The sequence below is a fragment of the Physcomitrium patens genome, chromosome 17, assembly GCF_059467195.1.
Source record: "Physcomitrium patens ecotype Gransden chromosome 17, ASM5946719v1, whole genome shotgun sequence".
NCBI lineage: Eukaryota > Viridiplantae > Streptophyta > Bryopsida > Funariales > Funariaceae > Physcomitrium > Physcomitrium patens.
Genome location: NC_143426.1, coordinates 4882853 through 4954941, shown reverse-complemented (window position 1 = coordinate 4954941; position 72089 = coordinate 4882853). Strand labels below are relative to the sequence as shown.

At 36.0% G+C, this 72089-nt stretch overlaps 1 protein-coding gene and 2 long non-coding RNA genes across 13 annotated transcripts; 1 reads left to right on the top strand and 2 right to left on the bottom strand.

Moving 5' to 3' along the window:
• Positions 1–19365: 19365 nt before the first annotated feature.
• Positions 19366–20876, bottom strand: LOC149987521 (uncharacterized). Its single transcript, XR_016498089.1, has 3 exons — positions 20569–20876; positions 20100–20326; positions 19366–19782 (listed from the first exon to the last, which is right to left on the bottom strand). It is a non-coding gene; the product is annotated as an uncharacterized LOC149987521 (long non-coding RNA).
• Positions 20877–22722: 1846 nt separating this feature from the next.
• On the bottom strand, positions 22723–24868 carry LOC149987520 (uncharacterized). The gene is made up of 2 exons (XR_016498140.1): positions 24421–24868; positions 22723–24299 (listed from the first exon to the last, which is right to left on the bottom strand). It is a non-coding gene; the product is annotated as an uncharacterized LOC149987520 (long non-coding RNA).
• A 906-nt stretch (positions 24869–25774) lies between these two features.
• On the top strand, positions 25775–30364 carry LOC112294015 (aspartyl protease family protein 2). 11 transcript variants are annotated; one of them, XM_090244112.1, is made up of 7 exons: positions 25775–26105; positions 26708–26955; positions 27090–27239; positions 27492–27820; positions 28298–28751; positions 29032–29850; positions 30058–30364. In XM_090244112.1, the coding sequence occupies exons 4-6, from the start codon at positions 27540–27542 to the stop codon at positions 29848–29850; spliced, it is 1554 nt and encodes a 517-aa protein (XP_090100238.1). In that variant the 5' UTR covers positions 25775–26105; positions 26708–26955; positions 27090–27239; positions 27492–27539; the 3' UTR covers positions 30058–30364. The 11 variants fall into 11 exon arrangements, with proteins under 11 accessions (XP_090100238.1, XP_090100239.1, XP_090100235.1 ...); XM_090244113.1 differs by having other exon boundaries at positions 25775–26125; positions 27090–27195; positions 27520–27820; XM_090244109.1 differs by having other exon boundaries at positions 25775–26125; positions 27090–27195.
• The last annotated feature ends 41725 nt before the right edge of the window (positions 30365–72089 follow it).

Here is a 72089-nt window from a genome sequence, read left to right as displayed (position 1 = left end):
AGCATTAAAAGATAGGGAGGATCTTCTTCAAACCAATTTTGGCAAGGGAGGAATGAGAGCATTGGTTCAAGATTACCTAAAAGAGCATGAAACAGCAGCACGAGAAAGTGCAAGTTATGGTGCTAGAGTAGATGATGAAATTGGTGGAAGTACGAAAACTAGTGAGTTTTGGACTTCTACCTTTTCTACAATGCAAGAAGGGAAATTACCTCGAGAAGCGTTATTGAGGACTGCAGCTACAATACAAGGTAGAACAGGTTGGGAGGATCCTGTTGAGTCTCTTTCAGTTCATGCATATATTGCTAAGAGCCAACATAAAGCTTTGATGGAAGAAAAGAGACGAGAAAGTTTTGATGATACGAGAGAAGGAAATTCTTCTAAGAGGCAAACTCGAGGAGACAAGGCTCGAGAGGCAGCTTCACAAGAATTACCTATAAAGGATACCTCAGCATCATTGGAAGAAAAAACAAGGGAGACAAAAGATAAGAGCAAATCAATTGCTTATAAGCTACTTTCTGACATTGAAGCGGCAACAAATTTGAAAGAAGTGTTGGAAGAACGTATATTAAATGCTAAGGTGGAATTCACATTGAAAGAAGTCTTGAAAATTGCAAAGAAGGAGTTTCATGATGTTATTATTGACAGCATTAAGCGATAGAAGCAATTAATGGACAAAACTGGAATGAATCATGCTATTGATACAAGAATATATAAAGATGAAGAAGAGGTTGATATTGGTTACAAGCAACCAACAAATGAAAAAAATGGGTATAATCAACGAGTATGTTTCGAAGATTATAGTGATAAGGAAATGAAAACCTTGAGCCATTATACTCGAAAGCATTGGGCAAGGGCAACTAGTGAGGTATTGGTAAAAGTAGGAGTTATAGAAGAACCAATTGTTGCTTTAGTTGACCATGGTTCTGAAATAAATCTCATGTCTAAAGATCTTTATAAGAAGCAAAAATGGCCAATTGATATGGAACATGGATGGGCAATACGAGCAGCTAATAACACACGGGGCGAATTATATGGAGCTTGTTCAAATGTCAAAATTCGGATTGGGGATGTTGCAACGGAGCAACATTTCTTTGTTCAAGATACAACGTCTTATCCGTTGATTTTAGGACAACCTTATATTACAGCAACACGGATGGAAACAAAAGTACTTGACGATGGTTCTGCTTATGCAAGGGTACGGAGCAAAGATGGGAGGAAAGCTGTACAATTTCTAACAGTACCTCCTAACCATGAACGGAATCGAGATAGGTTGAGGGAGAAACCATTGCCAAAGCTTGTTTAAGGATTTAAGGATTTTGAGGAGGTACCACTGTAAAGCAAGATTATGGAGGTACAAAAGAGGAGGTACTCTTGCGAGATGAAGGTGCCTTTGATGTGAGTTTCATTAGTATATTGGAGAATGGAAATATTATGTATAAGAAAGTTAATGATTTTAAAAGAAAAGAAAGAAAAAGATTATATGATATTGAAGGACAATTATGCAAGTTAGGTACATTGTAAGATGATGAGAGGATTTTAGGTGTTTATGAAGAAAATGGACTGGAAGATTCATTGGAATTGATTACATCTATTGGGTTAGGGGATAATGATAAGATTGTTGAGATTCATTCAAGAGAGGTTTATACCATACTTGAATCTTTTCAAGCACCAGAAGTCACTGTAGAGACGAGATATAAAACGGCAGATAAGAAGGTAAAGCCTGTTGCCGGACCATTACCAAAAGATTCTAAAGAACAAATGGGAGAAGCATCAAAAGAAGCAAGTTTAAGAGATCCAATGAGTATTGGACATCAGTTTACTAAAGAGACTTTTGAAGAATTGAAGATTGGTTCTGATGGTTCTTTATTGCCGGAGGAAATTACTTGCTTCAAAAAGATGTTGGGTAAACAAGGTAGATTGTTTGCCTTCGAATCTCATGAAATTGGGTGTGTGGATCTGAATATTATAACACCTATGGTTATCTTCACTGTACCACATGTACCTTGGAATCTAAGACCGATTCCAGTACAGAGGGCATATTTACCTAAATTAGTGGAACTATTAAAAGAAAAGATAAAGATGAAAATATTAGAACCTTCATTTGCACCGTATTCTAGTCGATGGTTTACGGTACCTGAGAAGAATGGATCACTACGGTTTATTCAAGTTATGCAACCGGTGAATGAAGTAACTGTCAGGAATGTAGGAATTAGACCTATTGTGGATGAATTTGCTGAGGCGTTTACTGGAAGGGCGATCTATTCAATGGGTGACTTGTATTCAAGTTATGATCAATTTCAACTTGCCGAAAGAAGTAGAGATATGACAACAATGAGGACACCACTTGGATTGGTTAGAATGTGCACTCTTCCTCAAGGCGCGACCAACTCAGTCGCGCATATGATGAATGGGATGAATAAGGTATTGAGAGATTTTATTCCGGAAAAGATTATACCTTTTCTGGATGATGTTCCTATAAAAAGGTACAGAGAAGGAGACAAGGATGAAACTTTAGATAAGATGGGATGTCCCAAATATATTGTTGATCATATACAAGATTGTGAAAAGATTTTAACTCAGCTCGGAGAAATTCATCTTACATTATCGGGTATGAAGTCCGTATTTGGAGTACGAGAGGTTGTAATTGTTGGACATTTATGTAGATCTTACGGAAGAAAACCAGATCCGACTAAAGTTGATGCAATTGGAAGGATGAAAGAGGATTGTGATTCTTTAACAAAGGTTCCCAAGTTTTTAGGTGCATGTGTATTTTATCGAATTTGGATCCCTCATTATGCTCACATAGCGGATCCATTATATGAACTGTTACGCAAGGGCTACCGATTTAAATGGGAAGAAAGGCATATTCACGCAATGCAAAGATTGAAGAAATTATTGATGTCACCTCCAATATTGAGGAAGGTTGATTATAAGTGCAATAGACCAATGATTCTTACTATGGACGCTAGTCCAATTGCCATTGGATGGGCTGTGAGTCAAGATGATTCAAATGGGAATAGATTTGCAGTTCAATTTGGGGCTAAAGTTTTAAGTATTCGTCAGCGTGCATATTCGCAAGTCAAAAGAGAATTTTCGAGAGTCGTTTCGGCTATGAAAGCTGAAAAGGACTATTTGATTGGGGCAGTAGTAGTAATTGAAACAGATTGCTTGCCATTGCTTGGAATGATTATTAACTGTTCAACGCCAGATATTGCAATGTTGAGATGGATTGCTTATATTAAGTCACTAAATCCAGAATTTAAGCATATTACTGGGAAGTACAATTTAGTAGCAGACATGCTATCTCGAGCAAGATACGAGAAGGAGGACGAAATGGTTGAAGACATTGATAATGTCGGATTGAAATTCTATTCAATATCAAATCTCAACAGAGAAGACAAGCTATTTCTTGAAGCATCTTATGAAGGAGAATTATTGGATATTGGTCATTACTTGAATACCGTGACTAAGCAGGGGAATTGGTCTACAGAAAAATTCAAACAAATAAGAAAAAAAACATATGGATTTTTACTTCGAGATGGATTCTTATGGAAGAGACCGAAGAAAGGAATTGGGATGCCACAACGAGTGATAGGCAAAAGGGAAGAAAAACTAAAATTATTAAAGGAGTTTCATGATAGTTTATGGGCAGGGCATAGAGAAATCTGGCCTACTTTTGCTAAACTCAAGGAACGATATTGGTGGAAAAATATGTATCGAGATGTGCTCTCATTTGTAGAGTCATGTGAAATCTGTCAATCGTATTCTAATATCGGACATCGTGATGGTCTTCATCCTACATATCCTCTGGCTATTCATTTTAAATGGGTTGTTGATTTGGTTATTATGCCGGTTGGGTTATGGCAGATGAGATATTTGGTTTTAGCTCATGAAGATTTATGAAATCAAGTAGAAGGAAGAGCATTGAGGACAAAATCTACAGAGGAGATTTGTAGGTTTTTGCTTGAAGATGTCATTTGCCGCTACGGATGCGTAGGAAAAATCAATGCACATCGTGGAGAATTAAATGCACAAGAAGCTCGTAAGTTCTTTGAAAGATGTGGAGTTAAACTATCACTGACTACTGCTTATAATCTGAAAGGGAACGCAAAAAGCGAACGTGGTCACCCACCGATTGTGAAAGCATTAGTTAAAGCTTGTAATGGGAAAGTTAAAGAGTGGCCACGGCTTTTGTCATTTGCATTATGGACTGATCGAACAACACATAGTTCGGTGATAGGATATATGCCAGTAGAACTTATGACAGGTCGAAAACCAATTATGCCGATTGAAGAAAAGGTACTTACTTGGAGTATGCTACCATGGGAAGATGGATTGACAAGAGAAGAACTTCTGGCTATTAGGATTCGACAATTGGAGCAAAGAACGGAAGATGTCCAGATAGCATTGGAAAGGTTAAAAAGAGCAAGGTTACAAAACAAGGCGCGATTCGATAAGCAACATCGATTGAGACCAAAAGCAATCGAGGAAGGTGACTGGGTACTTGTTTCTGACAATAGTCTGGATAATCAACATAGTACTTTGCGGAAATTTTCAAAACGTTGGTTTAGACCATATGTAGTAACAACTGTTCATGATAATGCGACTTACTCATTACGGGAATTAGATGGTAGAAAATTGAAAATACCAATTGCAGGGAAGCAAGTAAAAATATTTAAACGAAGACATGCGGAGATGAATATGGAAGACCTTAATGAAGGTATAGAGATTCCGCAGCAAGAAGATGAAAGTGATTTGGATAATGAAGGTGACGAAGACGAACAGGACAAAGACATAGAGGATATATTCTGAATCAAACAGCAATTGGGTAAATTGGTGCATACCGGAGGATGCACAGGTTCAGAGGGGGTGGATGTCATGTTATAACATGAGTATACCGTGAAAATATTAAGAAAGGGGACTTTTATTAATTTTTAGTTACCTCGAATATTGGTGGCAACGACCAATTCTAGTGCAAATATTGGGAGGTCAGGGTTAGTCATCCCATTGTCGTATTATGTGCTGTCCTGCTCGAGAATACGTTGGGCGTCTAGTTGTAGAAGGTAGTATGGAGATTCACCAATATTCAAGCAATTTATCGGTTTTTGACTATTGGAGTACAAACAACTGCAAGAATACATCGTTAATCTATACACATGTCCTTCGACTGCTTGTCGAAATCCTTTTTGCCCCAGCCGGTAGGTCTCTAGACATTACAGAGAACCCCGAACAACCCAAACTGCTAATCTTCGATACCACTTTATACTCACGATCTTGTATCCACTGACTGTCTTGTTAGATTAACCCAATAAATTTCATTCACTCCGCATACTCAATCCTATAGACACCCTTTTAACTCTTCATGACAGACATAACTCGATTTCACAAAACAGTCAAGAGTAATCAAACCCACTTCATTAAAAATCCCGATTCACCATTACAACACTGACTTCAGCAACGATTGCCTTAGTCTTCTCAAAACCCTATGAAGAAAAAAAATCCAATTCTCTGTCTTCTTTCCTCGCCCGAAGCATGAAGCTAGCTCTCTCGATCCTTCTAAATCCCCCTATAAAAAAAAACCTCTCTCCCCCCGTCCTTTCTTAACCTTAATTTTGAATTTCTTCAATCTTCCGTCTTGGATCCAAAATTGGCTCCAGCAATCAGAGCTTAGATCTGAAATTGGCTCTCGCTATAAGGCTTAGATCCAAAATTGGCTCTCGCCGTCAGAGCTTTCTCCTCCGTTTTTACCTTTAAGAGATCCATTTACCGAAAACAACGTTCCCTGAAATGGCACAGAAAATAGGACAGCCTGAATTAGAATCGAAACCTCGTACTCGGGTCCACATTGAGTCGCCTGACCAATTCAGGTCTCATATTGGGTAAGATGCCCGTAGTAACCTAGATATTCGCGTAATTGAGTCAAATTGGTCCTCGCGTCAAATTAGCTAAGAGACCTGTAGTAAGACCTAGATGTTCCCGTAATTAGATCAAATTGGTCCTTCCCGTCCGACTGGCTGAGGCCCGTAGTAAGACCTGGATTTTTCCGTAATTAGACTGCATTGGATTGCCCGACCAATGCAGGTCTCATATTGGGTAAGAGGACCCCGATTGGATTCTTGAAATTGAATCCAATTGGCTTTTCGAACCAGACTCACCCGTCGTACGAATTGGTCCTTTTTCTTCCTGCTGACTATCGTTATTGGAATCGAACGAAGCATTTCAGTATGCCCCGGCTCACTGTAACAAGATGACTGAACCTAGCCACTCAGTATTTGCACTGGAGTTGGTCGTTGCTCCCAATATTCGAGGTAACTAAAAATTAATAAAAGTCCCCTTTCTTAATATTTTCACGATATACTCGTGTTTTAACATGACATCCACCCCCTCTGAACCTGTGCATCCTCCGGTATGCACCAATTTACCCAATTGCTGTTTGATTCAGAATATATCCTCTATGTCTTTGTCCTGTTCGTCTTCGTCACCTTCATTATCCAAATCACTTTCATCTTCTTGCTGCGGAATCTCTATACCTTCATTAAGGTCTTCCATATTCATCTCCGCATGTCTTCGTTTAAATATTTTTACTTGCTTCCCTGCAATTGGTATTTTCAATTTTCTACCATCTAATTCCCGTAATGAGTAAGTCGCATTATCATGAACAGTTGTTACTACATATGGTCTAAACCAACGTTTTGAAAATTTCCGCAAAGTACTATGTTGATTATCCAGACTATTGTCATAAACAAGTACCTAGTCACCTTCCTCGATTGCTTTTGGTCTCAATCGATGTTGCTTATCGAATCGCGCCTTGTTTTGTAACCTTGCTCTTTTTAACCTTTCCAATGCTATCTGGACATCTTCCGTTCTTTGCTCCAATTGTCGAATCCTAATAGCCAGAAGTTCTTCTCTTGTCAATCCATCTTCCCATGGTAGCATACTCCAAGTAAGTACCTTTTCTTCAATCGGCATAATTGGTTTTCGACCTGTCATAAGTTCTACTGGCATATATCCTATCACCGAACTATGTGTTGTTCGATCAGTCCATAATGCAAATGACAAAAGCCGTGGCCACTCTTTAACTTTCCCATTACAAGCTTTAACTAATGCTTTCACAATCGGTGGGTGACCACGTTCACACCCAATTTCATGAGATTCGAAGGCAAACAATCTATCTTGTTTACCCAACATCTTTTTGAAGCAAGTAATTTCCTCCGGCAATAAAGAACCATCAGAACCAATCTTCAATTCTTCAAAAGTCTCTTTAGTAAACTGATGTCCAATACTCATTGGATCTCTTAAATTTGCTTCTTTTGATGCTTCTCCCATTTGTTCTTTAGAATCTTTTGGTAATGGTCCGGCAACAGGCTTTACCTTCTTATCTGTCGTTTTATATCTCGTCTCTACAGTGACTTCTGGTGCTTGAAAAGATTCAAGTATGGTATAAACCTCTCTTGAATGAATCTCAACAATCTTATCATTATCCCCTAACCCAATAGATGTAATCAATTCCAATGAATCTTCCAGTCCATTTTCTTCATAAACACCTAAAATCCTCTCATCATCTTACAATGTACCTAACTTGCATAATTGTCCTTCAATATCATATAATCTTTTTCTTTCTTTTCTTTTAAAATCATTAACTTTCTTATACATAATATTTCCATTCTCCAATATACTAATGAAACTCACATCAAAGGCACCTTCATCTCGCAAGAGTACCTCCTCTTTTGTACCTCCATAATCTTGCTTTACAGTGGTACCTCCTCAAAATCCTTAAATCCTTAAACAAGCTTTGGCAATGGTTTCTCCCTCAACCTATCTCGATTCCGTTCATGGTTAGGAGGTACTGTTAGAAATTGTACAGCTTTCCTCCCATCTTTGCTCCGTACCCTTGCATAAGCAGAACCATCGTCAAGTACTTTTGTTTCCATCCGTGTTGCTGTAATATAAGGTTGTCCTAAAATCAACGGATAAGACGTTGTATCTTGAACAAAGAAATGTTGCTCCGTTGCAACATCCCCAATCCGAATTTTGACATTTGAACAAGCTCCATATAATTCGCCCCGTGTGTTATTAGCTGCTCATATTGCCCATCCATGTTCCATATCAATTGGCCATTTTTGCTTCTTATAAAGATCTTTAGACATGAGATTTATTTCAGAACCATGGTCAACTAAAGCAACAATTGGTTCTTCTATAACTCCTACTTTTACCAATACCTCACTAGTTGCCCTTGCCCAATGCTTTCGAGTATAATGGCTCAAGGTTTTCATTTCCTTATCACTATAATCTTCGAAACATACTCGTTGATTATACCCATTTTTTTCATTTGTTGGTTGCTTGTAACCAATATCAACCTCTTCTTCATCTTTATATATTCTTGCATCAATAGCATGATTCATTCCAGTTTTGTCCATTAATTGCTTCTATCGCTTAATGCTGTCAATAATAACATCATGAAACTCCTTCTTTGCAATTTCCAAGACTTCTTTCAATGTGAATTCCACCTTAGCATTTAATATACGTTCTTCCAACACTTCTTTCAAATTTGTTGCCGCTTCAATGTCAGAAAGTAGCTTATAAGCAATTGATTTGCTCTTATCTTTTGTCTCCCTTGTTTTTTCTTCCAATGATGCTGAGGTATCCTTTATAGGTAATTCTTGTGAAGCTGCCTCTCGAGCCTTGTCTCCTCGAGTTTGCCTCTTAGAAGAATTTCCTTCTCTCGTATCATCAAAACTTTCTCGTCTCTTTTCTTCCATCAAAGCTTTATGTTGGCTCTTAGCAATATATGCATGAACTGAAAGAGACTCAACAGGATCCTCCCAACCTGTTCTACCTTGTATTGTAGCTGCAGTCCTCAATAACGCTTCTCGAGGTAATTTCCCTTCTTGCATTGTAGAAAAGGTAGAAGTCCAAAACTCACTAGTTTTCGTACTTCCACCAATTTCATCATCTACTCTAGCACCATAACTTGCACTTTCTCGTGCTGCTGTTTCATGCTCTTTTAGGTAATCTTGAACCAATGCTCTCATTCCTCCCTTGCCAAAATTGGTTTGAAGAAGATCCTCCCTATCTTTTAATGCTATCTTTCTATCTTTCCAACAAATAATTCCTTGCCGTATCATATTATTAAATTCATTGCAATCTTTTCTAGTGTGTGAAGCATCATCACACCAAATGCATCTTTGTACATATCCTTGTTTTGAAATATTCTTCAAATTGTTTGTAGAAGTATTCTCTTCAAGTCTTGTCAATTTGATTTGAAGATCTTGCATTTCTCATATAATTTCTTCCATCCCCATATCTGCTTTCTTTGATAAGGATGTCAAAGGTTGAACTGTAGGCATTGTTGGTGGTGTTGTACATATTGGAGCTTTGGGTGCTTGTACTGTTTTCGGAATATTACTCCTATCCTTCTTCTTTTCTTTTTTCTAAGCAACTCCACCGCATCTTCAACGTTCTTTCACTTTGTTGTCAATCCTTCATCTTCTTCTTTATCTTCAAGAAGGAGTTCCAATTTCTCTTGCAATTCTCCATCAGTAGCTTGAAGAAATAGATCAACTTTGTTCGGCTCCAATGTCAATTTTTCTACCTTCGATAATTGAGAGTACTACCTCTCAAATTCTCTTAGTAGCTCTGTTGCTTGCAATTTCTTATTGAACCGTTCAATCCATTCCAGAAACAGCTTTTTAGTAATGCGATCAGCATCTTCCAAGAAATATTCGTCTTTCAATGCATGTGCAAAAACCTCCCATGAATTCCTATAACGATCCGTAATCGATGTAATATGGTCTCTTATCTCCGATATCGTGGCAAGTCCAAATAATTCAACCATTTTCTTCTCAGAAATCTGATTTAATTCCATTTTAAGAACATAACATCTTAAATACCTTGAAATATTCCTTCCATCAAATAGATCAATTTTATTGACCACTGCTTGTAATGCTTTGATTGCCAAAGCTTTCTTTTGATCATTGCTTTGCTGTTGCTACATTGATAATGAAAAAGCTTGAAACATACTAGCAATAGACGGATCCATGTGCATACCTTGTCCTTTAGAAGAACCCCTACCAGAAACTGCTGCCAAAGATCCTTCAAAATTTTTATTTTCGTTCTCCATAAAAATAAAGATAAAATCAACCAAAATCCAATACCTTCCACCTCAAGCTTTCACGTCGGGTTCACCACTTTTGTCGTATTACATGCTTTCCTGCTCGAGAACGCACCGGACATCTGGTTGTAGAAGGTAGTATGGAGATTTGCCAATATTCAAGCAGTTTATTGGTTTTTGACTATTGGAATACAAACAACTGCAAGAATACATCGTTAATCTATACACATGTCCTTCGACTGCTTGTCGAAATCCTTTTTGCCCCAGCCGGTAGGTCTCTAGACGTTATAGAGAACCCCGAACAACCCAAACTGCTAATCTTTGATACCACTTTATACTCACGATCTTGTATCCACTGACTGTCTTGTTAGATTAACCCAATAAATTTCATTCACTCCGCATACTCAATCCTATAGACATCCTTTTAACTCTTCATCACAGACGTAACTCGATTTCACAAAACAGTCAAGAGTAATCAAACCCACTTCATTAAAAATCCCGATTCACCATTACAACACTGACTTCAGCAACGATTGCCTTAGTCTTTCCAAAATCCTATGAAGAAAAAAAACCCAATTCTCTGTCTTCTTTCCTCGCCCGAAGCATGAAGCTAGCTCTCTCGATCCTTTAAAATCCGTCCATAAAAAAAAACCTCTCTCCCCCCGTCCTTTCTTAACCTTAATTTTGAATTTTTTCAATCTTTCGTCTTGGATCCAAAATTGGCTCCAGCCGTCAAAACTTAGATCCGAAATTGGCTCTCACCGTCAGAGCTTTCACCTCCGTTTTTACCTTTAAGAGATCCATTTACCAAAAACAACGTTCCCTGAAATGGCACAGAAAATAGGATAGCTTGAATTAGAATCGAAACCTTGTACTCGGGTCCACATTGAGTCGCCTGACCAATTCAGGTCTCATATTGGGTAAGATGCCCGTAGTAACCTAGATATTCTCGTAATTGAGTCAAATTGGTCCTCGCGTCAAATTAGCTAAGAGACCCGTAGTAAGACCTAGATGTTTCCGTAATTGGATCAAATTGGTCCTTCCCGTCAGACTGGCTGAGGCCCGTAGTAAGACCTGGATTTTCTCGTAATTAGACTGCATTGGATTGCCCGACCAATGCAGGTCTCATATTGGGTAAGAGGACCCCGATTGGATTCTTGAAATTGGATCCAATTGGCTTTTCGAACCAGACTCACCCGTCGTACGAATTGGTCCTTTTTCTTCCTGCTGACTATCGTTATTGGAATCGAACGGAGCATTTCAGTATGCCCCGGCTCATTGTAACAGGATGATTGAACCTGGCCACTCAGTATTTGCACTGGAGTTGGTCGTTGCTCCCAATATTCGAGGTAACTGAACATTAATAAAAGTCCCATTTCTTTATATTTTCACGATATACTCGTGTTACAACACGACATCGTTACAGTCAGCAGGGGCATACTGAAATGCTCCGTTCGATTCCAATAAAGAGAGTTAGCAAAAAAGGAAAAGGACCAATTCAACGACGGGTGAGTCTGGTTCGAAGAGCCAATTGGTTCCAATTTCACGACATCCAATCCGGGTCCTCTTACCCAATATGAGACCTGAATTGGTCAGGCAACCCAATGCAGTCTAATTACGAGAAAATCCAGGTCTTACTACGGGCCTCAGCTAGTCTGACTCGAAGGACCAATTTGATCCAATTACGGGAATATCTGGGTGTTAGTACTGGACTTTTAGCCAATATGAGACCTGAATTGGTCGGGCGACTCAATGTGGTCCCGATTACGGGGCTCCTATTCCGTTTCAAGCTGTTCCGTCCTTTGTGCCGTTCCGGGAACGTCCTTTCGATAAAAGGATTTCTTAAAGGTAAAAATGGAAGAGAAAGATCTGACAGCGAGAGCCAATTTTAGATCCAAGTTCTGACGACGGGAGCCAATTTCGGATCCAAGACGAAAGATTGAAGAAATTCAGAATTAAGGTTAAGAAATGAGAGGGGAGAGAAGAGATTTTTTTTTTGAGGGGTTGAGAGGGATCGGGGAGCTAGCTTCATGCTTCGGGAAGGAAAAAAAAGACAGAGGATTGGGATTTTTTTTCTTCATAGGGTTTTGGGAAGACTAAGGCAATCGTTGCTGAAGTCAGTGTTGTAAAGGTGAATCGAGATTTTTAATAAAGTGGGTGTGATTACTCTTGACTGTTTTGTGAAATCGAGTTACGTCTGTGATGAAGAATTAAAAGGGTGTCTATAGGATTGAGTATGCGAAGTGAATGAAATTTATTGGATTAATCTAACAAGACAGTCAGTGGATACAAGATCGTGAGTATAAAGCGACATTGAAGATTAGCAGTTTGGGTTGTTTGGGGTTCTCTGTAACGTCTAGAGACCTACCGGCTGGGGTAAAAAGGACTTTGGTGAGCAGTCGAAGGACATCCGTGTAGATTTACGGTGTATTCTTGCAGTTGTTTATATTCCAACACTCAAAAACCGATAAACTACTTGAATATTAGCGAATCTCCATACTACCTTCTACAGCCAGACGCTCGACGCGTTCTCGAGCAGAAAAGCACGTAATACGATAACGCCAAGAAGTTGTGCAGTTGAAGGAAAGAAGTCGATTAGCCTCGCAACCAAATTCTGAGAGGTTTGCTGCTATAAGCTTGAAGGAAGCAAGGATTAATATGCTTGAAAAGTTTGACGGAACATGATCAAGATTTCAAAGGATTTTGCAACAAGTTAAACTCTATTTAAGATTGCATACTTTCCAATACCTTGATGAATTTACTCAAGTTGGATTCATAGATGTATTTCTATCTAGAAATGTTCTCTCTTGGTTCAGACCTTTGATGGAAAAAGATTCACGACTATTCTATGATTTGAACTCATTTTTGAAAGTATTTACGGCTACATTTGGAGAAAGTAATCGAGAAAGGATAGCAGAGACGAAGCTTGTATCACTACAACAAGGATCATGTTCAGCCACCACATATGCCACTAAAATCCTAAGTCTTGCTTGTCATGTGGCTTGGAATGATAAAACCCTTATCAATCAATTTTGCTATGGATTAAAAGATAATGTCAAAGATTTATTATTAATAATACCAAAAATAGATTCTTTAGAATAATTCATTGCTCAAGCTATTGCATGTGATAATCGTTTATTTGAAAGACGTCAAGAAGAAAGATATGGCTGGAGAGGAACAAGTCAAGTCATGGCAACACCTTCTAAGTTTTTGAAAATCTTTCCATCAAAGCTAGAGCCAATGCAAATTGATACGGTACATTTTAAACTCCTCATGGAGCACAAAAATACTCGATGACATCAAGAGGGCTTATGTCTATATTGTGGAGAAGCTAAACACAGTGCTCAACATTGTCCAAGGAAGCAATGCAATCATAAAATGAGGAGTATGATTGCAAAAGAAGACAATGTGTCAAAAAACGAGCTCTTCCAGCTACAATAGGGACCGTGCGGTTGGAACCATGTGCATCATCTAGTCAAGGTCCTATTCTCTCCTCAGATCCCTTATCTTATTTTATAATAAATGTATGTTTAGGATCCAAAAATCATAAAGTCTTTGCATTATTAGATTCAAGAGCCTCAACTTGTTTCATAGATGAAGACTTTGTCAAAAAACAAGAAATATCGTTAGTCAAGAAAATCAAATTCATACATGTAGAAGTTATAGATGGTCGTTCGTTGTGTTCTGGTGATGTTACCCATGAGACTGTTCTTTTAGATGTAGTAATTAAAGATCATAATAGTGTAGTAATATTTAATATGATACGATCTCCTTTGAATCCTGTCATTTTAGGACTATCCTGGTTAGAAAAGTACAACCCTCAGATAGATTGGATTTCCCGTAACCTTAACTTTCCTAGTAGTTTATTTCAAAATTACATAAGTCTAGTGCATCCAAGTCCTTACTAGTAGGGGCAAGAGCTTTCATGCATGCAGCCAAAGAGAGGTCATCTTTTGCTATATATGCCATGCCCATTTCAGATAGTAAAAAGACGTCAAGTGGTATTCTTAATCAATATTAAGAATTCCAATATATTTTTGAAAAGAAGAATGCTGATATTTTTCTAGAACATCGACTTTATGATTGTTTAATTGATCTTCAAGAAGGAGCTCAATTGCCATTTGGACCAATCTATAGCTTATCACAAAATGAATTGGCTGCATTAAAGGAGTATACTGATGAGAACTTGGCTAAAAACTTCATACGCCATTCAAAATCTCTAGCAGGAGTGCTGATCTTATTTGTGAAGAAAAAATATGGATCTCTATAGATGTACATAGACTATCGGGGCCTTAACAAGATCACCATCAAAAACAAGTATCCTTTATCTTTGATTTCAGGACTTCTTCATCAACTCAATCAAGCAAAGATCTATATAAAAATAGATCTACGAGGAGCATACAACTTGGTCCGCATCAAAGAAGGAGATGAATGGAAGACAACTTTTCGAACTAGGTATGGATATTTTGAATATAATGTCATGCATTTTGGACTCACAAACACACCAGCTGCTTTTCAACATCTTATGAATGATGTTTTTTGTGAGTTTTTAGATGAATTTGTCGTTTATTATTTAAACGACATTCTAATCTACTCTAAGAACACATAAGAACATGAACTCCATGTTCGTCATGTGTTACAAAAACTAAGAGATGCAAGATTATATGCCAAGTTGAAAAAGTGTGTATTTCACACTATTCAAGTTGACTTTTTAGGATACATCATTTCCAACGAAGGCTTGATGATGGATCCTAAGAAGGTCTAGACAATCATAGATTGGAAGATTCCAAGAACAATATGAGATGTGCAATGCTTTTTGGGCTTTATAAATTACTATCGAATCTTCATCAAGAACTTTTCTCAAGTTATAGCTCTACTTATGCATTTAACTTGTAAAGACAAATTTGAGTGGAGTAAAGAAGTTGAAGTAGCATTTGATGCTTTAAAGAAGGAATTTACTTTTGCACCAATCTTGTATCGTGTTGACTTCTCCAAGGCATTTTTTATGGAAATAGATGCATCAGACTTTGCCTTGGGTGCCGTTTTGTTACAAATGGGAGCAGATGACAAGCTCCATCTAGTAGCTTTTTATTCCAAGAAATTTTCAGCAGTGGAAATTAACTATAAAATCCACGATAAAGAGCTTCTTCTAATTGTGGATTCATTTCAAGAATGGCGTCATTATCTAGAAAGCACCTCAAGTCCAATCACCGTTGTTATATTACGTGCTTTCTTGCTCGAGAATGCGCCGAGTGTTTGGTTGTAGAAGGTAGTATGGAGATTCGCTAATATTCAAGTAGTTTATCGGTTTTTGACTGTTGGAATATAAACAACTGCAAGAATACACCGTAAATCTATACGGATGTCCTTCGACTGCTCGTTGAAGTCCTTTTTACCCCAACCGGTAGGTCTCTAGACGTTACAGAGAATCCCGAACAATCCAAACTGCTAATCTTCGATGCTGCTTTATACTCACGATCTTGTATCCACTGACTGTCTCGTTAGATTAACCCAATAAATTTCATTCACTCCGCATACTCAATCCTATAGACACCCTTTTAATTCTTCATCACAGACGTAACTCCGATTTCACAAAACAGTCAAGAGTAATCACATCCACTTCATTAAAAATCTCGATTCACCTTTACAACACTGACTTCAGCAACGATTGCCTCAATCTTCCCAAAATCCTATGAAGAAAAAAAACCCCAATCCTCTGTCTTTTTTTCCCTTCCCGAAGCATGAAGCTAGTTCTCCGATCCCTCTCAACCCCTCAAAAAAAAAATCTCTTCTTCCCCCTCTCATTTCTTAACCTTAATTCTGAATTTCTTCAATCTTCCGTCTTGCATCCGAAATTGGCTCCCACCGTCAAAACTTGGATCCAAAATTGGCTCTCGCCGTTAGAGCTTTCTCTTCCGTTTCTACCTTTAAGAGATCCTTTTATCGAAAAGACGTTCCCGAAATGGCACAAAGGACGGAACAGCCTGAAACGGAATCGGAGCCCCGTAATCGGGACCACATTGAGTCGCCCGACCAATTCAGCTCTCATATTGGCTAAGAGTCCAGTAATAAGACCCGAATGTTCTCGTAATTGGATCAAATTGGTCCTTCGCGTCAGATTGGCTGAGGCTTGTAGTAAGACTTGGATTTTCCCGTAATTAGACTGCATTGGGTTACCCGACCAATTCAGGTCTCATATTGGGTAAGAGGATCCGGATTGGATGTCGTGAAATTGGATCCAATTGGCTCTTCGAACTAGGCTCATCCGTCATTGAATTGGTCCTTTCTCTTTTTTACTGACTCCCGTTATTGGAATCGAACGGAGCATTCCAGTATGCCCCGACTGACTGTAACGGGGTGACTGACCCTGGCCTCCTAGTATTTGCACTGGAATTGGTCATTGCCCCCAATATTCAAGGTAACTAAATATTAATAAAAGTCCCCTTTCTTTATATTTTCACGGTATACTCGTGTTACAACATGACACCGTGTACACGGAACATAAGAACCTCGAGTATTTCATGTCAGCATGCATATTAAATCGTCATGAAGCTCATTGGAGCATGTCTTTATCAAGATTCGAGTTCATCAATTCTTATCGACCAGGAAAATAACAAGGTTTATGTGATGCCTTGTCTAGACATTCTTATCTTACACCAAAAGAAGGAGATGCAGCTTTTGAGCAACAAAGAATGGTTCTCATGAAGCTAGAGCAATTTCATCTTTGAGCAATAAAATCAACATTGACTGTTGATTTAACTTTTCTCAAGCAAGTCCAGTTAAGTATGTCTTTAGACCCTCTTGTTCACAATATCAAGAATAATTCTTCTAAATCTCATGATCTCTCTAAATTCGAGTTCAAGAACAACCTACTCTATTTCAAAGGATGCCTATATGTTCTAGAAGGAGAAGCACGTTTACGTGTTCTTCAAGCTTATCACGACTTTCTAGCAGTAGGGCATTTTGAATATAATAAGACTTTGGAGCTGATATCTAGGGATTTTTGGTGGCATCAAATGTGAAAGGCAGTCAAAGATTTTGTATAAACATGTGATGTTTGCTCAAGATCAAAAACTCCTCGTCATCGACCTTTTGGACTTCTTTAGCTATTATCCATTCCAAAACAACCATGGTCTTCTGATTCTATGGACTTCATCGCAGATCTTCCAAGCTTAGGTTCTTATGATTCTATATTTGTGATAGTAGATCGCTTCACTAAGATGGCACATTTTGTGCCATGTACAAAATCCATCACGGATAAAGAAACAGCTAAGCTTTTTATTGACAATATCTATCGCTATCATGGGTTATCAAAGGATATTATATTGGATAGGTAAACTCAGTTTGTATCAAGATTTTGAAGAATCCTTTTTAAAATTTTACAAGTGGATATAAAACTATCTTCAGCTTTTTATCCTCAAACTGACAGACAGACAAAGTGTGTAAACCAAGTCTTCGAGCAATACTTAAGATGTACCATCAACTATCAATAAGATGATTGGACAACTCTTCTGCCATTGACAGAGTTTGCTTATAATAACATGATGCATTCTTCTACGCAACAAACACCTTTCTTTACCAATTATGGTTATCATCCATGACTTGACACATTTGATTTCTCAAAAGTTGATAATCCTATAGTAAAAGATATGGCAAATTGGTTGTCCGAGTTATATGTAATAATACAGGCACAATTAAAAGAAGCTCAAGAATGACAAAAGATAAATGTAGATGTCTATCGAAAGAAACAACCACCATTCTACATGGACGATAAGGTATGGTTACTTTGTCGCAATATCAAGACCACTCGTCCTTGTGACAAGTTGGACTATCGAAGGCTTAGACCATTTTCTATTTCTGTACAAATCAATCCAGTTGCATATCATTTATATCTATCGGAGTCAATAAAAATCCATCCAATATTCCATGTGTCTCTTCTTGAACCATACAAGACGGTGGACATATCAAGAAGAAGACAAGCTCTACCTCCTCCTATAGAAGTGGACAATAATGAAGAGTTTGAAGTAGAAGAAGTCTTAGATTCAAGGCGGCGTCAAAATAAATTAGAATATCTTATCCATTGGCACAAATATGATATTAGTGAATGCACATGAGAGCCAGCAAAGAATCTTGTAAATGCAAAAAAGGTAGTGGAGGCTTTTCATCGACAACATCTATCAAAACCAAGATAAAAATCTTTTTTATAAAAAAAATAAGATCTAGACAAGATAACATTCTACTTTCAATCCTTGTTTGTAGATTCTTTGTAGTTGTGACGCTAAGGAGATGGAGAACCAACAACCTGCAAATTCGAATCGAGAGCCTTCATTTGCTTACTTGTCAGACGAGACATTACAATTGTCACAACCTTCAAGATGACGTAATGGAGATGAAGATCTTCAAGAATGACATGTTCTTCCTCAAATAGATGGCGAGATACAACGCGTTTGGTATCACGACCTTGGAAGGGACTCCCGATGTTTGGTGATTTTATTAGAGATATGAACAACTCCTGATGGTGTTTCAAATGTTTTATTCAAAGGAAGTTATGAAGGCCTCAATAATGACCAAATAATTGGGTGGTCTTCTCGCCCTAGTATGGGACACTATCTATGGTTGAGAGGTCCTATCAATCATCTTCAAAGAGAACAAAGATCATAGTATGTGGTGAATACAATTCGTCGCATCATAGATTTCCTCAACATATGATGACCGCTCCTCGTGGAACTCATCCCTAGAAGGAGGGGAGGGGTAATGTCATGAACATACTCATCTAAGCTAATAATTACGTATATAAATAAGTAGAAGTAAGTAAAAGTAGATAAAAGTAAGTTAATTCTATAGTATTTGGTATGGAAGCTAAATACCAAATACTATAGAATTAACTTACTTTTATCTATTTTTACTTACTTCTATTTATTTATATATGTAATTACTAGCTTACATGAGTATGTTTGTGACATGTCGTCACCAAAGCTCTCCCTTTGTGCAACCATTGCTAACTTACTTATGGCATTGGCATAAAGGCAACTTATTTTTCTTGAGCAAGAAAGTTAATGAACTCTTGAGATAATATTGTACTCTTTTTTCTTAATCTATGGTTTTGTCTTTAAATATAATAAGATTTTTGTAGATAAGATTTTAATGAGGGAGTAGTTGTTGATCTTATGAGATTACAAAAAAGTATAGATCATAATTCTATGCATATAAATATTATGACAAGCGACGAGGAGTGTTGAGAGCATTAAATATAGCCTGCATTCTCCATGCTATTAATTGTAGTCTATAATATTTAGAATAGCTATAGTGTTTCAAACAGAGTGGAGAGAAATTGTTTATCTTCTCCCTTACTCTTTGTACAAGAGAGATAATCCAATCAATAAACTCACTTCTTGTGTGTGTGTTTACATATGTGTGCATATTACTTCTAGCTACTCTTGTCTCTCTCTCTAAAACATTCTCAACAATTTGAGATGTTTTTGAACACTTGGGTCCATTCTATTTTGTTCATAAATACCTCCCTATTGTTTAGGGTTCAGGGTTTAGCCTACCATAAACAGAATACTCGACCACATTCAAAGAAATGACCAAGTTCTGTACATTACACTTCTAGTTTAAACCCTTGTCCAAGTTCCTCGCGGATCCTCCTGGTTGTGAGAGATCTGGAACTCCTGTTCTCACAACAATGTCAACCACCAATACAATCTGTCGGTAGGTGAAACTTGAGTCTAATCCATTGAAAATCTAAAACTTTCAAACCTGATCTATGTCCTAGAATCTAAACCAAATGAGAGTTTTAGCAAGACAAGTACTCTACTCCTTGACATCTGATCCAGCCAATCTCACCGACACCTGTGGTCAGTTGACAAGTTTTCGACATCTTTCTGGTTTTGATTCAGTACTATGTCACTGCGACTTGGGGATGTTCATTATCTAGAAAACCAGAACTTTGTTATATGTGCACAAAGGGATGCAGAACACTGTTTACCTTAGCCGAAAGCAGCTTATTCGTACAAGACTGCAAATTGAGATCTTCGATGACGATAGAAGCTGCGTCATCTGTTTGGTTCAGACAGCATAGAATAATGGTTCATTGGTAATCGCTCCCTCCTCCACTACAACATCCAGTGGGATTTTTCCCCAGTTTTGTCTGGTACATGTGGTTTTGATCCTGTGATTTTCATATGGTTGTCGATGAAACGTAAGTCGCATCAACTGCAAATTGTATTGGCAGCCGGCGACAGCATCAGACAAGCCATCAGTCAATGTTGACAGTGGACAATAGCTCCAAGTGCATCAAAGGCACAGAATAGATTTTTTCGTGTCAGGTCGTACACCACGTGACATTTGGAATTCTCACGGCTAAAAATCGCATTTCTGAAGTAAATAGTTTCTTCTAGTTCGGGACTGCAAGCGGAGATGGATACGAGGTGATTTTTGTTGTGAAGAAAAGGTACCTTGTGAGAAGAAGGTTCTTAATGGTGAAGAGCCGGTCGACCAAGAGGCAGTAATATCAACTTCTGGAGCAGGTTGAAGGAGCTCAACTGTATTCGATTCTCCTAGTAGCAGGCAATGAGCGAAAAAGAGCAACCCCTGCGAATCCTCATTATTAGCAATACACACCTCGCCAGAGCTTAGATCCTCAGCTATGTCATAACCCCCTCATGGGCTTCGAGTGATAGAGCCTTTTGAAGAAACTGCACCTACAATACTTGCTGGAGGAGATCAAGATGATTCACCAAAGCCCATGTGTTGCTAGAGGGTTGTATAGGCGTTGACATCTGCAATTATCCTTAAATGAAGGACAAGCTGCAGTTTGTTGGTTGAGACATTATCCCTTGTTTGTCGTGGGAACGGAAAGATTCCTGATAGAACCCACCAATTTCCACCTGAATTCTTACCTAACGTGCTGTCAGACAACTCACCGTGTTGATTAAGGAAGAAGTCAGAAGGTTTAGACTTCAACGAGTTTACTAGCAGAAGGTCGACACAAGATTAATTTGGCTGGTGATTTTGCATATACACCTCGCGCCGAATTCCGCTGTGTCTCTTGAATTGGAGGGCAAAAGGTCTTGCCCAGTTTGCGTTCGATTGTAATATCATATCAGTCAGAGCTTTTATAATGATCATACCCGCTTAAGACACAAGCATTGTGTGAAATGACGCACATACACACGAGTGAGTCGCTTTAACTCCAATTGTTCATACTCTTCCATACAGTGTGATCATTTCATAAACCTTCTTATGAAGATGACTTCTGTCCAAATTTCTTCAACCTTGTAAACTTATCTCATCTTGACTTTTGACAGCATTTTATTATCGTGCAATTATTAAAAGACTATAGAAAGTTCTTTCATCACAAAAGGTCTGATAACTGAAATTTCTTCGCACCCCAGTGAATAATATGTATAGAACACTTTCCAAGTTCAAAGAAGCCCAGTTTGGGTCACTGGCATCACAATCAGCAGTCATTGTTACCAAGTGTTCTCTATAATGCATCTAGGGGCCTTTCATGAAGGTTTGGGCCACGACGTGACCTCAAGTGTGTTGTAAATGCTACCGTGTCTTCGCTGCTATCATGCTCAGAAAATGCTCTAATTAGACTAGTTTCACTGCCTGCGTGCCGGTGGATCCGAAAATATCTTTGATAAGGCCACTGGTTTAGGGTGGATGGAAAATGAAATACAGAAAGTTACACTGTTAGGAAAAATTTACATGAAGTTCAGTCATTGTTCTCAAAATCCTGCCCCTCCAATTTACAAAGTGAACAATGATTATCTCCACCCATATGCTGTCGATGATTATGCAGACGGTCTGCTGGTTATACCTGCTTGACGTCGGCTCTATCTAGTGCATGTTGCGCATGTGCTAGTACCTAGCTCATCGCATCATACCAAGCCAGATTCGAATTGTAAATGTTAACTTACTCTGTTAAAAAATCAACCTATTTCCCTTGCGTAACCCTATCAAGAAGAATGTTGTGCATTATCACGCCACAACTCTTCGATTTCCATGCAAAGAAAGGAAAAGTACCACACACGTTCACGGAAAGACAAAACGAAAAAGATTTGCAACATAAGCTTCAGAACATAAGCTTCCATTTGATATAACAACCCGTATCCCTGACTGGAAAGAATCACACCATCCAAAATGTGAAGACAATCAGTGTTGATGTGAGACAAATCACGTAATCTGGATGAAGAAAGAGAATCTTCAAAGTTCTGTCCAGACACATCCAAGTGCTAAATATTCAATGGTTGGAAAACCTGCTTGCTTCAAGAAGTGAGAATGAACATCCATAACGCTACTCAGCCTCAAAAAAGTTAACTTTTTACTTTTGCGTTGGTGTTGAACAATGCCATCCTGTGAGATTGTGATAAATTGATGATAAAAATCTTATAATTGCAATTCTATCATAAACAGTGAAGCTTGTCTTGATGGAGTTGATACACAACCAAGGCCAGAATGAGATTCATCGTCTGTTTCAAAGTAGAATTCATGTTGTAGTTAATTAGTTTTCCAACTTTGAAAGTTTTAACAGAGATTGCCAGATTAAATGGATTTCACTCATATTGTGATTTGAGATTTCATAAACCCAGAAACCACAAAGAATGTAACACGAGAAAAAATACATTTGAAGAAAAAAGTAGTGTACATTTATAACTGATAATTGGTTGACCATCGAATCAGATGGTTTGAAAAAGTCGTCAGGATCTGTTTCTAAAAAATCAGGAACTTTGCAACTGCACTTGTATATATGTAGCAACTACTCATCCCGAAACATTAACACCCAAAATTACCATGGGAGATAATACCTTCTCAATGTCCACCACGATCTCTGACTTTGAAATCCCCTTCAAAGACAATTTTTTCTCGCAGCTGCTCAATATAGGGTTACGAGCTCAGTTGCAGAGGTTTAATAACTGCATAAAGGGTTACAGAATTGCATAATAACCCATTAAGCTGACTGCCAGTTCTTAACCCTTTGCTGCTGATAATACAAGATAACTATGACTACAGGAAGTCATTCTTGCAAGCTTAGTGCTGCAAATGACAAGAAATAGGACTGAACTGAGTTACATCCTGTAAATCCTTCCACTCTCTGATGACACAACAGAAATGTGCACACGATTTGATGCATCGAATTAACAGAGACCACGATGTGCTCAGTGTAAAGCTACGCACCAACCTTTACAATCAGCCACTTTTCAAAATGAAAAATAGACTAGAACTTAAACATTCATAAATTGCATCGACACTAGCCGATTCCAGAAAGCTTCTCATTGACGGCGACAACGAAGTTGCGATACTAAGAATCAAGTTTCTTAGTCCATTGTCGATAAGATCGGTACCCGCAGACCGCATCAAACGGCCATTCAATACATGCTCCACCTACGAGTGTCCATCAATTTCTCACATTACACTGAAGGCCACAAAAACTTGGCTCCCCCATATATATATATATATGTATATGTATGAGTTACTGGGATTTTACGACTCAGTATTTTAATTAAAGCGAATTCGCTATGCAGAAAATTCAAATATAATAAAGATCTGCTGTAAATCCAAGTTCAGAGCTATCTTTTAAATCATCGAATTTTCGTACAGGACGTCAAACAGACTGAATATACAAAATTATCTACCTAGAAACGGTCACCGTAGCACGACTGTTGCACCTGTGAACGAAGAACATCTTTGTACGTCGATATCTCTCTGAATGCAATAGTAAATCTTGTCATCACAGGTCCTGAAAAGAATCAAGCAAAATTAATAATAGAAAAGACAACAATATCTTACGTAGAAATTGCACAAAAATCGATAAAAGAACAAAAAAGAAAAAAAGGAGTACCAATGTCAACATGAAACAATCACATTGTTAGATTAAACAAAGTTTATGGTTGCATCCCATCTCTTCATAACCAGAAACCATGAGAGAGGGTTTGAAGGTGTGCTGAGATCTTGTTTGCCCTTCCCCCACCCTGCTCATTGTCAGGAACCTCAGAAGCAAGAAATAACGATATGCAATTGAACTTACATTAAAGAATAACTGAGTCACAGGCATGGAAAACTTGGAACAAACACACTGTTAAAGCCATGAATGATTAGCACACTGTTATTTGTCACAACCCTTGTAGAAAACCCACGTTGACTCCGGTCCTTCCATGACTCTGTCATTTTCCTCAAAAGCCTGAAGCCATCAGTCACTTCGTTAAATCAGCTTTGAACAACACACACGCTCACACAGACACACACACACAGACAGACAGGAACACACATATACATATATATATATATATATATAAACTTACATTTACACTTTGTCAGGTGTCTAAAAAAACCCAAGCGCCACAACAAGGATCTCTTGACTGAGCCACAAACAGGTTTCATTATGCGGAGAATGCTCAGTGACAACACACGAAAGGTTAAAAGAACGATCAGGAACTGATTCGGTTGTTGCGATTCTCATGAGTGGGATATCAAACACTGTTCAGTTTCATGAAGATCAGCATGTTTAGTTCGTGATTTTATCTTTTTAAGACTAAGTGAGCAGTACAGATGGGGATAAAATCAATTTTCTAAAGGACATCTTTAATGGTTGTATATTTTTGATGCAAAGCATGGTTGATCATGTGTGGTAAGTATGGTACTTTGAAAAAACATAATCATGAAGTAGGATTTGTTTCTGGAATACATTGATGTTCTAATGTGGTAGAAATGTGCAAGCACAATATGTGTGTAATCTTACTTCACTCTCGATCTTACTTCAATATATATTTACATCATCCTCAATCTTATGTATGCCTTTTTTATACTCTAATTTTGTTTCAAGACTCTTTTCTTTTAGTATACTTATTGCTAATACAAACTACTCAAATACACCCACACTATTTCCACTAAGTAAATTTTAGAAGTAGGCAAGAACTTACAAAGGAAAAATCAAATTTTGTAAAAACAAATCAATCTCTTATATTAATTGATTTTGCAATTGTATGTAAGAAGAGGATCCCAAGATTGCATCACAAAGGAGTCAACATTCCAAGGTGTGTGTGTGTTGATATATATATATATATATATGGCTTGCACAAATGAAGGTTTAGTGTGGGGGGGGGTCGTGCGGTGAGATTGGGACAAGATAGTGTGAAATGGGAGTCCCAGAGTGCCAGGGAGGACCAGCCAGGAGAACGAGGTGAGGGACGGGGGGGGGGGGGGGGGGGGGGGGGGGTGCACACGGGGTAGAGTGCGTCGCGAGGTGACAGGACCCCAAAGTGGATGGGTGGATGGTGGTGGTGGCGACGGAGGGTTCGTGACGGGCGTCGCATCGCGCCTTACTGACTCCACCACTGCTGCTGCCACTGCTGCCTCCTCCCTGCTGGACTCAGTACATTGCGTACACTGTGTCTTCACCCATCCACCAACCCCGTCGGCGTTCATCAGAGCGGCTTTTCTACTTGGAGTCAGAGTGATGCATCTCTTTGGTCTGAAATTAGCGCATGCGTCCTTACGGGTGGGTCAGAAGTTCACACCCGGGAAAAATATCTCTCACTCTCTCTTTCTCTCTCTAGTGGAGACAGTGTGGAGGGAGACGGATGGGGTAAGGCGAGAGGGCGGCAGAAGGAGAGAGTATCTGGGGGTTGGTAGCTGGGTACATAAGGTATGCGACCTGGCATGCATTCAATGCGCTTCATCATCTCGTCCCTCTGGCAAGGGTCTTCGTTTTGTGTGTTGGTCTTGCGGTCCCATCCAGTTATCTAGCTGGCCTCACCATCTCGCCTTTGGTTTTTAATGCTGGACTTCATACCATATCTCTGAGTTTACCTTCGTATCATGATATGCAATTGCATGCGGCCGCTCTGGGGCAGTCAGTTCAGTGCGGCTGGGGGCTGACACCAAGCGGTGCCGGTTTGTGATGGTCAAAGCTGGGTGATCGAAGCCATGGCCGTCTCGTTGCTGGTAAAGGAGATTGCGGCTCATGCAGTGGCGTACCCATGAAAAAGTGAGGAATGATGCGGAGTGGTAGGTTAAGATACCAGATGCTGGCTATTGACGTATGAGGCTTTCGTAGAAGCAGGTGGAGAGTAGCAGCAAGTCGAGTTGGTCAGTGCTGCAGGTTTGTCGATGCGAGCGTAGTGGGAGGGAGGTTCCATGTTATGGCACCCAGAAGGTAGTTGTGGTGGAAGCTTATTTTTATTTGTTTTTATTTTTGTGCTTATGGGTGGAGGGAGGTGGGTGTGGAGATCTTGTCAGAGTGTTTGAGTAGCGATCGGGTAGAGTTTGGAGCATGCGTGATAGAGATGAAATGACTGATCTGCTGTTTTCTGTTCGGGTATTATGATCCTACTCTGAGCGAATGCGACCATGGCGGTGGTCCACCGCTGGCCTCACGGGTGGTAGTCGGAGAAGAGTTTGTCAGGTTGTGATGAGAGTGAAACGGGCGTAGTGTATGACTTATGAGTTAATCATAGAGACCATCTTACCTTAGGATGTTGCGTCTGCGGCAACAAGATTGGCAGAATGCAGTCTTGCAGGCAGTTGGGTCTTCAGGGCCCGTAGCGTTCAGTTCTGCAGAATGACGATCTTTGTACGGGAATGTTGCAGGAAAACGGTTGAGGAACATGGTTTCACGTGGAAGAAAGACAGTCCTCAGCTGTTCTTGGTTACCCGAGCAAGGCATCTACCTCTAACCTGCTCTTAGTATGCACCTCTGGTGCCTGCTTGGGCGTGGAGAGAGACCCACAGAGAGCACTGGCTGGCGAAGTATGTTACCATTTGTGGTGATCTCAATCATTGTGAACAGTCCTTATGGACTAAATAGCTGACCACCGTAGGGCGTTGAAATCACGCTCGTAAGTATTTCGATGGTGAACAGAATCGCCACCATAGCCAGCACATTATTCTGTCGACGACTGATTCATTTTTCTTTGAAATTTCGAGGAATGATCTGAAGCCTTTGCATTTGGTGCTCATCTTCCATTTCCAGGAGGTGAAGCGGGGCGACTTTAGAGGGTTTGAATCAGACTTGTGTGATGCAGTGGGTCACAACCCGGACAGTTGACGTCAAAGATTATCGAAGTTTTCAAGAAAACGTAGGTCGCGGTTACATCAGTGAATTATCATCTGAATCAAGCAGGTCGGATCAGTGAGTGCGTAGAAAATTGCATCTTTCGTAGTGTTGCACGTCGCCATTTAGAATTCTAAGTGCAGGATGAGCCAATTTAGAGTTGAAGAGGGTTCATGGCTGAGATGTGGTCCAAGGAGTATTTGCGAAATGCTGGTGTAGCTTACTTAAAGCTTGCAACTCGAGTCAAAGCTGAGTAGATATCTCGAAAATTTTCTCTTCAGCTCATTCTGCACATTTAACATAGCAAGATGTTTCGTGCAGTGAGCGTTCCGTCGTGGCGTGATTTCAGGATTGAGAACATTGTACAAGATGACGAGAATACGTTCCACATGGAAGTGTCTGGGCGGTGTCACTCAGCTCCCGCTAGTCCTGGTACTTCTGGTTGTGAACGTAGCAGCTAGAGAATTGCAACAGCCCGGTTTATTTTCAGAGAATATAGAGCGAAACACGCTTCAACTAGAATTTGGAAAACGATCTGCACCACGAGGTACCGAGCGACACCAAATGAAACCCATGGCCGACACATTTTCCACCATCAGGGAGGATCTCGCAACTGGGGCCGGTGCGCTACATGCACACATCATGCACAGGTGATAATCCAGCCATTTGCACCATCGTTACTTTGGATTTCTCGCAGTTAATTCCTCATATTGTAGTTGAGTATTAATTTTCTTGAACAAGTAGTAATTAAGATGAGCAGAAACAGTGGACATAGGAAGCCGAAGTCTGATCAAGGTTAATTTCAATTTACCAGGCTCTTTTTGCAACTGCGAATGTTAACCGAAACTTTGATTCATCTTTGGTTTTGGAGATTCCAAAATTTATGTTAATCCAAATACACATGAGAAGAGAGACAGAGCTTGACATTGTACAACTAAACATTATTGCTGGCTACGTCTCAAGTAAATCGATTATGATCACGGTCAGACAGGCAACCTTGTGAATACACAATTTTCGATTTAAGGCCTTCATATGAAATCTGAGTAAGTGATACACCACGCTGAGTGCAGTGAGTATGGGTTGCCGGTTGTTGTACACAATGACTAAAAGATTCACTTGATATGCAGGGATGCCCCTTCATCACCATTCCGATTGAGCAACAGAACTCGCGTGGAGCGCATGCATGTGACCATTTCAAGAGACAACCTGCGTGTTGCTTCCATACACGGCCGTATCAATCAAACTGTGAATGGATTAACAAGAAGTCGCAGTCGTGATCGACAGACGAAGGTTCCATCACAAGACTTTCAGGCACCAGTCGTTTCAGGCTTGAGCTTGGGTAGTGGAGAGTACTTTATTCGCATTTCTGTGGGCACACCTCCTAGAAGGATGTACCTTGTCATGGACACTGGAAGTGATATTCTGTGGCTCCAATGTGCTCCATGTGTGAATTGTTACCATCAAAGTGATGCTATATTCGACCCATACAAGTCATCCACGTACTCTACTCTTGGGTGCAGTACCAGGCAATGCTTGAACTTGGACATCGGCACATGCCAAGCGAATAAATGTCTCTACCAGGTTAGTTCAGCTTCACGACTTTCTGGAAGTTTTGGTGCCCATATAAAGTTGAGAAACAAGGAATTTGAGTAAAGACAGTAGTGGTTCAAGGAGATTCTGGTCGCTGCTGCCCCATGGATGATTGTTGAAACTGACATTGTTGCATTGTCCATATGAAACTTCTGCTTTTTGAAGTTGCGCATAGCCATCAATCCAGTCTTCGAAGTCTGGTATTGTGAAGTAAGCTTGAATTTCTGAGTTCAGTTGTAAACATTAATCTTCAATATTCTTGGCATTGCAGGTGGACTATGGGGATGGTTCCTTCACCACGGGAGAATTTGGTACTGATGATGTTTCTTTGAACTCGACGTCAGGAGTAGGTCAAGTTGTGTTGAACAAGATTCCCCTGGGTTGTGGACACGACAATGAAGGGTACTTCGTAGGGGCTGCAGGTCTTCTGGGTCTGGGTAAAGGGCCATTGTCATTTCCTAACCAAGTTGATCCTCAGAACGGCGGCAGATTTTCCTATTGTCTCACAGATCGAGAAACTGACTCAACCGAAGGATCTTCTCTGGTCTTTGGTGAAGCAGCGGTTCCACCTGCAGGTGCAAGGTTCACACCCCAAGATAGCAACATGCGAGTACCTACCTTCTACTACCTCAAGATGACGGGAATCAGTGTCGGGGGCACCATCCTCACCATCCCCACAAGCGCCTTTCAACTCGACTCACTTGGCAATGGAGGTGTCATCATAGATTCTGGCACCTCCGTCACTCGTCTACAAAATGCCGCATATGCTTCTCTTCGTGACGCCTTCCGTGCTGGCACTTCGGACTTGGCACCAACTGCTGGATTCTCCCTTTTCGACACATGCTACGACCTCTCTGGGTTGGCCTCTGTAGACGTCCCAACCGTCACGCTGCATTTTCAAGGCGGTACTGATCTAAAACTCCCGGCCTCAAATTATCTCATTCCGGTCGACAACTCCAACACCTTCTGTTTGGCGTTTGCCGGTACCACGGGTCCCTCCATCATTGGCAACATCCAGCAACAGGGCTTCCGCGTAATCTACGACAATCTGCACAACCAAGTCGGCTTTGTCCCAAGCCAGTGCAACTAGGTAAATCCATTCTGTCAACTACTGAGCAATACATTGTTACTTTTTGTTCTTACATGTCCGATTTCAGACCTATTTTTCTTGGTACTCCATTATGATCAGTGCATCTTGCTGTGAAGCTAAATTTTCTATATCATATATGGTCTCCAATCAAACGTTATGGTGGTGGTGGTTACATTTCTTACTGATTTTTTGTCGTCGGTTGTTCAGGGCAAACAGGAAAAAATTAAATGCTCGAGCGCTACATTCGAAATTGAAGATGTAGACTAGGACACTCAATGGCAATATGCACGAAGATAGTTTCAGTGCAATAGTATGTTCAAATATAGCTGGAAGCACGATTCGGCTTTACATGATTACGACATTGTACACAATCACGACCCAACAAAGTACCTGAATTTGAATTATATTAAGAAGACGAAGTACCATTCAGTGATTGCCATTATGCTGGTAACTATCCCATATGTTTCAAAGCAGTGGACAATATTCAATGTGGAAGAACACAAGTTCTTTGTAACGTTGCCTCCAAGATTCTGCAACTGGCCATCCCTCGTATTCTGAATAACCCAGCCACCAACTGGTTCTGTCCAAATCTTGTCGCTGATTGCAACAAGAAGCACTCTTCTACGAGACGCAAGCATCAATCACCTGATTCAACTTGACCTTATCATCACCGGAAGTGGCAATGGAGAGTAGTTTAGTCAACAGTGCGCGTTACCTCTTCACATTCTATCAAAAGCCAAGTTTATCTGCCAAACGTAGGCAAATAAACAGCGTCAGAGGCTGTAGAACAGAGCGAATGTCACAGTCCTTGAACACTGGAATCAAGTGGAGCTGATAATTATCAGTCATTACACTTTCACACAAGGTTGCAGTAGATGAAGGAGGTCCAAAGGTCTGCATCATCACCACTTGTCACCTGGTTTTCGTTTCCTAACAACCTTCTTGTCTCTCGCCTTACGGCTATCGTTCAGTCCGCGGATTTCAGACCAGTGGTACACTGGAGTGCATCAAAATGAAGTTTTGTTCCTTCATCGTACTGACTGTCGACGGAATGGATGGTGATGGATGAATATTTCATCAGACTGCTTCACTCGTTGTAATGTACTCTGCCAATTGGTCGACACTTGCGATCCAAGACGGTATTTGTGCATTGTGATGGTTATAACTGCGTTTCCCAGGGATTTGTGAGTGGATGAGTGGTTGAATTGGTATAGGAAATTGTCACAATGGCTGCGGGTGCCGGCTCCTGCCGATCTGCTCGCCTAGGGATGTTTCACTGTGGGAGGGTTGTCGTGGTTGTGAAATGATCATACCCATTTTGGACAGACTATTTGTGCGATCGGAATTTCTCGTGTTGGTAAAAGCTCGTCAAAACTTTGAAGTAAACTTTATGGACAAATACTCCGTACCCTACAGAAGCTGCATAACTCTTCTATTAGCTTTCAAAGTTCCGGACTGGGTTGACTCTATGATGGGAACTATAAGCTAGTGGCACATTGGAGACTGGGATATGTCTTTTCGGCCGTCATTAAACTGTGGATAGCTTATGTACATATATCTGAAGTTGGGTTAGAACTGCATTCCATATCATCCTGCACAGCCAGTTCAGGGTTTGAGTGTGAAGACTGTAAACTCGTTTTAGGCCCGGTTCGCGCTTGTCAACGACCTCAACATGGTAGAACTGCTAATATTAACCCCATTAAGGGAGGGAACCATATAGCCTTTTTTGATATACCGCAGCAATCTGTTACAAGGATTGATCAACTATACGACTGAACAAGAAGTCATAAAATACTAAATTATAGACTATATCAGCCCAAAGCGCACAGAAGACGTGAGAGCTTCAGCGAACGCTGTCCCTGAAAGCAGCACTCGCACCCACATCTTCTTCCAAGACTTGTGTGATGTCGGGCGCTTGTGATTACATGGTGCAGATTAAGAGTGGTTGCATGGCATTTGTGTTGAATGAATGTGCTCTTTCAACTTACTACATACGAATGTAAATCAGAACTAGCTGGTACATATACAAGTGAACAGATTAGAAAGTAAACTCTCTACTGAGAAAAAATGATACTGTAATCATAGAATGCAGCTCTTGACCTCACCTGTATTCGAAGACAGTTCCTGTGAAGCAAATCATGTGCTCATGCAACGATTCAATTTGTAGTCACTCCCTGCGTTGCGATTGATTGTTTATCGAGTGTGTAAATGTGTCAAACTTTAACAATTTGTACGTGCCCATGCATGCCTTGAGAGTGGCTTGGATGTGAAACGCTGGGCGGAATAACTTGAATCATCATCAATGGATTGTTGATAAATCATTCTATCTATGCACCTTGAACATTCAGATTCATGTGCGATACATGTTATCCATGTATTACCTGCCTTGCAAATGTCCAGCACAGCCGTATTGTTATTATTCAGGAATGCTCAACTCGAGGGTCAACGCCTCAGAAGATGAAAAAGGCCAATGCACATGCACTCCTCTTCGTGAACAGAATTGAATTCCATCAAACATTTCTGTGTGGCAAGCAGGAGTTGTGTTTGAGATTTGTGCGCTTGGAATACCATTCCGTGAAGTAGAGCAGATATGCACACAGATGGATGGGACCAGAAACATTCAGCTTATCATTTATCTTCGTGTTCATCTGATGCCGACCACATTTGTGGTAAGTGGCAGGTTCAAGTTTCAATGAACGGAAAAAATTCTCGAAATCTTTTCCTACATATCTTTCTGTCTGCATGAGCTTGCAAGCGCCACTACATTGTACAGGTCACAATTCTTTCAAGCATACAACGTGTGCTCAGGGATGCTCGTCAAGCTCACCGTCATCAATTTCAGTTCTTTCTTTATATCAACCTTCAACAATGTCCACTGCCTTAATTGATGAGACTGACACTATTGAGAATCAATGGCATTATCTATTCTTAATTTTCTCCTGAAGATGTCTATATCAATTAATTATGTCATCTATTTTAATTTGGTTCATTTATGCTCTTACAAAGTAAGTAGAAGTCTCTTACACAAGAAGGCAACATTATCACTTGTTAATTTTTATTACTTCCTTGTCTATTATATATTTCTAAGTTAATTTGCTAAAATATTTTCATTGAAGTTCTTCTATAATATAATCTTTTGTTTCTTCTTTCACTTAATGGTTGTGTTACTACACAATAAAGTCAACTAGGGTTTAAATACCTAGGTAGAAAAATCTCTTAAGTTGACATTCTTGTCTTGATCTATTTAATTTAAATTCATCAAAATTATTTGAAGGATAATTAATTTATTTATAGAAAGGTGGAATATTATGCTAATATATTTATAAATTTGAATGGGATTTAAAGTAGATAATTTTTGGTATAAATAGGTTGTTCAAGCTTAAAGGATATTGTCTTTTAGAATACATACTTAGTTTTATTGTAATTTAAGATTGGTATTAGGATTGGTTGGAGATCGAGAGTTGACTTCCTTAAGCAAAGGAGATATAGAAGTGATAAGGTGGGAGAAGGCCAGATTTTCAAGAAAAGAAGGACAAATTATTAAAAAAAAAGGGGCAGTTTGGATGTGTTAGGGTTTTTTGAAGATTTCTCTCTTGTTGGAATTTTTGGATGAAACTTTGAAAATAGAAGCTTTTATTTGTAAGCTTTATAAATTACTCTACAAATTGGCCAATGTATAGATAATTAAGTCTAAATTGATCTCACAAAATTTTACTTCAATTGAACTAATATATTTTTTAGGATTTCAATAATATTCATTGATCTTAAATTTTAAATATTTAAGATTCCAATCCAATAAAAATCTCATTTACTTTGATCTAACTATTGATTGACATCAAAGTTATGAAACAAATTTAAGAAAAATATAATAAAAAATTCACAAAATATCCAAATGTCTCAATAATGATAATTTCTTATACATTTGGATATTTTTACATTTTTACACAAATGAAAAATTCAAAAAAAATTTCAATGTTCTACTTTCTACTTAGTTTGATAAATTTTTACAACCCAAGATCAAATATCTCATTTGTCATAATCTAATTAGTATTATAATTAAATCAATAATTTATTTAAAATAAATAGCCATAGGAAATATGAGATGTAGACCATTTCAATGTCATACATTAGAATATACTTGACAAGTTTTTCATTATTTTACAAATAAAAATATATCTCAATACATATTTTTTAACAAATATTGTTCTTTGAGTTTAGCAAAATTACTCCAAATTCTCCTATGGCCTATCTATAAACTATTGTGAAATCCTTTTAATAGTTTTTGTTGTTCTTCTTTATTTTCTATCACTTATTGTGGCATTTCAATTCTTTTCTTTGGTCTCTTCTATAAAATTCCTTTGTGAAGTAAAAATTCATATGTTTTTTTCTTATTTGTTTAAATTTTTCATAGACCAATTTTTTTCTTTAGTCAAGGTACTCAAATAATAATCAATATCTAATAATTCTCCTTCAAAAAACTCTTCAAAAAATAACTTGTCTTCCTTGCTCAATTTTAATACTGAATAGAATTTTGATTATACATTATCAATGTCTTTAACCATCTCATCTTCTCTTTCATATCTCACTCAAGACAAAAATTTTGCTACCAAATTGTCCTTTCTAGCAACATGCCTAAATTCTAAATTTAACAATTTTATATAAAAAATCCATCTTAATATTGTAATATTTAGTGTTGAATAATTAGTAATCATTCTAAGCAATAATAAGCAATCTATTTAAATTACTACCACTACATTAATCAAATAATCTTTATGAGCTTTTATAGTTGAAAAAATTCTTCATAGTATTTTTTTTCACTTGCAAATATGCATATTGAGGAATACTTAAAATTTTAGTTCCAAGTTGAACTGCAAATTTGTTTCTACTTAAGTTAACTTGACTCATAGTCCATCTAATAGCAATTGGACTAGTATCTACAATAGGTATTACTTATTTATTTCATTCATAATTAATTCTTCTTAAAATTGGAGGTGTCAATAATAATACTTTTAGTTTTTGCATTACTTCAATTTGCTTTCTTTTCTATTTAAATCGACAATCCTTACATAATAATTCATAAAATGGATCTATTATATGAGCTTAATGAAGAATCTATATATAATAAAATATGTTAGCCTCTAAAAACCATTGTACTTTTATTAAAGAGAGTCATGTATCCTTCATCTTTCCAATTACATCAACTTTGCTTGGATCCAATTTTTTTCTATAAAATATACATAAATATCCAATAATATATATATATATATATATATATATATATATATATATATATATATATATATTTTAAATGTAGATTTTTTTTCCAAAAGTATAATATGAAATTCTTTAAGTTAAATTAAAATCTTTTCATAAACTTGTATATGATGAACAATATACTTTTGAAACTTTTTTTCATCTTAAGTCTTATCTTTTTTTCTTTTTTCCTTTTTTTACATCCTTTGATGGAAAGATCATCTAAAAAAAATAGAGTTTTTTCAAGAATGAATTCTTTTAATACCTTATTCATTTCATTCATTATAGGTACAATTGAGTTAGTAGCATCTTGTTGAAGAGTACATATTTAAAATAGCCCAAGTGGTATTTTCTTTGTTGTTAAATCTCTATTTCTTTGATATCAATTTTAACATTACATCCTTCTTGATTCAAGTTAAGATACAAGTTAACTTCTTCATTATTATCCACTTCTATAGGAGGCAATGGTATTTGTCTTCTTTTGTGAAGCTCCTACTTCTTGATTCAAGTTAAGATACTAGTTAAGATACAAGTTAAAATAAGATACAAGTTAAAATTGATCATAGCTCAAATATAAATCACCCATTGAATAAATTTTTCTTTCTACAAATACTTTTACAAACTCATTTATTAAAGGTCCTATATGTTGTTGTGTTATGGTTCGGCTACCATGTGAAAATAATGTGATTATGTATTTAATGTACAATTTACTTAACAACATAGTAAGAGCCATGTTATTAGATTTTAGTTGGTTGTAGAATGTGGTTAAATTACTATTTTAAAAGGAAGTTGTTTAGAAGGATTACTATTAGAATTTGTATAACTTTATTTTCTTTTGATAGTAGCTTTTGAGATTAATTTTGTTGGTAGTAATTTTAAATATTTAGAGTGACCTTTATTAGATATTAGTGACCCTTGAAGTCTTATTTTGATTCTTTAATTTGGTGTTTAGGACAAATATTGAGTAAATCTTGTAAAAAAAAGAATTGGAGAGGGATTTTGGTAGTAAAAAGAGAGTTTGAGGCATCCATATAAATAAATGGAGATGGATGATAAAAATCTCCATTCCTATTGGTCAAAAATCATGACCAATGGATTTTGAGGAGGTTGCCTGAGGCCATATTAGAGATTAGGGTTAGTTTTTCGGAGCCATTTGAGTTTTGAAGGCTAGGATCAGCAAGTTTACATTTTTGGCTATGGTTTTGGTGCAAATCTTTTATGATTTGGAGTTTATATAAAGGAGATATAGGCGCTCAAAGTTAAGGTGTTGATTTGAGAGCTATTGTCACTATTTTTGACATAACGCACGTGTACAGAGGGCAATTGAGGATCGGCGATTGCAATTAGAGAGAGCACGTTTGTGGCTACACTTTTTGCATATTGCTTGCTGGATTCAACATTGAAATAAAGAAGTTATTGGATTTTGAAGTCAGTGCATGCAATCTAAGAGTAGTAAGTGACCCGATTTACTAGTGGTTGTATCTTGAGCTATATCTTGAGCAATTTGACAAGGTTTTGGCTCAAAATTTCTGGGAATATGTAAATTCATGTTAATAAACTTTGTACATAAGTTTGATGATATTTAAGTATTGGATTCTTGAGATATTAAGAAAATAGTGCTTAGATGCTTGTAAATTAGGGTTTAGAGCATCTAGTAGGGCTTCTTAGATGCCAAAAGATCGAAAGCGATTTTGTAGTTGTTTTTTTTTTAAGATAAAACTTAAGGATAAATTCTACCTATTCTATAAATTTGAGACAAATTGAACAATTAAATCAAGAGTTATGAATTTCTAAAGTTTAGAAAGAGAAAATCCTTCACGGAAAAAAAATATGTTTTGAAGAGATTTTGCTATATTTTAAATTTTGTGCAAAATAAAAGAATTTTGGAAGCTAAGACAAGATACATATAAAATTTTAAGCTAAACTCTCTATAGCTAGATACCCAGTATATTCCTAGATAGTAAATCATGCTATTTGATAATGTACATTTTTAATAGTTATTGCATTTACTAGCTGCTTATCTTAAATAAAAACATAATGATATATTTTTCTTAGGTGCTATAAACCAACGATTAGAATATGGAGCAAAGCAAGGCTCAAAAATCTTTATTTACATCTTCTCCTTTAATAATTCCATCAATTTAGAAATGTACCTTTGGCACAAGAATTGGCTTGAAGTTCTAAAGTACATATAGTATTGTAAAAATAACCATAGGAATAACAATATTAAGATCTATATATCCTATTTTATGAGGTCTAAAGATAAAAGATTTTCCTTATTTTGTAAACATTTCTTTAAAATATTTAATTTTTATTAGTAATAAAGAAGTATTACATCCAACCTTCAACTCTTCAAAAGTCTCTTTTGTAAATTGATGTCCAATATTCTTAGGATCCTTTAAACTCTCTTTTTATGATGCTTCTTCTATTTATTCTATAAAATCTATTAGTAAACATCTAGTAATTGATTTTATTTTCTTTTCTATGATTTTATATTTTTTCTCTATAATAACTTCAAGTACAGAATAAATCTCTCTTAAATGAATTTCTACAACCTTATCATTATCTTCTAATCTAATAGACCTAATTAAATCCAAAGAATCTTCCAATTTATTTTCTTCATCAATACCTAAAATACTCTCATCATCTTTTAATGTTTCTAACATATATAATTCTTTTTTAATATCATATATTATTATTATTATTATTATTATTTTTTAAATCTTAAATTTTCTTGTATGTAATACTTCTATATTCAAAAATACTAATAAAACTTATATCAAAAGTATTTACATCTTGCAAGAGTATCTTCTCTTTTGTACCTCTATAATTCCACTCTATAGTGGTATTTCTTTAAAATCCATAAATCCTTCAACAACTCTTGGCAACAACTTCTCCCTCAACTTATTTCAATTTTTTTTATGATTAGGAAGCACAATTAGAAATTATACCACTTTCATTCTATCTTCACTATGTATCCATATATAGGCTAAATTATCATCAAGCACTTTTATTTCCATCTATGTTGCCGTAATATATGGTTGTCCTAAAATCATTGGATAAGATGTTGTATCTTCAACAAAATTTTTTTGCTTTATTTCAACATCTCCAATTCGGATTTTAACATCTAGGCAAGCTACATATAATTCACCTTGTGTATTATTAGCTACTTCTATTGCCCATTCATGCTCCATATCAATTGGCCACCTTTGCTTCTTATAAAGATTTATAGACGTAAGATTTATCTCAAAATTGTATTCAATTATATTAATAATTGGTTCTTCTATATCTCCCATCTTCACCATTACTTTTGTAGTTGTCCTTGTTCAATGCTTACGAGTATAATGGCTTGAAGCTTCTATTTCATTGTTACTATAATCCTCAAAATATATTCATTGATTATAACCATTTTTTTCACTTGGTAATTGCTTATAATAATTATCAACCTTCTTTTTATCCTTTTATATTCTCTCATCAATAGCATGATTCATTCTAATTTTATCCATTATTTTTTTTATTTTTTTATTTTTTTAATATTGTCAATAATAACATCATAAAATTCCTTCTTTGTAATTTTTAAAATTTCTTTTAACATGAATTCTACCCTAGTATTTAATGCACATTCTTCCATCACTTCTTTTAAATTTGTTGCTACTTTAATATCAAAGAATAATTTATAAGTTATTAATTTACTTTTATTTTTTTATCTCTCTTGTTTTTTCTTTTAATATTGTTGGAGTATCTTTTGTAGGCAATTCTTTTGAAGGTTCTTCACAAATTTTATCTCTTTAAGTTTGCTTCTTTGAAGAATTTTCTTTTCTTATATTATCATTATTATTATTTTTTTTTTTTCTTGCATAAAGGCTTTATGTTGATTCTTAGTAATATATGCATGAATTAACAGAGCTTCTATAAGATCTTTTCAACCTATTGCACCTTGTATTGTAGTTGTAGTTTTCAATAATACTTTTTAAAGTGTCTTTTTTGTTTATATTTTAGAAATGGCCAAAGTCTAAAATCTATTTATTTCTATACTTCCATTAAAGTCATCATCTATTCTAGCACCATAACTTGTACTTTTTTGTGTTGCTATTCCATGTGCCACTAAATAGTCTTGAATCAATGCTTTCATACCTTCTTTGTTAAAATTTATTTGAAAGGGATTCGTTATAATTTTTTAATGCTACCTTTCCATCTTTCCAAAACATAATTTATTGTTGCACCATATCATTGAATTCATTGCAATCCTTCCTAGTATGAGAAACATCGTCACATCAAATGCATCTTTGTACATACTTTTGTTTAAGAATAGCTTTCAAATTAGGTGAAGAAGTATTTTTTTCAAATCATATTAATTTGATTTGAAGATCTTTCATACCACATATAATTTCTTCAACTCACATATTTTCTTTCTTTGGTGTAAATATTAAAGATTAAATAATAGGTATTATTGGTCATATTATATGTACTTAAGTTTTAGGTTATTGTATTAATCTTAGAATATTAATCCTATCCTTCCTTCTTTCTTGTTTTATAAGCAAATCCACAATATTTTTAACATTTTTCCACTTCATTTTTAATCCTTCATCTTCTTCTTTGTCTTTAAGAAATAATTTTATTTTTTCTTGTAATTTTCTATTGGGTGCTTGAAGAAATAATTCAACCTTTTCTAACTCCAATATTAATTTTTTCACCTTTGATAATAGAGAATATTTTCTATTAAACCCGTTTAATAATTCTATTACTTGTAAATTCTTGTTAGGTCCTTCAATCCATTCTAAAAATAATTTCTTAGTAATAAAATCAATATCTTTCAAGAAATATTCATCTTTTAATGCATATGAAAATATCTCCTTGTCACAAGCATACACATATAAATCAATAATTATTTATATGATTTAGATAAAAATAAATAAAAGTAAGTTAATTTGATAATATCTTTTATATAAGCTTCTTAGAAGCTTTATAGGTAGTGCTTTGACTTTATAGGTATATTTAATTGATTTTTTAGGATAAAAATATAGTCAACAAGTTGGCCATGTATTATACATATTGGTAGCTTGAAGAACAAGCTAATTATGAGGCCCACATGTAGAAAACTTGCCTTGTAAGCTAATGCATGTGTTTTGCAAAGTTAACACATATTAGAAGTCCTATTAAACATTGCCACATAGCTCCTAGTTAGATTGTATATATAGAGGCAAGAATAAAGTCCTCTTCACTCTTATCAACTCTTTTCTTGCTTCTAGTCTAGATTTAAGAGTCTCTAATTTCTTTGTCTTTTCGCAATAGATATTCAGTTTCTTTTTAATATACATACTAGTGTATTGATATTTTTTTACTTTTCTTTTAACATAGATTTTTCAGGTTTATGTATCTTCTTTTAGTTCATATCCTTGACAAATTCACAAGAGTATTCTTACAATATTAGAGCTTTGTCTTTTCTTCATTAAGAGTAGATCATTCCTTTTTCTGGTTAAGATATAAGCATATTAGAAGTTGAGGATTATTTTCTTCTAAAATAACATTGTTCTTAGTATCTTCTTTGTTCTTAAGTCTCTTCTTCTGCTTGTCTTGAGAAATATTAGATATTTATTTTCTAAGTATTATCATAGTAAAGCTTGTTGAAATAGAAAGTGTAATGGTACAAATATAAGAACAATTGAGGAAGCTAATACTTGTGATGCCTCAACTGAGTTTACTACGAACAAGAATGGCAGGAAGTCATAATATAGATATGATTAGAGCTACTTCAACATCTGCACTCAATCACGTTCTTTCTCCTATGATGGAACATCCTTTCAGTATTAGAGAATCAAGAGTTGCCTTGCCTAAGAAGTTTGATAGCACAAGATCTAAGTTTCAAAGATTAATCAATCAAGTATAACTCATGATTGAACTTCAATCCCAAAGCTATTCAATTCAAGGATCATAAGTTAGATTCATTGATACACTTCTTTTAAGTTCAGTATTATTGTGATTTTTATCTTTTATTGAACGACGAGATCTAATATTGGATAATTTGGAGGCTTTTTTAGTAGAGTTTTGATCCATGTATGGAGAACATGATGCAATTCAGGTTGCGACTAATAAGATTTGTATTTTACGACAAGACAACTGATTCATAATATTATATGCTTCGCAATTTTAACAACTTGCAACCGATATCAAGTGAGATGATGCTATACTTATTAGCCAATTTTTCTATGGATTATAATATGAAGTAAAGAAATTCATGCTCAACTTATGTGATCCTCAAACATTGAGACAAGTAATTGACTTTGTTGTGAAGTGTGACAATTGACTTTTTAAATTTTAATCTAAGAGTCAGAGAAGTATGCCTCAACATTACTATAATTCAATGGCAACACCAATACCTCCTCAATACATACATTCAAAAGTTGAGGATATATAAATTGATGTGATATATTTTAAACTTCTTATTGAGCAAGAAATGATTCGATGTTGTCAAGAAGGATTGTACTTATATTATAGAGAATTTAAGTACACTACTAAACATTGTCCAAAGAAGCAATGCAATTATTAAAATAAAAAGTACAAATATAAAAGAAGATAATATATTAGAAAACAAGTTTATTCAACTATAATAGGAACCGTACAATTGAAACCTTATACAATATCTAATGAAGGTCTTATTCTCTCCTCAGAACCCTTTCTTTGTTTTACATTAAATATTATTTTAAGACCTATGTATTATAAAGCCTCTGCCTTATTAGATTCAAAAGCCCTAGCATGTTTTTTAGATGAAGAATTTGCTAAAAGACTTAACATATCATTAATAATGAAAACTAAGCATGTTTATGTAGAAGTCATAGATGGTCACCCATTGTCTTCTGGAGATGTTACTCACAAAATCCTTCATATAGAAGTAATAACTAATGGTCATAATAACTTAGTGGTATTTAATATTATTAGATTTTCTTCTAATCCAATCATTTTAGTTTATTATGGTTAGAAAAATACAATCCTCAAGTAGATTGGATTTTTCATACTCTTGACTTTTCTAAAAGTATAATTAAGAGTGTAATTAATCAAGTAAAAAATCACAAGTCTAGTACAATTAAACCTATGTTTGTAGGTGCAAGAACTTTCTTGCATGTTGCAAAAGAAGGATCACCTTGTGTCATTTATACCACACCCGTTTCTAATATTGCAAAGACTTCAAGTGGTATTCCAAGCCAATATCAAGATTTTCAAGATATATTTGAAAAAAAAAAAATGTAGATATTCTTTTAGAACATCATCCCTATGATTACTCAATTGACCTTCAAGAAGGAGTACAACTGCTATTTGGATCAATCTACAATTTATCACAAAATGAGTTAGTAGAAATCAAAGAATATATTGAAGAGAATCTAGCTAAGAACTACATACGCCATTCCAAATCTCTAGTATGAGCTCCAATTTTATTTGTGAAGAAAAATAATGGATCATTATCGATGTGTGTTAATTATCGAGGATTCAATAAGATCACCATCAAGAACAGGTATCCACTATCTTTAATATCCAGACTTTTTGATCAGTTGAATCAAACTAAGATCTATACAAAAATAGATCTATGAGGAACATACAATCTAGTATACATCAAAGAAAGAGATGAATGGAAGACTTCATTTCAAACCATGTATAGATATTTTGAATATAATGTCATGCCTTTTGGACTTACAGATGCATCAATAAATTTTTAACATCTTATGAATGATATTTTTTGAGAGTTTTTGGATAATTTTGTTGTTTGTTCTTTAGAAAATATCTTAATCTATTCTAAAAATAAAGAAGAATATGAACTTCATGTTTGTCATGTATTACAAAAATTAAGAGATGTAGGACTCTATGCCAAGATAAAAAAGTGTATATTTCACACTACTCAAGTTGACTTCTTAGGTTACATCATTTCAAATGATAGATTTATGATGGATCCTAAAAATGTTCAAAAAATTATGGATTTGAAGAATCCAAAAACAGTCGAAGATGTCCAATATTTTTTGAGATTTTTCAATTACAATCAAATCTTCATTAAGGACTTCTCTCAAACTATAGCTCTACTAATGTGTTTGACTTGTAAAGACAAACTTCAATGGAATCAGGAAGCAGAAGTAGCATTTGAAGCTTTAAAGACAGTCTTTGTTTCTACACCAATCTTGTATTACATTGACTTTTCTAAGGCATTCTTTATGGAAACAGATATATCAAACTTTATTTTAAATGTCGTATTATCACAAATGGGAATAGATGATGAACTTCACCTAGTAGCTTTTTATTCTAGAAAATTTTCAGCAACCAAGATTAATTATGAGATCCATAACAAAAAACTTTTTACAATTGTGGATTCTTTCTAAAAATGGCATCATTATCTAGAAGGTGCTTCTAGTCTAATCATTGTATATCTAAATCACAAGAACCTCAAGTATTTCATGTCAGCTCATATTTTGAATCGTTGTCAAGCTTGTTGGAGCATGTCTTTGTCAAAATTTGAGTTCAATATCATTTATTGGTGAGAAAAATAATAAAGCTTATCTGATGCCCTTTCTAGACATTTTTATCTTGCACTTAAAGAAGGAGATGCACCTTTTGATCAATAAAGGATAATTTTATTGAAATCAAAACAATTTCATCTTCGAGTAGTGAAATCAACATTAATTGTTGATTCAACTTTTCTCAAAAAAATTCAGTTAAGTATGCCTTCTTATTCTCTTGTTCATAATATCAAGAATATTTCTTCTAAGTCTTGTGATACTTCTAAGTTTGAGTTCAAGAACAACCTACTTTATTTTGAAGGATGCCTATATGTGCTAGAAAGAGAAGTAGATTTACGTGTTCTTCAAGCACATTACGACTTTCTAGTAGTAAGACATTTTAGATACAATAAGACTCTAAAGCTAATATCTAGAGATTTTTGGTGGCCGCAAATGTAGAAAGCTATAAAAGACTTTGTTCAATCGTATGACATTTTTTCAAGGTCAAAAAATCCTCAACATTGACTTTATAGACTTTTTCAACCATTACCTATTCTAGAACAACCATGATCTTTTACTTCTATGGATTTTATTACAGATCTTTTAGTTTCATGATCGTGTGATTCTATATATGTGATAGTAGATCGTTTTACTAAAATAGCACATTTTGTACTATACACAAAATCTATCACAAGTAAAAAAAAATTTCAAGCTTTTTTTTGACAATATCTATCAATATCATGGATTGTTGAAAAATATTATATTAGATAGGGGGACTCAATTTGTATTAAGTTTTTGGAGAATTCTTTTTAAGAATTTAAAAGTGGATATAAAGCTTTCTTCGACCTTTCATCTTCAAACTGATAGACAGAGAGAGCACGTAAATCAAGTTTTAGAGCAATACTTTAGGTATACCATCAATTATTAATAAGACGATTAAAAAGCCTTCTTGCCATTAGTAGAATTTGCTTATAATAATATGATACATTTTTCTATGCAACAAACACCTTTCTTTGTCAATTATGGTTACCATCCACAACTTGATATTTTTGACTTTTCAAAAGTTGATAATCCTATGGCAGAAGGTTTGGTAAATCATTTGTCAAAGTTACATGCAATAATGAAGGTACAATTAAAAGAATCTCAAGAAGAACAAAAGATCAACATGGATGCTTATCAAAAGGAACAACCATAATTCAATGTAGGTGACAAGGTATAGTTGTTTCATTGTAATATCAAGACTACTTATCCTTATGATAAGTTGGACTATTGTAGGCTTGAATCTTTTCTTATTTGTATACAAATCAATCTAGTTGCTTATTGATTACATCTACTAGAAGCAATGAAGATCCATTATGTCTTCTACATGTCTCTTCTTGAACCATACAAGACTATGAACATACCAAGAAGAAAACAAGATCCACTTCTTACTTTAAAAATGGATAATAATGAAGAGTTCAAAGTAGAAGAAGTTTTAGACTTAAGGCAATGCCAAAATAAATTAGAATATCTTATCCATTGGTACAGATATGATATTAGTGAATACAAATGGGAGCTAGTAAAAAAATCTTACAAATATAACAAAGGCAATAAAGGATTTTCATCGACAGTATCCATCTAAATTAAGATGAAGAATAGTAAATCTTTTACTATAAATGAAACAAAATCCAGAAAAATTTGCATTCGAACTTCTATTTTTTTTTGTAGCTTCTGTATATTTATGATGCTAAGGAGATAGAAAACCAATAACTAATAGATTCAACTTAAGAGCTTTCATTTTTAAACTTACTAGATGAGACATTGTGATTTTTGCAACCTTCAAGATGACAAAATCAAGATAAAGATTTTAAAGAATAACATATCCTTCCTCGAATAGATGGCGAGATACAACATATTTGATATCATGACCTTGAAAGAGACTTTTGATGTTTGGTGATTGTATTAGAGGTAGGAACAACTCTTGACGCTCTTTCAAATATTTTATTTGAAAGAAGTTACAAAGGTCTCAACAATGACCAAACAACAGAGTGGTCTTCTTATCTTGATATGGGACACTATCAATGGCTGAAAAGACCTATCAACTATTTTTGAAGAAAACAAAGATCAGAGTATGTAGCAAATATAATTTGTTGCATCTTAGATTTCTTCAGCATATGAAGACTGCTCCTCCTGGAACTTGTTCCTAAAAGGGCAAGTAATGGCATGGACATATACATATAAACCAATAATTATCTACATGATTTAAATAAAAGTAGGTAAAAGTAGGTTAATTCCATAATATCATCTATAGTAACTTCCTAAAAGCTTCATAGATGCTACGTTGACTTTATAGATGTCTTTAATTGACTTTTTAGGTTAGAAACATGGTCAACAAGTTGGTCATGTGCCACACATGTTGATAGCTTGAAGAATAAGCTAACTATGTGGCTTACATGCAAAAAACATACCTTGTAAGCTAAAGCATGTGTCTCACAAAGTCAATACATATTAGAGGTCCTATAGAACATTGTCACATAGCTCTTAATTAGATAGTATATATAGAGGCAAGAGTGAAGTTTCTTCACTCTTATCAAGTTCTTTCTTGCTTTTAGTCTAGATTTAAGAGTCTCTAGTTTCTTTGTCTTTTGGCAATAGCCATTCCAGTTTCTTTTTAATATACATATTACTTTATTGCTATTTTGTTACTTTTTTTTTAACACAAATTTTTTAGATTTATACATCTTCTTTCAATTCATATCCTTGGTACTCCTATAAACTCTCATAATGCTTTGTAATTGATATAACATGTTTTCATATCTCCAATATTATAGCAAGTCCAAATAGTTCAATTATCTTCTTCTTAGAAATCCAATTTGATTCCAGTATTTGTACATAACATCTTAAATACTTTGAGATGTCTCTTCTATCAAATTAGTCAATATTATTAACTACTACATGTAATGTTTTGGTTGCCAAAGCTTCCTTGCAATCATTCCTTTGTTGTTGTATAAATAATATAAAAGCTTAGAATATGCTTGCAATGGTTGGATCCATATATATACCTTATCGTTTAGAGGAAATTCCATTGCAACTCTACTTGAAGTTCGTCCTATAGCTTTTGTTATCTATTAAATAAAAATTAAAAATAAAAAAATTCTAATACCTCATACCTCAAGCTTTCACGTTGTATTCACTATACATGTCATATTAAGTATATTCTTGCTTGAGAATACAACAAGCACTTAGATGTGGAATGTAAGTAGAAATGTAACAACAATTCTACAAAGTCTAATAGAATTTCGAATAAATTTTAGGTAAACCTTAATAATCCTAATCAAACTTTGTCTAATCTAATATAAAATTAAAAGAAGTTATAAAAGAAACACAAAGAAGTCCTAAAATAATCTCAAAAAAAAATAACAAGAAATCTTAAAAAAATATAAAAATAAACCTTTAAATAAATAATAATAATTATAAAGAAATACTAGAAATAAATTTTTTTAAAGAAAAAATAAAGAATCCTAAAGAAATAATAGAAATAAAAGTCTTCAATAAATCCTAATAAAATCCTAAATTAACCTTAATTAAAATCCTAATAAATCTAAATTAAATCTTAGATCAAATCTTAATTAAAATCTTAATTGAATCTTAAGAAAATCCTAGTTCAAAACTTAATAAAATTCTAATGAGTCCCAAATCTTAGACAAAGATTAAACCAAATCCTAAGCAAATCTTAATCAAATTTTAAATCTTAAACAAATTCTTAATAAATCCTATAGGAGATTGAAACCTCAGCAACTAATAATCAAACCATTGATATCAACTCAAAATATGCATACTTCTTAATATCTTAGTTACAAAGAAGTACAAAAAAGATGAAATGAATTGCACTTATCAATTAAGAGAAATGCAAGATAATCCAATTGGATGTTAGGCGGTTTTTTTTTTCAACTTGAATGTTGAACTTCTAGCACCAATATCTTTTTGAAGTATTGAATTGCTTTCAAATTTCATTCAAACATTGGAAATTGAGTCTAGTATCCATATAAAAAAAAATTCACTTCAATCCAATTGAAAAATTGCTAAAAATCTTAAAAAAACTTACTAACTTTCAAAGTCCATTTTTTAAAACCTCAATCCACAAAATCTCTTATATACTTCAATCTAATTGTTTGATTGACCTCAAAATTTTCATACACATTTTCAACTAGTATACCAAAATATTGCCCAAATTTTACTTATACACACACCACAAAACTCAAGAAACTATCAAATTTGTAAACATATTTTTATTTTTCAAATCTTAATTCTATCGAGAACATTATTAACTTTGGAAATCCTTCAAAATCTCAATATTGATTTAAATGACATAAAACCAATGTTTAAAAATCTTTTCTTTATTCTGCTCTCAAATTCTACTCTTTGATCTATACAAAAACTTTGGAATTGCCATATGGATGTGGATTTATGCCTTAGGGTCTGATTTTGACCTTGATTGACAATTGGTCCTCTCTAAGTATCAATTTTTGATAATTTGAGGTAAGTTTTACTTAAATCTATTTTAATTTTCTTTTAAACATGCTTATATTAATTTCTTATCTTATTTATTTTGATTTGGCTTATTTATGCCTCTACAAAGTAAATAGAAGATCTTTCTAAAAAAAGAAAATTTTAAGACTATATCATTTACTATTTTTTTATTATTTATTTTTATTTATCTACTATAACTTTTTATTAGATTCTTCTATAATAACATCTATATTTTTATTTTTCCCTATATAGTTGTGTTGTTACACAACATTGTTGATGGAGGTCTTTCACTATATCAATAACCTTTATTTTGTATAGAGTATAGTGGATTCTTTTACTACTTGTATTTTCCATAACTTAAGCGGACTAGAATCTTAAATAGAGATGAATTTTTAAAATTCTAGATCAATGATCAATGTATAAATAAATAAATAAATAAAATAAAATAAAAAATAAAACAAAAATAAAAACAAACAAACAAAAAAATGAGTATAATGTAATTGAAAAATATATAAATAAAAGAAAATAGATGCAATCTAAGAAAAAATATCTAATAGACTATTAGAATTATTTTAATCTAATATTTGGATGAAAATAATTGAATGAATAATCATAGAAATTAATCTCTTTTTAACATCCTTTCTAAAATCTAACTAATTTATTTGCACAAGTGAATTGAACTTATATTGACAACAAAGACATGAATATACTTAGATGCCTTACAAATTATATATTAGTAGTGAATTTTTTTATCAAAAATGACTTTAAATTTAAAGTGTGAATTTGTCTTATGTATTCATGCTTTTTCTCACCACAACTAGAGATCATATATTTGGTGATGTAATTGCTTAGTATACTCTTTTGTAGGATTGCAGATGAAATTTAAGAATTTTCTAAATATTTTATTACAACTTTTGATGATTTGGAGAGCTTAGTAGGCATTGAGGTGAAGTATGAGGTTGTTATTCAAATGATTAATGCATAAAGTGGTTTGTCCTCAGATTCTCTAAGATGCAAATGTACAATATTATTAGAATAGATTTTGAGTCAAGGATTTATTATTCTTAGACTTTTTTCACTCATCAAGTAATAAGTTTAAGATGATTTTTTTTTAAAATAATTTCACTCACTACCTAAGAATAAGTATTTTTTGAAGGATATTTAGTAAATTAATGTATGAGCTATTAAAAATTAAAAACAATACTAAGTCTATTTTTATCCAAAGTATTACTTGAGATTCTTAAAGATATCTTCTATTATGCTCTATTCTAACAAAATCTTGTGATACTTTGTCACAAAGTTCTTCAAATATGTAAATTTCTAAAAATGTAGGTTCTATTTTTACTTGATTTTATAAAATATGTCCAAATTACAAAATAAGGTTGTTAAGAGGATAAGCTACTTTAGATTTAACTTTAAGTAACATACAATTAAGTATACGGCTTTTTAAAATAACTTGCTTAAGGCAAAAAAGACCTAGTAGATAGTTCAAAATTAAATAAGTAGTCTTTAAATTATTTTTATTTTATAAAATATTATAAGGTTTTTTTTCTTCTTACTTATTTGTAAGGCATGTGGTTTAATTATAAACTAAAATGAGATCTATTTTGTAGGAAGTGATGTTAAAATGCCAATTTCAAATTAGAGTTTTCATCCAAGAATTAAACTTTTTTCATAAGTGATATACATGGTCAAATTAAAAATACCAAGTTGAGATCTTGTATTAATCTTAAAAAAATAAAATTACTTGTTAGTTGGACTTTAATTGATTCTTTAGAGATTAAAAAACATTGATAAGGATAGTACAAATACTTTAAAAATTTCAACATGTGGATATTATAAAAACTAAATAAATAGGATAAAAGATAACTTGCATAGCAACCTGCAACAATTAACTATGCTTCAGAGGAATTATCACTTTCCACAAGTATATATTCAATGCCAAAATAAAGTCATGTTAGCTATCAATTCAACATCACTTCCTACAAAATATCTAAAAATTGAAAATATCCATCACAATTATAAATTGGAAAAATTCTTGGAACATAGAATTGAATATTTTAGTATTCAATTACACTATAAGATGATAGAATAATTAAAATATTACCATTAAGACAAAAAGTCCTACTTTGTTCTTTTTCAAGTGTACCTAAAATTTAAAAAAAAATAAAAAAAATAAAAAAAACTAAGGTTAGACACACACATAATTTTTTTAAGTTGTGCTTTTTTATTTGCTTGTTTAAAATTTCAAATAAAATTGAGAAGATAAAATTTAAATTCTAATTAATTTTGCTATGCCATATTCCTTTGTTTTATCGAAGTTTAAAATCCAATTAATTTTTCTATGCAATACTCTTTGTATTTGAATTCTATTCTTTATACTTAATGGGAGATAATCAACTTAATGAAGATAATATAATAATACTAATACTAATATTAAAAATTTAAAACAATTTTAAGGTAAGAAGAACTAATATGCATATAAATAAAATAATTATTAAACTTATATTAATATATAAAATTTACCATGCATATAAATATATATATATATATAAATTAATTATAAAAATAAAATAAAATATTTAAATATTAAAAGACAAGTAAAAATTAAAATTAAATAAAAAAAAATATCATCACATAAAATGAGATAAAATAAAATACAATTAAAAAAGTAAAACTCAAAATAAATTAAATATTAATTATATTCTAATATAATAATAATTATTATTTTTAAATTATTTTATTATTTATTTCTTTATTATAATATTTTAATATAATTAAAAAAAATTCAAAACATGAAATTTTAAAATGTAATTTAATATCAATAAGATAAATGATGGATGAAATAGAAATCACTAACCTCAATTGTATTTTTCTTAAGGCAGAAACCTCCTTCCATTCCAAAAATTACCACAAATTTAGTTCTCATTTAATTGAATTTAAATTTGTACCACTATAAACCTATTTTTAAAGTTCTTGAATTTAAAATATATATATATATATATATATATATATATATATATATATATATATATATATATATACTGTCAAATAGTCATCAAGCACCAAAAAATGTTTTAACAAACATGGAGTACATGAAATTACCAAAGTAATTAATCTTCTTCTACTAAAAATTTTATTACAAATGATGAAGAATAATTTTAAAATTTTTATCCAAAAATACCAACTAAATGTTTTATCAAAGTATACTTACCCCACATTCATACACACAATTAGAACCACCACCTTTCAACAAACTCACTATTTATATGAAGGAAAATTTCACCATTAAATCCAAATTATAAGATATCCTAAATTAAGAGTTTTCTGTAATTTTTAGTATAAAGTGTGACTAGAAAATAGCAAAAAAAAAATGAAGAATAAATATATGATAGATATGAAAATATCAAGATTAGAGAGTTCATTAGATTATTTAAATATTTACTAAAATTTAGTAGTGGTTGTATGTTACAAGAGTGTGGACTAAAATAAACCTCCAGTAGTTGTAAGATTACTTAAGTGCATAACAAGTAAGTTACTATGTGAATTTTAGAAGTCTTAACTATGATCTAATTACCAATTATTTCATTCTTTAATCTTCTTAAATCACTCAAGTTATTAAACAATCTCTACTATAGACTTACACTTACAATAGCAATCTACTCACAAAATGCATATTTAAAGAATTCCTCTTCTTAATTCTCAACTTGTTTATTTATTTATTTATTTATTTTGCTGATTTTAATTTTATGATCTTTCAATACCAAGATAACTTACTTGTTATGCACTAAAGTAATCTTCCAACTAGTGGAGGTTTATTTTATCTCACACTCTTGTAATTTACAACCACTACTAAATTTTAATAAATACTCAAATAATCTAATAAACTCTCTAATCTTAATATTTTCATATCTAATTGACTTAAAATTATATTTTTAATCAATCCTCCAATTAAGATTTATTGGTAGGACTCACACTTAAAACATTTTAGTTAATACTAATGCAATTCAAAGACTTTAAAGGATTTTTTCAACTTTATAACATGTTGATTTTAAGTTGAAATGTGTTATAAATACTTGTAAGATGTTGATTGTTTAGTTACAATTATAAAAGAGTTACTTCTATCAATTTTTCACTTTAGTTAAAATTTTATTTCTAAAATATATTTAGTTTATTTTTTAACAAATTCTTATTAATTTTAATGGACTATAAGTTGAACAACTAAAGAGCCTTTTTCAAATATTTATGATGCCAGACAAAAATAGAATAAATCATACATAGAAAACAAAACTGTAAATTTAGCAAAATCTATATGAGTCTATACTTGTATAACATACCTAATACCTTAATCTTTAAATGATTAGGTATGTTAGTAGAATAAAACTAGGATTTCAAATCTATATTTCAGTGTTTTAATATATTTTTATAATAATTATGCCTATCTTATAATATATAAAATTTATAAAGGAGTTTCTTTAGAAATAAATAAATTAAACTTTAAGTTAAATGAAATATATATATATATATATATATATATATATATATATATATATATATATATATATTATTTTTATTTTTTAAATAAAAAAATTATAGTTATTAAAATTAATTATAAGATTATTTAAAACTTTAATTATAATTTAAAATTTTCTTCAGAAAATTACATTATGATTTGAAACAAATTTTAATCTAGTTGTATTTTTAAATTAACAAAAAAAATAAAGAAAATTCTATATTTGTATGAATCTTGAGTTATTACTAAACTTTATTTATTAATATATATTTCACTGAAATAGTTTTTTAATTGATAAAAAAAAATATGGAATTAATCTTAAAACATTACCTTGTAGGAAAAGAATGCAATGCAATTAATAGTCAATAATAATTCATTCTTTTAAATTCAAGAAATATTTAATTTTAAATTAAAAATAAATAAATAAATAATCTAATATTATTTGATACATTTTTTTCAAGTATGTTGAGAGCTCCTATTATTCTTAAAGTTAGAAAATTGTTTTGTATGAATTTTGAAAAACATTAGAATGATTTATGTATACTAAAAGATATGCATGACCACATGCATTTGGAATCCAACATAACTTTCCATCGATGATATTTTAAAGTACATTTTTCCTAAATACTATCTCATCTAATATTAAAAAATATTAATTGATTTAAAATAAATTAATATTTATTTTATTTCAGAAAAAACCTCTTGTTATTAACTTCATAGACTTTTTTTAACCATGGCTATCTAATTCTATAAAAACATTTAAATCTTTAAATATAAACTATTCATAATTTTAATTTTTGTATTATTAAATGCTTAGATCAACTAAGTACACTTTTACTTTTTACAAAAATATTGAAGCAAAAATCAAGTATATATATATATATATATATATATATATATATATATTAAATAAGAATAAATATTATGTAAATAAAATTAACAATATATCTTATAAGTATTTTATTGAAGCTTCTCAAATTTTCTAAAAGTACTTAAAAGATAAACAAAGAAAGTTCATTCTTATTTGAATTATGTTTTTATAAAATCTAAAAATTCTTCTTACTTTAATGTTATCATATATATATATATATATATATATATATATATATATATATATATATATATATATATATTCATAAATATATGTATTTTAAACTTCTTTATGTCTTTTAAATTCTTTTTTAGAGACATTTTTTAAAATTAAATTAAGTTTTTTTAGATTCAAGTTGGAATAATTTATATATATATATAAATAGATTTTACAAAAAATTAAATTTTTTGAAATTTCTTTGAAATTATATTTTATTATAAAGTACATATATAATTTTTACTAATTTTAAATAAAATATTGGTTAATATTTTAGAGCTATATAAGTATTTTTTTATATTATAATTTTTAAAAAAGTTTCAAATATTACTTTGAAGTTCTTTTAATATTGTAAATATTTTTTAAAAAATATATATTATTAAATCATGGTAAGTTAATGTGCATTTAGTTTTGGTAAATTGATTTAAAGAAAAAAAATCTAATAAATTATTGACTATTCTATTTTAATAAAAAACACAAGATAATTGGTAACATGCATCAAAAACCCTATCATAGCATTAATAGTAGAAAAAGAAAAGTATTCTTTTATATTCCAAATTACAGCCCAATTTGATTGTGTTGCAATGTATATACCACTATAATGATGCACAAGTGGAATCCGCTTTGTATCATTCCCAATCAGTAATACAACCTTTAGTTTATCATGCAAGCACAACTATTATAACCAATCATTTTAACATGACCCATCTTTGTCTATTGTGGCCCTCATACTTGGATTCCAAAATGGGGAAAAATAAGAAAAGAAAAGAAACAAAACAAAAGAAGAGAAAAGAATAAAAAGAGCAACAACAAGAGATGGATCCAATAAAACAAGGAGATCCACACCTGGAGATCCAATAACAGTGACTAACCAAACGTAACGAACAAACTAAGTGAAACGTCGCAACTGGTCAAATATGCGAGACCTAAACGGTCGCATCTCCCTCAATAGAATAATAACAGTGTACACTCAATTTTTAATACAGGTAATATATTCTTTCTATCAAAAACTCTCAAGCTCACTTGCTTCTAATATGGTATCAGAGCGAAGCTTTGAAAAAGTTTTATGATATATATTTAAGAAAACATTGGAGACAGAAAAAGAAGGCTTTGTAGAAGACGTTCTACATAGAAAGTTGGGGCACCAACGAATCCTCCTCTTGTCTTCAAACATGACTGCAAGCATCATTACCACGGATAAGTGGCCTAAGTTTGATGGCTCGTGGTATTCCATCTGGAAGAAAAAGATTCAAATGAAGTTTGAAATGGAGAACCTATGGGATGTAGTTTCAGGAAAAGAAACACAACCAACACCTGTTCAAGAAGTAAATGCAACATCAACTTCACCATCAACTAATCAAACTGAAATCCTTACCTGGAAAAGGAAGGATCATGTTGCTTTAGCAGCAATTTGGGAATGCGTAGAAAATCCAATTTTGTCGGAGCATGCAAGACAGCCAATGAAGCATGGCTGGCCCTTGAAAATACATACTCCGCAAGTGACATCGTCACTCAATTCCACCTACAAGAAAAATTCATCACACAAAAGATGAAAATTGGAGAATCGGTAACTCAACATATACACAACTTCAGAAGTCTGCTTCAACAATGCACTTCTGTCGGAGTTATCATTTCTCCTCAAATGGAAATCCTCACTCTCATGAGGTCCATGCCATCCCAGTATGGCACCGTGATACAAACGCTTCGCACAATGGGGAATGTAACACTCCCCACGCTGATTTCAATCCTCTTGCAGGAAGAAACAGCCATGAAAAGCTCTTCTTCTGACTCACATGCCCTCTTTGTAGGACGCAAAGGAAAGACAAAATGGCAACCTCACAAATCCAATCCAAAAGACCATAAGCTTTCAAAACAGCGCAACAAACCTACAACTCCTTGCCCATATTGCAAGAAAATGGGGCATTGGGGTTCCGAGTGTTTCAAACACAAAACACAAGTTGCTGCAAATTCAGCAACAACAAATCATGATAACAAGAAAAATAACCAAACATGGAAGCAAGAACAAGTAGAGGAATTACCTCCCGCTTTCTATGCCCATGTTTACATTACACAAGCTTTTTGCTCGGCGAAATCACCTAAGCCTGGAACCACCAAAGACACACAATGGCTGATTGATACGGGTGCCACCCACCACTTGGCACATAATAAACGACAATTCATTAATTTCAAACCATTTCTACATGATGACAACAAAGTATACCTTGGCGATGGCACAACATTACCCATCTATGGCCAAGGAGAAGTAGAAATCTCAATGACAAATGGCGAGACACTTCGTCTCTCCAATACCTTATATGTACCAGACTTACACAAAAATCTATTCTCCGTATGTGACTATGATCTCGAAGGTGGTGGCATCTTAATAAAAAATCAGATGTGTAATCTATTAGCAAGAGACAACACAATACTCGCCTCCTGTCCTCTTCGAGATAATCTTTATCTACTAGGATCAACAAAATTCCCAGCCCAAAATGTGGTGGCACATACCATCGCTTGGTCGGGAGAATCACCATCTGTTTCCGTGCCCCCAAGTGCCGATCACAGAGTTTTTATCTCGCAACCTTCACTGACGACCCTTTCCGGTCCTGATCACGTATGCTGGTCACCACAGCTCTCTCCAGCGCCGTCTTCCCCCACTACGAGCGACTCTGCCTGGTGGATAGTCGACATGGAGTTATCTTCCGCCCTCAACTCCCATGCCTCTCAACTACCACTACCAGAGCCTCGGAATCCTACTCGTCACCACGAAGCACAGCAGATTCCTCTCCACCTCGGCACAGCAAACTCGCAAGGACACCATGGCCTCCCGGAGATCTCTCCATGGCCGAACCGGCTGCCTCTTGCTGCTGCTGTCTTTTCCGCCCATATTACGACACTACGACCCACTACAGCCCCGTTGCCCGAAGCCACTCAAGCTGTCGCCTCAGTTCCAAACTCGCAACAATTCTTGTGGCATCGAAGGCTTGGTCATCCCAGTACTGACCGCCTCAAGCACTTAATTACCAACTCAGCTGTCACGGGAATCCACCTCAAAACGATCTCCAACCAGGTGTGCCCGACATGCCTCCATGGCAAACATACAGCCAAAAAGTTTCCAAAACAAGCGACTACAAGAGCCACTCAACCTCTCGAATTAATTCACTCTGATTTAAGCGGCCGCATCGCTACTCCAACATTCTCCGGCTACGAATACTATGTTACATTCATCGACGACTTTTCCAGATATACCGTACTAAGACTATTACGGAAAAAGAGCGAATGTCTACATGAATTCAAAATTTTTCACACATGGGCTGAGACTCAAACCGGCTATAAAATCAGGACTCTCCGCTCCGATCAAGGAGGAGAGTACTTATCTTCAGAATTCACTCACTACCTGGAGGCACATGGAGTTCAACGTCAACTCACCACAGCGTATACACCACGCCAAAATGGTGTGGCTGAACGCAAGAATCGAACTCTCCTCGACACCACAAGGTGCATGCTCCATGAAGCTCAGCTCTCTAGATCGTATTGGGGAGAAGCAGTCACCTGTGCTGCGTATATACAAAATCGACTTCCCACGAAGGCTATTCCTTCTCACACCACTCCATTCGAGATGTGGCACAAGAAGAAGCCCGATCTCACTCACATTCGTGTATTTGGAAGTCGATGTTATGCCAAAATCCCTGATCCGCTCCGTGTCAAGCTTGATGGAAAAACGGAGGCTTGCATATTCCTTGGCTACAGCCCGGTCAGCAAGGGATACAAGGTTCAACTCCTCCGCACCGGCGCCACCGTCGTCTCCAGGGACGTCATCTTTCAGGAGGAGCCTGCTCCTCCCCGCCAACCTGTTCAGGCCAGCCCCTCACCCGATGCCAGACTCCAGGAAGACCCACATTTCTTCCTTCCCAGCGGGTCGCAGCTCCCTGCCACTCCACCTGCGCGTGTATCCACGCGTGAGCCCCAGCACCCTCTTTCTGATGCTCCGCAGGTGCCGTCGGACCAGCATCAACGTCCTCCTTCACTACCTGTCACGAATCCTCTTGATGATCACCTCTCGTCTGCTGCTCCGGAACCAGCTGCTGCTGATGGCCCAAGCCCGGGGTTGAGCAATTTTCATATTTTGCTTCCCCTGGCTCCAGATTCCGCCCGTGCTCAGTCCCGACTTGAACAATCCTCGTTGCCCGAGGTACCACCACTCCTCCCGGCTAGACCGTCCCCGCGGCATGACGTCCGGTCTCCCACCGGCTTGGCCCTCATGCCTCATTTAGGCCACCACAAACAAGCTCCCAGCACGGACCATGTCGCTGACTCTCCCGTTGAGTCCCCGCATGGAACCTCTCCTGTACCCGTTCGCAAGTCTTCTCGCACCAACAAAGGCGTACCCCCGCCGCGAGACCCTTCCGAAAATTATGATCCAAGTTCTCTTCGGCCGCGGAAGACTCCTCCGCGACCCTCTCGACCGAAGCGCGCTCTTCTAACCCTTGCCGCGGTTCCCATGAAGCCAACGACCTACACGCAAGCCATGACGTCTTCCGACAGTCACCATTGGAAATCTGCCATAGCTGAAGAACTAAACTCCCACGCGATGAACGGCACGTGGATATTTTCGACTCTCCCTGCACATCGAAAACCCATCACCTGTAAGTGGATTTTCAAGCTCAAATTAAACAGCCACGGCCAAATTGACCGCTACAAGGCCCGTCTCGTAGCCCGGGGTTTTAACCAAATTCCCGGGTTGGACTACCACGAGACGTTCTCCCCGGTGGTGAGAATTCAGTCAATACGACTGATTCTCGCCCTTGCCGCCCAGCTGAACCTCCATGTCCATCAGATGGACGTGAAGAGAGCCTTCTTAAATGGCGTTCTCTCCGAGGAAATATACATGCGGGTGCCGGAGGGAGTGACTTCCCCCCGCCCCGGCATGGTCTGCCGCTTACTCAAGACCCTCTATGGGTTGAAACAGTCTCCCCGAGAATGGTTTACGGTCATAAACAAATTTTTACTTACCCTCGGCTTCACAAATTCTGCTGCGGATGGGAATGTCTGTGTTACAGAACCGCTCTGACTTCGCGGTCCTCACCCTCTACGTCGATGACACTCTCATCGCGGCGAACTCCCTCTCCTTGCTCCATTCGATCAAGCGTCAACTCAACTCTCGCTTCTTACTCTCCGATCTCGGCGAAGTACATCACCTTCTCAGTTTACAGGTCACTCGAAATCTTGATCACGGATGGTTCCGAATCACACAAGCTCTGTACATCACACAGAAGCTTGCAGAATTCGGTTTTCTCGCCTCCAAACCTGTGTCGACCCCGCTGGCCCCTGGGACTCATCTTTCAGCGGACTGTCCGTCCTCCTCTGCCGAAACTGCCCTTATTGCTGCCTTCCCCTATGCGAATGCTGTAGGGTCGCTGAACTGAGTCAGCTTGTGCACTCGCCCGGATCTCTCGTTCACGGTCAGCGTTCTTGCTCAATATATGCACAACCCGGGCGATGCCCATATACGTGCATGTAAACATGTGTTTCGGTACCTCCGCGGCACTATCGACCACTACCTGGAGTACCGCCGCACTTCTACTGTGCCGCGCCCTCTCTACGGCTTCAGCGATGCCGACTGGGCAGGCGAAGTGGATCAACGCCGCTCGACATCCGGCTACGTTTTTCTTCTGTCAACAGGCGCCATCAGTTGGAGCTCCACGCGCCAAAAGACGACAGCCCTATCCAGCACCGAGGCTGAGTATGTCGCCATGGCCACAGCCGCGTCCGAACTTGTATGGTTGCGGCAACTCCTCCACGACCTTCACTGCACCGACACCCTACAAACGCCGACCCGTGTATACTGCGACAACCAATCCGCGTTAGCATTGGTCACAACCACTCGTTTTCACTCCCGCACAAAGCACATTTCTATCCGCTACCATTTCATACGCCAACTTATGGCTCAACACAAAGCCGACTTTACCTACTGCCCAACAGAAAATATGCATGCGGACATTTTTACGAAGTCCCTCACTGTGCCGAAACTTGCCCAGCATTTACCCATGCTTGGCCTGCTTGGAGGAGAAACCCCCCGTTCGTGATGCTTTGGTTAAGCGGCCGTGTTGGAAACAATAACAGTGACTAACCAAACATAACGAACAAACTAAGTGAAACGTCGCAACTAGTCAAATATGCGAGACCTAAACGGTCGCATCTCCCTCAATAGAATAATAACAGTGTACACTCAATTTTTAATACAGGTAATATATTCTTTCTATCAAAAACTCTCAAGCTCGCTTGCTTCTAATACTAACCAATCGATCAGATTCAATGCATGCTGGTTGCGTTTAGTCTACTGCACTGCTATGTCCGCATCAGTCTCTGTGGGGGCTATCACACACTCCAGGAGCCCATCGGACCTCGGTGTGTATACCGAGCACACATTCGATATCGATCCTATCGATCTGTCACCTCATGAAGAAGCTAAGTGAAACGACTTACGGCTACCGACAAGTGGGTTGGATTTGATGTAGCTGGCGTTCGATGGAATGCTGAATTCCTGTGATCAAACGTTTGTAAGGAAATATGTTTCAACACATGAGGTCTGTCCGGAATGTCACCGTGAATCCCTGGAGCTTGCAAGCCTCGAATGCCTGGGATCTCCGCCAGCGCTCACACGTCGCTGTATGTTCCGCTACTTGAGGTGACAGGCAGATGAGAACCGACGCATTGAAGGATGTTATTCAAGACTGAATGTTGAATGGTTTGTGCCACTAGCTGCCTCCCTCTGACGCTGACTAAGGAAACATCACCGATTGGTTTTTGTACTTCGTCGATATGAGACTTGAACATCTGACTGCGTCACACTTAAAATCCTGAACAGGTGGGGGCGCGATGGCGCTCCGCGATTTACGGTAGCTGAGATTTGCACTGGGAAAACGATGGCGGAAACTTGCCGCAACAGCGATGGCGGCATTCTGTGACCGTATGGCTGCTAGTGTTCCAACTGCTGCTCAACTACACTGTTTTACCTCTTGTGCTAGGAAACATCTGTGGGTCGTCTTGTCCCTCCGGAAGCAAGGAGGACGCCACAGTGGTCGACGTCAATGGGGAATTACTTGTGGAATCCATCTGCCAACAATCTGCCAACAAATCGTGAGTCATCAAATCGACTCAGTATTAATTTTAGAATAAAACTTGCACTTGGAGTATCAAAACAACAATTATTAGTTGAGTTAATGTAGGACATCTTGAGTGAGTGAGAAAATTAGTTCTAGTGTAGAAAAGTAATTCCTTGTCGACGTTTAGTGTTGATATTTCCAAAATAATTATGTTTACATTTTTAGTTCTTTGACTACCCCTCATGTTGAACAAGACTTTAAAGTGGGAGCACTAATAACGTTTCCTGAGCTCTAGAGATTTTCAATCGGATGAAGAGTTTGGATATAATCCAAGCAAAACTTGGAGCTCATACTTCTACAGTGTTGATTGATGCACTTGCAAATTTGGAACAATTGATGAAGCCCGCAGTTTTTTTTAATGGAGTGAACAATCTGAGATGTTCACCGAATGTGGTGACTTATGCAACTCCGTCTATGGGCTTGCAAAGGCTAGTGGACTGAGAAGGGAGTTCTGGAATTTGGGGCGGAGTCTATCGATAGGGGTCCGGGCGTCAAACGCTCCTCTCTCTTTTCTGCTTTTGGTTCTGTTTGCGAGAGCTCTGGAAAATCCGGTGTGCTGCGGCTAGGGCCGTTCCGTCCACACTTGTGTTTTCTTCTTGCTGGTGATCTATCCTCTTCGGCGGCCGAGGTTTGTGAGCGCTCTCTCTTGTTCTTCCTTGTCTTCGTTCTTACGGAGTAGTGGCGTTGCGTCGCTGGTTCTTTCTCTTGCTCATGGTTCAGAAGGCGGCGACTGGTTTTTGGTGGTGCTGCAATTGCTTCCTACGGCATTGTTGTGGTTCTTTCTCTTCCTCGTGGATTCGCGGAAGGCAATTCGGTAGTTGTGCTCGATAGTTTACTCGGGGTAGCAGCAGGAACTGTGAAGCTCGCGTTTACAACGTGATTCTGGTTCTTAATCTTCTGATCCATTCTTCCGCCTTGTTGCTCGGTCTTGTGTGGTTGTGTTCTTTTAAATGTTATGATGGTCCCTTCCTTGAGTCTAGTCCGCCATCATGTGTTCAGTACCATTTGTTGTTTGTTTGAACCCAACCACTCATTGCTGATCAGTCTCTTGTTGTTGATCGTCTATCTCTAATCGTGTTCTTGCCCGTGTTCCGTTAGTGACTTGCGGCAGAGCCGCATGCTCTTTGCTCACTTTTCTTTTCTTTTTCTTTTCTTTTCTTTTTTTCTTTTTTTTCGATCTGCTTGTTCTGTTGAGCGCCAGGTCGGCTGTCAACGGTGCTTGGTTCCCTGCAGCTGCTTGGTCTACGTTTAGTTCGTCCTCCCGTGCTCTCACAAGATGTTGGAGTAGAAGAAGCAAGCTGGGGTGCGATATACGTGCGGAGCGGCTTGGGAGTTGACTTGGAGCTACAACAGAAGCTGAGGGGTGGTTGTTATCTTTGACCTCGTTCTTGTGGTTCCTGCGGCAAGTCTGATTCTGCCGACAGTTTTGCGTCGTTCCATTCTTTGGAGTAGACGATCTTCACGAGCTCCAATTCTTTTTTTTTTTTTTTTTTTTCTTTTTTCTCTCTAGTATATGGTGGGGCTGCAAGCTTCGGATCTCTAAAGTGTTGGCTTTAGTCGGAGAGCTGCTGTGTTGAATTGCTTTGGATTAGCGGGGTCACGTTGACGTCTAGCTCGATTCCCACTTTTCGGTTATTTTTTGCTTTTCTCCCTTAAGACTCGTGATTGGAGCAACATGGTGATTTCCGGCACACCTTCTGCAACGTGGCTGGTTGAAGTCGAGCGCCAAGCAATCCAGGAGCGGATGTCTTTGGTTCTTCTCCGATCGTTGGTTGTGTGGTAATGCAGCAATGGCCGGCCCAAGGCAAGACTGCTGGGGATCTTGCGTGGTCCCTATAAGATGACGTTGTGGTTGTAATGCACTTTCAGAATCAGTATCTAGCACTCACAACTCGGCTTTTGGTGGTTATTGAGATAGGTGTCTACATTGCTGAGGTCGGCTGCTTGATGTGGGAGTAACAAGTCTAGGCTATGTTAAAATAAACAAGTATTATCATAGGTATGGTAAAGTAAATAAGTATTATCTTAGGTGAGTTACTAATGGTTTAAGAGTAGCAAAAAGGTGTAGAGAAGTAATTAAAGTGGCGATTAGATGAAGTGGAATCTAGGGTTTTATTGGATGAAGCAAAGATGGATGAAGATGAAGTTCAACTATAATAGATATAAACTCCACCTATAAGTAAAAGTTGTTGGAAGTGAGAATTAACTCATTCTACATTTTCTTGTGTACACCTTTGCTGATTTCTATTTATTTGTATCTTGCTTGTTGTATTTTTTCAATAGTATAGGAATCCACTCATACTTTTTTGTGTCATTCAAGTAATGTCATTCTCTTTTGGTTGTTCTTGTATGGAATAGATCTTATGGTGTTTGTTAATGTTAGGAATTCTAAGATTTAAACTTGTGTTTTGGATGTGAAGAGGTGCTGTCTTTGACCTTATAGATCTCTAATATTGCTTTGTGGATTCTTATCTTCTAAGATTGAGAATTTAAGACATTATAGAAAGAACTTGATAGTATGTTTTATTTTGGTGACGTTATTTCACTTATCTTGAATGTATAATAAAATAGTTGATTCCAAAGAGTGAAAATTCACGATAGTGAGGTTTATTGGAGTATACATATGTGTTAAGCTTCAGAGCTTGAATTGAGAGTATTTTGGGTGAGAAAGCACTCATTTGTTATAAGAAGGCATTATGAGATTCTGATAGTGTAAAACTGTTTTGATAATATGAAATTCATAGTAACTCCTTTTCTTGATATATTTAGATAGAATCCTTTTTAGACTTGGCTTCTAGTGAAGGTGAAGGTTTGAAAGTAATTGAAAAGTTTAGAGGAGAGAATTTTTACCATTGCAAGATCAAATTGGAACTTTTGTTGGCATCTTTGGACCTTCGTGACATTGTAGATGAAAGTGAAGAGACTCTAAGCATACATACAGTTGCTAAGGAGAAAAATGACTTCAAAAGATATGAAAAGAAGGCTTTTGGCATAATTGCCACCAATTTGGATGAAGCCAACTTTTTTCACATCATTACTTGCAAAAGACCTGCAAAAGCATAGAAGACTCTTTGTAATATATATGACAGCAAGAACTTGTCTAACATCATCTTCACAAGAAAGAAATTCTATATATGTAAGATGAAAGAAGGTGAAGATTTCATGGCTCATACCAATAAAGTGAAGGCTCTTGCAAATCAACTATCAATTATTAAAAAGCTTCTTGAAGAGGATGCTTGTGTCGAGAACAAGAACTCGATGAAAAAAAACAATTGAGACAAGTGAGCCTTCACTCAAAGAAAGGTAACAAAATATAAATAACCAAGTATGTATATTGAAAGAAAAACTGGAATGGCTATTGCCAAAAGACAAGAAAATTAGAGACTCTTGAAATTAGACTAGAAGCAAGAAAGGAGTTCACAAGAGTGAAGAAGGCTTCACTCTTGTCTTTATATATACTATCTAACTAGGGGCTATGTGGCGACATTCTATAGGACCTCTAATATGTGTTGACTTTGTAGGACACATGCCTTGACTTACAAGGCAAGTTTTTCTACGTGTGGGCCACATAGTTAGCTTGATTTTCACGCTAACAATATGTGTGGCATATGGCCAACTTGTTGACCACATTTCTAATCCAAAAAGTCAATTAAAGACACCTATGAAATCAAAGCAGCGTCTATGAAGCTTCTATATTAAATACTATAGAATTAACTTACTTTTACCTACTTTTACTTACTTCCACCTATTTATATATATAATTACTAGCTTACATGAGTATGTCCGTGATATTATCCCCCCTTCTAGGGACAAGTTCCATGAGGAGCGGTCATCATATGTTGAGGAAATCCATCATGCGACGAATTGTATTCGTCACATACTCTGATCTTTATTCTCTTCGAAGATGATTGATAGGACCTCTCAATCATCAGTAGTGTCCCATACCAGGGCGGGAAGACCACCCAATTATTTGATCATTGTTGAGGCCTTCATAACTTCCTTCAAATAGAATATTTGGAATACTATCAGGAGTTGTTCCTACCTCTAACAAAATCACCAAACATCGGGAGTCCCTCCCCAAATTGTGATACCAAATGTGTTGTATCTTGCCATCTATTCAAGGAAGAACATGTCATTCTTGAAGATCTTCATCTCGATTGCGTTGTCTTGAAAGTTGTGATAATCGTAATGTCTCATCTGGCAGGTCAGCAAATAAAGGCTCTTGAGTCGAATCCGCTAGTTGTTGGTTCTCTATCTCCTAAGCATTACAACTATAAAGAAGCTACGAACAAGGATTGAAAGTAGAATGTTATCTTGCCTAGATGTTGTTTTTTTCATAAAGAAGGTTTTCATCTTGATTTTGATGGATGTCGTTGATGAAAAGCCTCCATCGCCTTTGCTGCATTTGAAGGTTTTTTATTAGCTCTCATGTGCATTCACTAATATCATATCCGTACCAATGGACAAGATATTCTAATTTATTTTGGTGCCGCCTCGAATCTAAGACTTCTTCTACTTCAAACTCTTCATTATTGTCCACTTCTATAGGAGGAGGTGGAGCTTGTTGTCTTCTTGATATGTCCACTGTCTTGTATGGTTTAAGAAGGAACACGTGGAATACTGGATGGATTTTCATTGACTCTGGTAGATATAAACGATATGCAACTAGATTGATTTGTACAGAAATAAAAAATAGTCCAAGCCTTTGATAGTCCAACTTGTCACAAGGACGAGTGGTCTTGATATTGCGACGAAGTAGCCATACCTTATCACCCAAGAAGAATGGTGGTTGTTCCTTTCGATAAACATCTGCATTGACCTTTTGTTGTTCTTGAGCCTCTTTTAACTGTGCCTTCATCGTTGCATGTAGCTTTGATAAATGAATTGCCAAATCTTTTGTAACAGGATTATCAACTTTTGAAAAGTCAAAAGTATCAAGTCATGGATGATAACCATAATTAGCAAAGAAAGGTGTTTGTGTTGTAGAAGAATGTACCGTGTTATTATAAGCAAACTCTGCCAATGGCAAAAAAGTTGTCCAATCATCTTGTTGGTAGTTAATGGTACATCTTAAATATTGCTCCAAAACTTGATTAACACGCTCCGTTTGTCCATCAGTTTGAGGATGGAATATCGAAGATAGTTTTATATCTACTTTTAGAATCTTGAAAAGAGTCCGCCAAAATCTTGATACAAATTGAGTTCCCCTATCTGATATAATATCCTTGGATAATCCATGATAGCGATAGATATTGTCAAGAAAGAGCTTAGCTATTTCTTTACCTATGATAGATTTTGTACATGATACAAAATGTGCCATCTTGGTAAAATGATCTACTATCACGAATATAGAGTCATAAGAACCTAAGATTGGAAGATTCGTGATGAAGTCTATAGAATCAGAAGACGATGGTTGTTCTGGAATGGGTAATGGCTGAAGAAGTCCGTAAGGTTGATGATGAGGAGTTTTTGATCTCGAGCAAACATCACAAGATTATAAAAAATCTTTGACTGCTTTCCAAATTTGTGGCCACCAAAAATCCCTAGATATAAGTTCCAAAGTTTTATTGTACCCAAAATGTCCTACTGCTAGGAAGTCGTGACGAGCTTAAAGAATACGTAAACGTGCTTCTCCTTCTGGAATATATAGGCATCCTTCGAAATAGAGTAGGTTGTTCTTGAATTCAAATTTAGAGGGATCATGAGATTTAAAAGAATTATTCTTGATATCATGAACAAGAGGGTCTGAAGACATACTTAACTGGACTTGCTTAAGAAAAGTTAAATCAACAATCAATGTTGATTTTATTGCTTGAAGATGAAATTGCTCCAGCTTCAAGAGAACTGTTCTTTGTTGCTCAAAAGCTGCATCTCCTTCCTTTGGTGCAAGATAAGAATGTCTAGATAAGGCATCAGACAAACCTTGTTGTTTTCCTAGCCGATAAGTGATGATGAATTCGAATCTTGATAAAGACATGCTCAAATGAGCTTGATGACGATTTAATATGCGTGTTGACATAAAATACTCGAGGTTCTTGTGATCCATATACACAGTGACTAGATTGGAAGCTCCTTCTGGATAATGACGCCATTCTTGAAAAGCATCTACAATTGCAAGAAGTTCTTCGTCGTGGATCTCATAATTGATTTCTGTTGCTGAGAATTTTCTTGAATGAAAGGCTACAGGATGAAGTTTGTCATCTGTTCCCATTTGTGAAAAAATTGCACTCAAAGCAAAGTCTGATGCATCTGTTTCCATAAAGAATGCTTTGGAGAAATCAACATGATACAAGATTAGTGTAGAAACAAACGTTGTCTTCAAAGATTCGAAAGCAACTTCCGCTTCTTGATTCCATTTGAGTTTGTCTTTACAAGTCAAGCGTGTAAGTCGTGTAAGTTGAGCTACAACTTGAGAGAAGTCCTTGATAAAGATCCAATAGTAGTTGGCAAATTCCAAAAAGTATTGGACATCTCTTACCATTTTTGGAATCTTCCAATCTATAATAGTTTGAATTTTCTTAGGATCCATCATAAGTCCATCATTTGAAATGATGAAACCTAAAAAATCGACTTGAGTAGTATAGAATATACACTTTTCTATCTTGGCATAGAGTCCTGCATCTCTTAATTTTTGTAACACACGACAAACATGAAGTTCATATTCTTCTGGATTCTTAGAATAGATTAAGATGTCATTGTCGTATGGCGTGATTTGCTATCTGGGAATACACCGGGTATCTAGCTGTAGAGAATGTATCTTAAACCTTTATATGATTCTTTTTTTAGCTTCCAAAACTCCTTTATTTTTGTATAAAACTCCAAATATAACAAAATCCTTTCAAAACATATTTTTCCCACGAAGGGTTTTCTTGCTCCAAACTTTAGAAAATTATAACTATTGATCTAACCGTTCAATTTTTTTCAAATTTATAAAATAAGTAGAATTTACCCTTAACTTTTACCACAAAAAAAACCTACCACAAATTCACTCTCGATCTTCTGGCATCTAAGAAATCCTAGCAGACACTCCAAACCCTAATTTACAAGCACCCGAAAAACTATTTTCCTTATATCTCAAATATCCGAACTCTAAATGTCATAAAACTTATGCACAAAGTTTACTTACATGAAATTACACATTCTTTGAAATTTTGAGCCAAAACCTTGTCAAATTTCTCAAGATATAGCTCAAGAGACAAACACTAGTAAATCGGTTTACTTACTATCCTTAGATTGCATGTGCTGACTTCAAAATCCAATTACTCCTTCACCTTCACTTAGAATCTAGTAAGCAGCATGTAAAAAGTATAGCCGCAAAAGTGCTCTCTCTAGTCGCAGTCGCCGATCCTCAATTGCCATCCGTACGCGTGCGTTATGCCCAAAAGAGTGACAGTAGGTCCAAAACTAACATCTTAACTTTGAGCGCCTATAACTTCTTCATAAATACCCCAAATGACACAAAACTTGTACCAAAACCTTAACTAAAAACCTAAACCTTCTGATCCTTGCCTTCAAAGTTCGAATGGCTTGAGAAACTGGTGCATTTGTAAGTCCAAAAGGTATGACGTTGTATTCAAAATGTCCATACCTAGTTCGAAATATAGTCTTCCATTCTTCTCCTTTTTTGATGCATACTAGATTGTATGCTCCCCGAAGATCTATTTTTGTATAGATCTTAGCTTTATTCAACTAATCAAGAAGTCCAAATATTAAAGGTATTGGATACTTGTTCTTCATGGTAATCTTGTTGAGTCCTCGATAATCAACACACATCCGCAATGATCCATCTTTTTTCTTCACAAATAGAATTGGAGCTCCTATCGGAGATTTAGAATGGCGTATGAAATTCTTGGCTAGATTTTCTTCAATATACTCCTTGAGTTCAATCAACTCATTTTGTGATAAACTGTAGATTGGTCCGAATGGCGGTTGTGCTCTTTCTTAAAGGTCAATTGAGCAATCATAGGGAAGATGTTCCAGGAGTGTATTCGCATTCTTTTTTTTGAATACATCTTAAAATTCTTGATATTGGCTTGGAATGCCACTTGAAGTCTTTCCACCAATAGAAACAAGTATGGCATAAATAATATATGGTGATTCTTTCATAGCATCATGCAAGAAAGATTTGTACCTATAAATGCGGGTTTAATTGAACTAGACTTATGACTCTCTACTTGATTAACTATATTACTAGTTATACTTTTAGAAAAAATAAGAGTTCGGGAAATCTAATCTATTTGAGGGTTGTATTTTTCTAACCACGATAAACCTAAAATGACTGGATTAGAGAGAGATCTAATGATATTAAATACTATAAAGCTATTATGACTATTGATTATTACTTCTATAGGAAGGATTTCGTGAGTAATTGTGATTGTCGTTTTACTTACTCTAACTTATCTAATCAGAGTAAACCTGTATAGGGGAATTCGAACACAGGGAAAGAATACCGCATGAGCTTACACGTTAGGGTCACACAATTAATTGTATTCCGCACTACTTAAAACACCCAGGAAACACTACAATGCTTTCCACTTCCTAATAATACTCCACCATCACTGATAACCAACAACATGTAATCCCGCACTATCCTAAATGACAGGACATAATCATACTATAATCCAAATTCTGGAGTTCTTCACCATTAACTGCCTTCACATTACAGTGTTTCACACAAACACAGACTCATTCTCTCTGCTGAACTACATTCAGATTTCAGCATTCAATCTCTCTTCTTCTCATTCAATAACATATAATTCCATTCACACTTTCATTCCATGATTCACTTCACAATATTCAGAAACTCTCAATACTCTTATTTCAAAGAACATAACAACAAAAGAAAAGAGGTAGCACCAAGCTTACCCCGGCTCACACTATCACAGTAATGGCCCCTACTTCCTCTCTCCCATCCTCCTTATGCTACCACGAGATACCAACTGCTACATCTCTAATGAAAACTGCTTTTCCTAACTATTCATCCATTTTACCTACTGAACTACCTTTTCAACAGTCATCTATCCCTGTTTACACTATGAACTAAGTATCTACAATTCAACAAATAACTACTTATTCTACATAGCTCCACTCCCATCTGTGCAGCGTCCTCGCAAACATAGAACCGATACATAACTAAAAAAAAACTTCTCCAAAATTTCTATTTATTTGATATATCCAATTGATCAATTACTACATTATCCATTATTGGTTCCACCGATTCTGGCTCTAGTGGTACGTCTTCATCCTCTTCCAATATTTCAAGCGACTCCTTTCTCAACTGGGCTGAAAGATCTTCATTGTATTCTCCTTATTCACGGATCTGAGCTTCCAGTTTCAGGATCTGGGCATCGCGAAGTTCCAACTGATGTTGCTGCGAACTCATCCCTTCTGGGACATCTTTAATCGACACTTGAGATTGGCTCCTCACAGTTAACTCTTCCGTCAGTTTTGACACCTCATTTTGTAAAACTTCAATTTCAGACCTCATTTTCCCCGTTTCACATCTCAATTGGTCACACAACAACGCTTTCTCTGTCGCCAATAACTCTGTCTTGTCCACTTCCGCTTGCAACTGGCATTTGAACTTCTCCCGTTCCAAATCCCATGACTTCCTATTCTGAATCAATTCGTCCCGTTGTCCTTCCACAATCCGTGAAATCTGTTCTTTTTCCTTTGTCCAAGCCTCATATTGGAGAACCAATTTCCGCTCCAGGACCAACTTGACTTCTTCAATTTCTTGAATCCTCAGTTCTTGCTCCCTGATTTTTTGATTTTGATCCGATATCCTTTTTTTACTGTCCTCCCAATCCCGTTTACTTCTGTCTTCGACATCCAATGCTCGTACCATACAATGTATTTGCGAAATGTGCTTCAATACGGCATTTTTAAGAGATACTCCTTCAGGGAATCGACCCTCTGGAAACGCCAACTGGTTGATATCTATCAATAATGGGACTTGATTCTCCTCTTCCACCGCAAGACCACTTGGAACCCGTCTCGCTTCGATAACCGGAGCTATCCCTTGAACCACTGTACGACTTGATTCTCCAATTTCGTGTATTACATCCGCTACATTGTGATTCTGTGCCAACAAATTTCGTTCTCTCTGCAAAGGTGCTGACACTGGTATAGGGTTTTCCTCTTCTGACGGTGGTTGACGCAATGTGTGCGCGATGACAGCATACACATAATTTGAACAAAGCAAGGATGTGAACTTCCCCAATTTGAACTTGGCTCCTATCTCCGCATGAATACGAGTAGCTACGTAAGCCGCCCAGTTGAACACCATCCCCTCAAACGCCCCTACTGCTGCATACAATAATCGTTTTGACACATATGTGGGGTGTCGGTACAATCCTAACCGCCTCAGCACGAACCGCAACCATTCCACATATTCTGGTGTAATCGCCTCCTGAGTCCGCCATCCTTGGCTCCTTTCAAAGGATGACATTCCTCCCTTGAAATATCTACCTGGGCTGAAATCGCCTGACTCATCAGTCCCAACTGCCATCTCTCCAATGGGAAGAAACAACACCTTTTCCAGGATTGTTTCATCAATCCCAATAATTCGCCCTTGAACGACACTCGATCCATCCTCGGGGTCGTAATTCTCAATGTATTCCTCCACTAATGACACATTGATTGATGGTAAACGCTCTGAATGGTGCAAAAACTGGAACAGCTTCGCAGTCCGAAAATCCCTTATTTTTCTCTGCGTCCAACAGATTTCTAACTTCATCGGCTCCATATTGGTAACGATTATCACAGCCGGTGGTTTTGCTGTGCGTTTAGCTCTCACATTCCGGCCACTTTCATCTCTGTCTACAGCTCTCTTGGTACTTTCAATCGCCATGACTCAAACGCTTACAGGTCCTAACCGTCAATGCCACTCTCCAGTCTGCCCGAAACACTAAAATGAGACACAAATAAGCAACAACATAATATAACACCACAGAATAACCCTTAGTAGGAGCCCCACTCCTATTCTATTACCTAGTGATGAGAGCGACAACATGGTATCCATACTGTCCATTTCTCACTTCCTTCGCATCTGACACAATAGTGATTACTACATATCCTTGCAGCCGCCTCTACGTCTTATACCATAATTAGGTCCCTCCTGAGTCCATTCGAAGTCCCCTCCCCTCAAATGAAATAAAACCCGTCCCGGGTTTTAGGTATTATATAACCGTAAACGATTTCCATTAATGCGGGTACTGAAACGATGGCCCGTG

Excerpts from the sequence above, each read along its gene's own strand:
- LOC112294015 (XM_090244112.1), top strand. The coding sequence starts at position 27,540 with ATGACGAGAATACGTTCCACATGGAAGTGTCTGGGCGGTGTCACTCAG. Across the intron at positions 27,821-28,297 it reads CATGCACACATCATGCACAG|GGATGCCCCTTCATCACCAT; the intron begins GTGATAATCCAG and ends CTTGATATGCAG. Across the intron at positions 28,752-29,031 it reads CGAATAAATGTCTCTACCAG|GTGGACTATGGGGATGGTTC; the intron begins GTTAGTTCAGCT and ends TTGGCATTGCAG.